Consider the following 72,089-nt stretch of genomic DNA (forward strand, 5'->3'; position numbering starts at 1 on the left):
CCTAAGCCTCCCCCAAGCTTGAGCGATGCTTTCTCCTTCGCGAGGCCAAAAATTATATATGTAATTACGATCACGATGAACAAGATGCATAGGATAGAACTTCTCGTGAAATTCCAACTTCAATCGCTTATAATTCCAAGATCTCGTATCATCACATAGCCTATACCATGTCAATGCATCTCCCTTAAAAGATAAAGGGAAGACCTTCCTTTTGACAACATCATTGGGAATACCTGCAAGCTTAAATAATCCACAAACTTCATCCACAAAGATAAGATGTAAATCAGGATGCAATGTTCCATCTCCTGCAAAAGGATTAGCTAGCAATTTCTCTATCATACCCGAAGGAATCTCAAAATAAATATTTTCATAAAGTTCAGTAGGTTGAGGAGCAACTCTTTGCTCTTCTGGTCGGGGTGAAGATACCCCGAACAAACCCTTCAAAGGATTAGTTTCCATAGTGACAAGTAACAGAAAGTTTCAGCACACTATATAAATGTTTCCTTACCAAGTTCCACTCACAAAAAGCGCTACACTCCCCGGCAACGGCGCCGGAAAAGAGTTTTGATGACCCACAAGTGTAGGGGATCTATCGTAGTCATTTCGGTAAGTAAGAGTGTCGAACCCAACCTAACCACAACATTAAACATATGGATCCAAATCAGCCCCTAATGAAGCAACACATAAACTAGGGTTTTAGCTTCTGTCACTCTAGCAACCCATCATCTACTTATTACTTCCCTATGCCTTCCTCTAGGCCCAAATAATGGTGAAGTGTCATGTAGTCGACGTTCACATAACACCACTAGAGGAAAAGACAACATACATTTCATCAAAATATCGAACGAATACCAAATTCACATGACTACTAATAGCAAGACTTCACCCATGTCCTCAGGAACAAACGTAACTACTCACAAAGCATATTCATGTTCATAATCAGAGGGGTAATAATATGCATAAAGGATCTGAACATATGATCTTCCACCAAGTAAACCAATTAGCATCAACTACAAGGAGTAATCAACACTACTAGCAACCCACAGGTACCAATTTGTGGTTTTGATACAAGATTGGATACAAGAGATGAACTAGGGTTTTGAGAGGAGATGGTGCTGGTGAAGATGATGATGGAGATTGACCCCCTCTCGACGAGAGGGTCGTTGGTGATGATTTCCCCCTCCCGGAGGGAAGTGTCCCCGGCAGAACAGCTCCGCCAGAGCCCTAGATTGGTTCCGCCAAGGTTCCGCCTCGTGGCGGCGGAGTTTCGTCCCGTAAGCTTGCCCATGATGTTTTTCAAGGTGAAAGCTCTCATATAGCAGAAGATTGACACCGGAGGCCCACCAGGGGGCCCAGGAGACAGGGGGCGCGCCCAGTAGGGGGGGGGGCTCCCCCCACCCTCCTGGACAGGGTGTGGGCCCCCTGGTGTATTTCTTTCACCCAATAATTCTTATAAATTCCAAAAACATGTTTCGTGGAGTTTCAGGATTTTTGGAGCAGTGCAGAATAGGTTTCCAATGTTTGCTCCTTTTCTAGCCAGAATTCCAGCTGCCGGCATTCGCCCTCTTCATGGTAAACCTTGTAAAATAAGAGAGAATAGCCATAAGTATTGAGATATAATGTGTAATAACAGCCCATAATGCAATAAATATTGATATAAAATAATGATGCAAAATGGATGTATCAGCAAGAAATATCAATCTAGTAGGCCAAACTAAAGCGATAATTCGAAGAGACTTGCAAAGATATAAAATCATGCATATAAGAATTCAGAGAAGAACCAAATAATATTCATAGATAATCTTGATCATAAATCCACAATTCATTGGATCTCGGCAAACACACCGCAAAAGAGTACTACATCAAATAGATCTCCAAGAACATCGAGGAGAACTTTGTATTGAGAATCAAAGAGAGAGAAGAAGCCATCTAGCTAATAACTATGGACCCGAAGGTCTGTGGTAAACTACTCACGCTTCATCGGAAAGGTAATGGTGTTGATGTAGAAGCCCTCCATGATCGAATCCCCCTCCGGCAGATCGTGGGATAAGCCCCCAAGATGGGATCTCACGGGTACAGAAGGTTGCGGTGGTGGAAAAGTGGTTTCGTGGCTCTCGTGATGTTTCAGGGTATAAGAGTATATATAGGCGAAAGAACTAGGTCGGTGGAGCTACGAGGGACCCACAAGGGTGGGGGCATGCCTAACCCCCTGGGCGCGCCCTCCTGCCTCGTCGCCTCCTCATTACGTCTCTGACTTCATCTCCAAGTCTTCTGGTTTGCTTTCGGTCCAAGAAAGATCATCACGAAGGTTTCATTCCGTTTGGACTCCGTTTGGTATTCCTTTTCTGCAAAACTGTAGAATAGGCAAAAAAACATAAACTGGCACTAGGCCTCCGGTTAATAGGTTAGCCCCGAAAATCATATAAAAGAGTATATTAAAGCCCATTAAACATCCAAAACAGATAATATAATAGCATGGAACAATAAAAAATTATAGATACGTTGGAGACGTATCATGCCACTCGTACATGTTGTATCAAAAAGCAGTAGCTCTCTTCAGTGTCATTCGGTAATTAGATCCAGATCGTTCAGTAGATGCAATGTAATTTTCACACCCATGAATAATCAAGTTTTGGGCTTAATTTTTTAAAGAAAAAAAATCATATTCTTAATTATTTAATGCACTAATCTGGTCCAATAATATCAGCTCATATCCAGCAAAGATAAAGAAGAAGAGAATAGGTTCTTAATTGGGTAATGTGTTTCCAGATGAAACAAAACTAAATTACATCTTCGTACATAATTCACATATGCACTCAATGAAATAAAATCATGTTCCATCCATGAAACATTATTGTTTAGTTCGATGAAGTGGCACATTATCTCCTACGCTTGTATGATTGATCAGCGGTTTGGAAGTAGCCCTCGCTAATAGTTCTTAGTTAACCCACACAAGTTAAACAAATTCGTTTGAAAAACAGGACACCCTGGTTTACACATGTTAGATACAACTTCCCACAAAAGATCCGGGTGAATATGATGGAGGGTCTCAAGATTCGGATGCATAGGAGGAGTGCGAGCTCCCTAGAGTGCTTGTACGAATAAAATGTTAAAACATTACATACTAACAATAAAGGGAAATCATTAAAATCACCAAATGCAACCTTGAACATACCTAAACCCAGAGAAAAATGTAAGGCTCAAATGCCATCTTATCACTAAACAATGAGACATACATAATATTTCTACTAAAGGAAGAGGAAAGGTAAGGATTGTTTCCTTCTTAAATCCTTGGGAATATGCATTCTGCGAGCCTGCAAGAATATATTTGTTTGATGTACATGTGTTGTATGAAATCTTTTCAGCACCAGAGATATACCTTGCATTCTTGCACCAACATTTGTGATCTACCCATGTACTTCCTGCACGCCATGATGTTATCAACTTATTGGACCTAGAAATTCAATTATAACCTCTTTTGTGCACAAATATACATTGTAAATGTTGCTTTTCTCATGTGAACTACCAACAAAGGGGACATAAGATTTATAACAAAGGACATTAAATACCTTTGTGCATTCATCAAACTGAAAGTTGGAAAAAATTAACATATTAAGAAATTGGAAGGGTTTCAAATAAGGATATTAAATATCAGGAAGGTGCACCATTCATTTCAAGTAGTGTCTCATTAAGCAAAGAATGTGTAGCTCCATAACCAACAAGATAAATAGCAATACCGAGCCATTTAAAAAACATTGTTTTGAACCAAATTGAATAACTGTGTGCATTCATTGAACTGGAAGTTAAAAACTATACGCATTAAGAAATTGAAAGAGTTTCAAATAAGAATACTAATTATCAGAAAGTTACACCATTCATTTCTAGTAGTAGCTCATTTAGCAAAGAAATTTGTGGATCCATAAATACCAAGATGAATAGCAACACTGAGCCGTTTGAAAGATCATTCTAAATTCCATTCAAGGAACACACGGCCTTTCCAATCTTTTGATGTGCAAGACGTGGGTGGATAACCGCAAGTTACCTAACATTTCTTTGTCCAGCTATCTAGTTTATCCAAGAGTGAACATTTCATGGCAGAATAGTATATGGTTGCTAAGCCTATACTAGACTAAATAGTTATGTATTGTGAACCCACAAAGAATTGTTCCATAAACTGTAAGCCATGTAAACTGGATTCATGTATATGTTTACTATAATGTTTCCCCTTCACGGTGTCAGCTAATCATATACTTCCTCCGTCTCGAATTACTTGTCACGGAAATGGATGTATTTAGATGTATTTTAGTTTTAGATACGTCCATTTTAGCGACAAGTAATTCCGGACGGAGGGAGTACATGCAAGAGAACAAATACATTGTAGCTAATAATATATTGAAATAAAAATTTCGTTCAGCATGTACAGTTAAGGAATTCAGAAAAATAATAGAATGAAAACTAATAGTTCTTACACTAATCGCTCTATCATAGGTGTACCAACTCTAGCCTCTTCTTGGCTGCATCCCTCATCGTCGCAATCTCCACCATCATCTCCGTACAACAGTATAGTTTCTGCAAACATGTTAGGTACTCTGAGTACTGTGAAGTTCACTTCAATTTCAGAAAAGGTCGGGTGCGATGGGGCCATAGAGAATTGATCTTTGATCAGAGGAACAAGTGTTTTCATGTGAATGAGAGAATCGTCAGAGGTGTTACAAATACAAAATAGTAAATTCATGCTATTTGCGCCAAGAACATTTATACTGCAATGTCGGTGTCAAAACCGGCGGATCTCGGGTAGGGGGTCCCGAACTGTGCGTCTAGGCGGATGGTAACAGGAGACAAGGGACACGATGTTTTTACCCAGGTTCGGGCCCTCTCGATGGAGGTAAAACCCTACTTCTGCTTGATTGATATTGATGATATGGGTAATACAAGAGTGGATCTACCACGAGATCAAGGAGGCTAAACCCTAGAAGCTAGCCTATGGTATGATTGTTGTAATGGTTGTTCGTCCTATGGACTAAAACCCTCCGGTTTATATAGACACCGGAGAGGGCTAGGGTTACACAGAGTCAGTTACAATGGTAGGAGATCTACATATCCGTATCGCCAAGCTTGCCTTCCACGCCAAGGAAAGTCCCATCCGGACACGGGACGAAGTCTTCAATCTTGTATCTTCATAGTCTTGGAGTCCGGCCGATGATGATAGTCCGGCTATCCGGACACCCCCTAGTCCAGGACTCCCTCAGTAGCCCCTAAACCAGGCTTCAATGACGATGAGTCCGGCGCGCATATAGTTCAGCATTGCAAGGCGGGTTCCTCCTCCGAATAATTCATAGAAGATTGTGTACACCAGGATAGTGTCCGGCTCTGCAAAATAAATTCCACATACCACCGTAGGGAGAATAATATGTACACAAGTTCAATCTGCTGACGTATTTCGTGGCATGACATCACGCCACTACCAAGCCTTTACTTGAATCATTTTTATTATGCCACCTCAGCGCGTTTAGCGAAGCGGTTTCCTTGGCACGTCTTGTCAAAGCAGAGATCGTGTTCCCCTTATTCCGGGATTCCCATCAATACGGACATGGGTAACCCAACCGCGCCATTGATTGTGGCGCTTGGGAGATAAGCGAGTTTTACCAGGCCAGTGGGGATGCATAGTCTTCATCCGCCCATATATAGGGGATAAGGATCCACCTTTTTTACCTACGCCTTCTTCCTCCTTTGCTTATCCACCTCCGCGCACTCGAGCTCCAGCGCCCAAGTCCGCACATCTCGTCTCAACCTTCTCCAGCCATGTCCGAAGCGGGAGGCAAGTGGATGGCCTCCTCCGTTACGGAGGGGCACATCGAGAAGCTGCGCGGCGCCGGATACCTATCCAGCGACATCGTGCACCAGCTGCCCGACGAGGGGCAGCTCATCCCCACCCCCAGGCCTCATGAGAGGGTCGTATACTTTCCCCACTTCCTCCGCGGACTGGGCTTCCCACTTCATCCCTTCGTCCGGGGGCTCATGTACTACTACTGCCTGGAGTTCCACGATCTAGCGCCAAACTTCATCCTCAACATCTCGGCGTTTATCGTCATGTGCGAGGCCTTCCTCTGCATCCAGCCCCACTTCGGCTTGTGGCTAAAAACCTTCAATGTCAAGCCGAAGGTGGTGAAGGGCGTCCAAGCGGAGTGCGGAGGCGCCATGGTGGGAAAAATGCCCAACGTCATCTGGCTCGAGGGTGCCTTCGTGGAGTCCATCAAAGGGTGGCAATCGGGGTGGTTCTACATCACCGAGCCGCGTGACCCTAAATGGGCAGCGACCCCCGAGTTCAGATCTGGTATCCCCATGCATCTCATCTCCTGGAAAGAGAAGGGCTTGCTGTGGGGTAGTTCGGAGGAGCTGACAGGACTCCGGTCCTGTCTCCAGACCCTGGTGAACAAGAAGCTTAAGCTTGTCAACGTGATCCAGGTCATGCTCGTCCGCCAGATTCTCCCCTGCCAGCAACGGGCCTTCAATTTGTGGGAGTTTGATCCGGCACAGCACCGGACCCTGAGCGGGCTCTTCGACATGACGTACAAAGCTGCCTGGAGGGTGTTGTTCAAGGGCGGAGAAGCCCCCGCATCCGCAACTGAAGATCGCGGATTCAGCACGAAGCGCCCGACCGGCGAGGTAAGCTTTGCTATCCTTTATGGGACACTTATTTCTTTCATAGTTTGACTCTATGTGGGATCTAAAACTCCCAATGCCTTTAACAGGACTGGCAGAAGACGTCCCGACAGGTTAACTGTCCGGCTTCCCTTCCCGAAGACCCAGTGGACACCCGTTTGACGGGGCTGCTGGTTCCGGCCCTTTACGTGGTGCCGGAGAAGAAGGCCAAGAAGAAGGCCACGAGAACCCGAAGGAGTTCCCGGCGCCAGGTGGTATCGGACTCATCGTCCGATGGCTCCAAGGCGGACTCCTCCCCCGAAGACGAGGAGGAGAAAGAGGACTCTCCCCAGGAGGGGGGAGAGAGGAAGAGGAAGGCTTCCCCAACGAGGGAGGCCGAAGGGTCCAAGAGGGGAAGGACCCTTCCTCCGGACTGCTCCGCCAACGCCGACGACGGCGACGAGGGGTGGCCCTCAAGGGCCAAGCCTCCGGCAAGATCGTAAGTATTCGGATTCCTGAATGATTTATAATTTCTCTTTTTTGGCCACATGGTGTCCTTCTAATGCCGCATACAACCTGCAGTCCGGCCGAGGACGATCTTCCCGCTTCTTCGAGCGGGTCCTTGGCTCTGTCGGATGTGGATTCCATTCCGACCGCCTCCATCCCTCGTGACGCTGAGGACGCCGAGGTGGGATCCCGGGAGGGGACCCGCCAGGAGGGTGAGGCTCCGGAGGTGCCACAGGGCAACCTCCCGGACTTCGCACCGGACTCCGCCCCGGAACCCGCAGTGGTTCCGGAGTCCGGCAGGCGGCCCCTTCGTAAGAAGGGCAAGACCGTGACACCGGCGGCCTCCGTCCAACCGAAGGCGCCGAACAACTTGTTGGAGGCGCTCAACAGCGCTTCCATCGAGGAAGAACACCACACTGTCATGAGTGTGGTGATTCAGAAGGTTCAGCTCGCCCAGAGTGGGCTGACCGAAGCCTGTAACAGCCTTCTAACAGGCTTTGAGGTAAGAAATTTTAAAATATGTAATGTAATACCGCATAGACAGTAGCCCCTGATGCTCGGTTCGGTGTTCGGAAAGAAAAGCCGGACTGAGGATCTAAAAAGATATACGCAGGAGTTCTAAAAATTATGTCAATATGGGATTGCAGGCTGCGTTGCTGACCTCTGCCGCACTGACTGCGGAGGTCGATGCTTTGAAGCAAAACCTCGAGCGGTCCAAGAACAAGCTCGGCCTTGCCAAGAAGCAGCTCGAGGACAAAGAAGGTGAGTAACACCGTATTAGATTTGTACCTTACAGAAAAGGATTTTGGTTGCGAGAGAAATAACAAGGATAACATGGGCACTGCAGGGGCCACGAACGAGGTGGCGACCCTGAAGGAGGCCGTGTCCGTGGCCGAGCGTAATGCGGCCGCAGAACAAGCTGAGTGAGAGAAGCAGGAGGCGCGGGTGGTGGAGGTGCAGCAAGAGCTCCAGGCTCTCGTGGAAAAGCATGAGAGTTTGGAGCGCGACTCGAAGACTCGAGAGTCCGAGCTTGCCTCGGCTCTTGAGAGTGCCAAAGCCGCTAAGGCCGAGGCCCATAAGGCCCTCCAGGAGATTGAGGCGGTGAAGAAAATAGCGGCGGGTAAGGCATTTTTCATGCAAAGCAAGCATGTGAATGTGAATTACCTGTTACTTACCCGAATTCGGATCTCTCCAGGAGCGTTTGCAGATCTGCCTTGCAGCGTGTCCGATGCTGCCGCATTCTACCGGGCCGAGGAGGGGAGCTCGACGGAGGAGGTCTTCTGGTCTTAGTACGCTGAGGCCGGACATCCGGTGCCCCTTAGCGACCAACTAAAGCAGCTGGTCGAGCTCCACAAGGTAGCCGAGCAGGCCATGAAGGGCCTCATAGTTCGGCTGTGGCCCGAAGAGGCCATGCCTGGGAGCTACTTCGGCATGGTGCGGAGGCTGGTGGATGCGTGTCCCTGGGTGGAGGTCATCAAGCGCTCCGCCTGCATTGAAGGTGCCCGTCGGGCCCTTGCCCGTGCAAAAGTGCACTGGGGCAGGCTGGATGCTGAGAAGCTTCTGACGGACGCGCCGCCGGCGGGCAAGGAGTATCGCACGCCCGAAATGTATTATAAGAGTGTCCTGAAGGGTGCCCGCAAGATTGCGGATGAGTGCTCCAAAGATGTAATATTTGAGTAGACTCGCAATGTGTTATCCTGTGCGCTGAAAACTTTGTTCATATGCGCTAAGCAACGCTTATTAATTCAAAATATTACCTTCTGTGCGGCCATTTATCAAATCTGAGAGATGGCAAGTCATCGGCTTCAGCCCCCATGCCACGAGTGCTGGGGTGTTCGGGATAAACTTGAACGCTCTTGTTCCCATTTTTGGGTCCATCTAGGGAGGCGCTCAACACGACGAACAAGGCAACCGGACTTATAATGCTTGAACACTCTCACTTAGCCATAGAATTCTATAATTTTAAATTTCAGCGAAGCCCCTAGTGTTCGGAAGACCGAGTTCGGGGCGCTATCCACGCCTGGGCCGGACGTAGCCTGTTCCTCGCTCTAAGCGGCATAAGTCTTTAGGGACTCGAAAAGACCTCTCGAACAGCGACCAGCTCTCGCCTTATCATGACGGTCAGTTTTAGCTTTCTCCACTGAGGCGCTCGCCCAGCTCAACCGGGGCACAATCGCAGTTGTTCTCCCAGTGCTACCTTAGCCGATAGAACGGAACGTAAGGTACCAAAACATGGGAGCCGGGCAAACCCAACTATTGACCCAAGACATGATCCGGAGCCGATGCATATAGTGCTATAAGTTCGGGGTGCCGCACTTGTGAAAGTGTTCGGACTTATCACACCATAATGCGGGGAAGATAAGCCCCTGGTGTATTCGGCCGTACCAAAGTGTACGGATGCAAACATAAATGAACATATATGTAAGAAAGGAATGCAATTATAAGCGAAAGGTGATGCATTGTTTATTCAAGGAATTCTGCAATGAGTGCAGAACGATACAAATAGTGCGGTAAGCAAGGGATTGGACTATTAGACATGTCTCCCTCCAAGGGTAGGCTGCGGAATGGTGTGTTAAACAGATTTAATGCTCATAATGGAGACCACCTGAGTATTCATCGTAGCCTTCGTCCTTCCCTGGCTGTTGCATCCTGAGTTCGGCAGATCCACTGCCGGACAGGGCCTCTGGTGAACGGAGTCCTGTGAATAAAAAAATAAAAAAAATAAAAAGAATGACACACTTGGGAGCCCCTGGTGTGGTTGAGCCGCACTCTGGGCCTGTCGTGGTCGTGCCCCTCCCCCTATGCCCATGGTATCTCCAGAGCGTAATGATGTACGCGAAGGGCTAGTCTTGCAATCAGGCAAGGGCTGGGGTTGGGGCCGCATTGCTACGCGTGCTCGGAACGTGCCAGGTGGTCTTGATGTATGTTACTCTGGGCGTGTTTGGCTATGTCCGGTCGTTTAACGGCCGGGCTCGAAAATTGCCTTAAGAGGCTGCTCTGTACTTCTGCCGCAAGAGCCGCTGTGTGTTCCTCCGTTCGGAGGGAGCGTTCAGTGTTTCCATTGACCGTGATGACTCCACGAGGGCCTGGCATCTTGAGCTTGAGGTATGCATAATGCGGCACCGCGTTGAACTTTGCAAACGCGGTTCGTCCGAGCAGAGCGTGATAGCCACTGCGGAATGGGACTATGTCGAAGATTAACTCCTCGCTTCGGAAGTTATCTAGGGATCCGAAGACCACTTCCAGTGTGACTGAGCCTGTACAATTGGCCTCTACTCCTGGTATGATGCCTTTGAAGGTTGTCTTTGTAGGTTTAATCCTTGAGGGGTCTATGCCCATCTTGCGCACTGTATCCTGATAAAGCAGGTTCAGGCTACTGCCGCCGTCCATCAGGACTCTAGTGAGGTGAAATCCATCGATGATTGGGTCCAAAACCAATGCGGCGAACCCGCCATGGCGGATACTGGTGGGGTGGTCCCTTCGATCGAAAGTGATCGGGCAAGAGGACCGTGGATTGAACTTCGGGGCGACTGGCTCCATCGCATATACGTCCCTAAGTGCACGCTTCCGCTCCCTCTTGGGTATGTGGGTTGCGTATATCATGTTTACCGTCCGCACTTGTGGGGGGAAACCCTTCTGTCCTCTGCTGTTCGGCGGCCGGGTCTCATCCTCGTCATCGCTATGCAACCCCTTGTCATTGTTTTCAGCAATTAACTTGCCTGCCTGCTTGAATACCCAACAATCCCTGTTGGTGTGATTAGCTGGTTTTTCGGGGGTGCCATGTATCTGGCAAGAGCGGTCGAGTATTCGGTCCAAATTGGATGGACCCGGAGTAGTTCTTTTAAATGGCTTTTTCCGCTGACCGGGTTTAGAGCCTCTGAATCTGGCGTTGACTGCCGTATCCTCGGTGTTATCGCCGTTAACGCGGCGTTTGTTTTTGTTACGACGCGACCTACCATTGCGGTCCTTGTTGTCCGGACTGCCAGAATTTTTGCTGAGGTTGTTACTGCGGGCTAGCCAGCTGTCCTCCCCCGCACAGAAGCGGGTCATGAGTGATGTGAGGGCTGCCATGGATTTCGGCTTTTCCTATCCTAGGTGCCGGGCCAGCCATTCGTCGCGGATGTTATGTTTGAAGGCTGCGAGGGCCTCTGCATCCCGACAGTCGATGATTAGATTTTTCTTTGTTAAGAACCGTGCCCAGAACTGTCTGGCCGATTCGTCTGGTTGCTGAATTATGTGGCTTAGGTCATCGGTGTCTGGTGGTCGCACATATGTTACCTGGAAGTTGTTGAGAAATGCGGCTTCCAGGTCCTCCCAACACCCAATTGACTCTGCTGGCAAGCTATTAAGCCAATGCCGAGCTGGTCCTTTAAGCTTGAGTGGGAGATACTTGATGGCGTGGAGATCGTCACCGCGGTCCATATGGATATGAAGGAGATAATCTTCGATAGAAACCGCGGGGTCCGTTGTACCATCATAGGATTCAATGTTCACGGGTTTAAACCCTTCAGGGATTTGATGATCCATTACTTCATCTGTGAAGCATAGTGGGTGTGCGGCGCCTCTATTCTGGGCAATATCACGACGTAGCTCAAGAGAGCTTTGTCTGCTGTGTTCGGCCCGGCCGGAGTTGCTGTATCCAGCGCGACGGTAGTCGTCGTGGATCGTGGGGTGCCCACATGATCCGTAGATAGATCTTGATTGTTTTGCCTTGTCCTCCAATATGTCTCGCAAGTCCGGCGCATTCCCCCGTGGCTTCGCGCTTTTCGAGCAGTGCCGGGGTACGGTTCTGGTGGAGGGCCTAGATGCCTCTCTGTCGCGGCCACGAGGTGGTCGGTCTGCCGTATTGTGCGCTGGTGATGAAGGTTTGTATGCCTCCTCCTCTAATCGGGGGAGCAACTTGCATTTTGGGTAGCTTTTGGAGGGGCGTTTGAGTTCATGCTCTTCGGTCGCGAGGACCTCGGTCCATCTGTCGGCCAGCAGGTCTTGATCAACTCGAAGCTGTTGCTGCTTTTTCTTTAGGCTGTTCGCCGTGGCCATTAGCCTGCGTTTAAAACGCTCTTGTTCGACGGGATCCTCGGGCACGACGAATTCGTCGTCGTTGAGGCTTGCCTCATCTCCGGAGGGAGGCATGTAATTATCGTCCTCTATCTCCTCGTCTGTCGCTCTCTCTTGAGGGCTGGCTTCTCCGTCCTCCTGTGCTGAATCTTGCTGGAGGGGGTTGTCTTCGACACTCTCTGGGGTGTTATTATCTCTGGTGCCGGAATCTCCATTCTTGCTGTGGCGGGATTTAGAGCGGTGCCGCTTGGGCTGTTTCTTAGAGGAATCTGCTCCGCTGCTTCTTCGCCGTTCCCATCCTTTGGGATGTCCACCATGTATATGTTGTATGACGAGGTGGTCTTCCAGTGCCCCGTAGGCGCTGGTTCTTGGTCGTCTCCGGCATCGTCGTCCATACCGTCGATGTCTTCGGAGTCGTAGTCTAGCATGTCGGTTAGATCGTCGATAGTGGCTACAAAGTGGGTGGTGGGTGGGCTTTGAATTTCTTCGTCGTCCGCATCCCAACCATCCTGACCGCAGTCCGGCCAGGGCTCTCCTGATAACGAGAGATACTTTAGCGAATTCAGGATGTCGCCAAAGGGTGAGTGCTGAAAGATGTCCGCAGCGGTGAACTCCATGATCGGCGCCCAATCGGATTCGATTGGCAGGGGCGCAGGAGGTTCAGAGTCCGGTGAGGAGTCTGGCACCTCGGAGTCACGAGCTTTGCAAAGGACAAGGTCAGTATTCGGCTCCATCGCCGTAGAAGTTGCAGCCCCCGAGGCGGTGTCCAGCCACCTGTCCTCGATCTGCGCGGTCGGCTCCGAACTACAGGTCATTGCGGACTCATGTGCGGCCTCCAGGGTACTGTCCGGTGGCAGAGCTAAATCATGCCCATCGTGACAGTGCGGCGCGCTCGGCTGTGGCTCGAATCCATCGAAGATCAAGTCTCCGCGGATGTCAGCCGTGAAGTTTAGGCTTCCAAACCTGACCTGATGGCCAGGGGCGTAGCTTTCGATCTGCTCCAGATGGCCAAGCGAATTGGCCCGCAGTGCGAAGCCACCGAACACGAAGATCTGTCCGGGGAGAAAAGTCTCACCCTGGACTGCGTTGTTGTTGATTGAAGAAGCCATCGAGCCTATCAGTGATGACATAGAGGAACTCTCAATGAAAGCACCAATGTCGGTGTCAAAACCGGCGGATCTCGGGTAGGGGGTCCCGAACTGTGCGTCTAGGCGGATGGTAACAGGAGACAAGGGACACGATGTTTTTACCCAGGTTTGGGCCCTATCAATGGAGGTAAAACCCTACTCCTGCTTGATTGATATTGATGATATGGGTAATACAAGAGTGGATCTACCACGATATCAAGGAGGCTAAACCCTAGAAGCTAGCCTATGGTATGATTGTTGTAATGGTTGTTCGTCCTACGGACTAAAACCCTCCGGTTTATATAGACACCGGAGAGGGCTAGGGTTACACAGAGTCGGTTACAATGGTAGGAGATCTACATATCCGTATCGCCAAGCTTGCCTTCCACGCCAAGGAAAGTCCCATCCGGACACGGGACGAAGTCTTCAATCTTGTATCTTCATAGTCTTGGAGTCCGGCCGATGATGATAGTCCGGCTATCCGGACACCCCCTAGTCCAGGACTCCCTCAATGCGGCCATAGAGAATTGATCTTTGATCAGAGGAACAAGTGTTTTCATGTGAATGAGAGAATCGTCAGAGGTGTTACAAATACAAAATAGTAAATTCATGCTATTTGCGCCAAGAACATTTATACTGCAATTTAATCTAAGATGGTGAGGCACAATAAGCCATCACACTCAAAATTAGAATCTAAGAAGTAATGACCTCAAAGCCAGGTTACGTGTTCTTCCGAAAACGTGGAAATGCTGGAAAAAAATTCACCAAAACAACAAGATCATCGCACGAGCATGAGGTCAATCATCACAAACCTTGCAAGTGCATCTAGTGCCCCTTAGTGATTTTGGTGTATTGAAGACTTATAGGTTAAGGGACTGATGCGTTTGTGAGTGTACACAGGTCTATAAGTCTATGAGGAGTTTGATATTTACAGAGAAAGTTGACCCCTAAAAATGAAGTTCTTCAACTGAAGACTTTGGACTTCTGAAGACTTTCTGAAGACTTTGAAAGTGAAGAAATTGGTGTAACCTTGAAGACTTGGCAATCATTCGAGTAACATGAAGCGTGAAGACTTTTTTTTATAGTTTCATTTTCTCTTTCTTGAGTCATAGGAAACACCATACTGTTAAAGGGGGTCGAGGAAATACTAAGGAAAAATTTCCATGTGATGCTCAACTCAAAATCCTACACCTACCAATCCCTTCGAGTGAAGCCATTGGAAATCTCATACAGTTCAGTCATATTCTTCAGTGACAGAGACGAAGTTCTTCTGGTCTCTGAGGAATTTGTTCTGACTGAGGAGTTAGGAATTCACCAGTGCGGATTGCCTACACAGTGATTAGCATGATAGCCCCGAGGAATTTGAGAGTCAAAATTCCGACCGTTGTTGTGCTATGCTCCAGCTGTCCCAAAATATCTACCCACCTAACGGTCATATCAGACAAGGGCATTTATGTCTTATCATGTCGGGCTGCTCCCTAGGCTATAAATAGCCGCCCCCTACAACCACTAGCTGGTTGGCTGCTCTGAGAGAAACTGACACTTGTCATTTGAGAGCATCCCATCCTCCGAGGACTTTGAGTGAAAATCATCAAGTGAGGAAAACCCATACCAAAGTGATTGAGCATCACTGAAGAGATTGATCCTGCGTGGATCTGATGCTTGTTACCTTTGAAGACTGTGCTTCTTCCAGATGGTTAGGCGTCAAGGTCTAGAGCATCCAAGAGGAATTGTGGATCGCCGAGTGACCTAGTTTGTGAAGGTTTGGAAGTCACATGAAGACTTACCACGAGTGATTGGGCGAGGTCTGTGTGACCTTAGCTCAAGGAGAATACGGCGAGGACTGTGTGTCCGGGACTGGGTGTCCTCGAGTTTAAATACTCAGCCGCTCCAACCAGATGTACAACTGAGACAACAGTTGGAACTGGTCTACCAAATCATTGTATTCACCAAGCTTACTGGTTCTATTTCCTCAACTCTTTCATTTCCTCATCTCTGTTGTTGTGTGCTTGTTCATATCTGTTTGAAGACTTTGACTGAAGACTTTCTCAATTTCCTTAGTTAAATTTCTTCAGTCTGTCCATCTTCTTTCTGTTTATCATGTGCTTACGCTTTCTGTACTCTGTGCTTGTCTTCATTTCATCATGATGACCATCCTCGTGTTCTATTATATTTACTTTTGAGTACTTATTCCGCTGCAAGTAGTTCTTCATTTAGGAATTTCCTCACCAGCAAATTCCTTAGTGAAGAATTCATAAAAATCGCCTATTCACCCCCCCTCTAGTCGATATAACGCACTTTCAATTGGTATCAGAGCAAGGTACTCCCTTGTTCTATGTGATTTTGGTTTAATCACCTAGAGTTTAGTTATGTCGACCGCAGGTATGATCAAGGTCTCGGCTGGGTGTCCTACCTTCGATGGAACGGACTACCCCTACTGGAAGAATAAGATGCGAATGCATCTTGAGGCAATTGATAACAATCTCTTGTATGTTGTGGAAAATGGTGTTCCCTCTGTTACACCTTCTCTGAGCGCTACTGATGTGAAGAGATTCAAGCAACTCGATTCTCAAGCGAAGAATATCATATGTGGCCACCTGAGCAAAGGACAGTATGGAAGAGTGAGTGCTTTGGAAACTGCTAAGCTTATCTGGGATAGGCTGTCCAAAGTGAATGAATGAGTCTCAACTCAACGCGACTCTCGTGTTGACGTTCTTCGCAATCTCTTCAACCGCTTCAAAAGACTCGATAATGAAAATGTCCAGCAAACCTTCGATCACCTCACTGACATCTCAAATGAGCTTCAAGCGCTTGGTGCCACTGACATCACCGACCATGAGGTGGTGAAGAAATTGTTGAGATCGCTCAATTCTTCATTTGATACTCTGGCACTGATGATTCAAGAACGTGCTGATTACAAGTCACTTGATCCCGCTGATATCCTCGAGAGGCTAAACACTCATGAGTTCCAGCTTGCTGAGAAGAGAGATCTCTATGATTCGAGCTATGGCAGATCACGTGCTCTGAAGGCCAAGGCAGTCTCTGAGTCTGAAGATGAGGACTCTGCTAGCAGCCTTGGTGACCCTGAAGAACTGAGCCAGGAACTAGCAATGCTCGTGAAGAAATTTCAGAAGTTCTCAAGACGTGGTCGCTTTGGAAAATCCTCAAGGAGCAATGATTCCTCATCCAGTGACTACAAGAAGAGGCTATGCCACAAATGCAAGAAACCTGGTCACTACATCCAAGATTGTCCTTAGTGGGATAAGGAATCAAAGAAGAAGAAATACACGATTACAGTTCTGATGACGCAAAGAAGAAGAAGAAGAAATCTTCAAAGTCTTCATCATCAAAATCCTCGAAGTCTTCATCTCACAAGAAGAGCAGCTCCAAGAAGGCTCGGGCATTCATTGGCAAGGAAATGGACTCTGAGGCTGAATCTGAGGAACATGAGGACGAGGAGGCATGTGAGGAATCCGAGTCTTGTGTGGTGAGCCTAGCTCTCGCTGCTGCATTCGTCAGCAAGTCTATCTTCAACTCTGAAGAAAATGGCTTCACCAACAAGGCTGATGAAGGCAATGCTGACTACGCTCCCACCTATTGCTTCATGGCAAAGGGTGCCAAGGTAACTAAATACGCCTCCTCTGAATCTAGTGAGGATGAATCTGATGAAAACCTCAAACCCAGCTACTCTAAACTTGCTAAGATTGCTGTGAAACAACAAAAGGCTTTTGAAAAAGTTCAAAACATGCTAGATAAATGTGATGATATGTTGGGTGAAGATAGGGATCGCACTAAAACCTTGCCTAAAAATCTTCAGAGACTTCAGAAACTCAAGGTCATCATAACACTCTCTTATTTGATCACGAGAAGCTTTCTTATGAATTTCTTCAAAGAAAGCAAGATCTTGAAAAGCTAAGAGTGGATTATGAAGATCTTCAGAAGGAGCGCGATTCATTGCTTGCTCAACAAATCAGCGCTACCAAGGAAGAATTTGTCCCTCCATGTCTGAAGTGCATTGAACGTGAAACTGCTAATTCTTCACCCGAATGTTCAAATGCTTCTAATGATACAAATTCTTCATCTATCTCTGCTATCACTAATTCCTCATCCGAGGACATTGCTAGTATCACTGATGATGCAGGGCTGAAGGAATTGTACATGACAGGCATGTACAAAAGCTTCAAAGGGCATCAGACTCTTTGTGATGTGCTTAAAAAGCAGATCCTCAACAGAAACCCTAGGAAAGAGGGTATTGCCTTTGAGAGGAAACTCAATGCTGATGGAACATATTGGAAGCCTAAGCAGTACCCCAAAACCTCATGGGTTGCTGCAAAGGGACCTCCAGTTGATCCATCCAACTTATCTGGCTTTACATGTGAATCTCCTCATTCTTCTGATGAGTCATTTGACTCCAACTATAAATTGTTCAAAAATCAGAATGGTGAAGTATTTGCTAGATATGTTGGCACTAACTGCAGAAACGGTTCCCCTATGAAGAAAATCTGGGTTCCCAAAATTTGCCTTGAAAGTCTTCAGGTGAATCTCCTCATGACACCACCTGTGAAGAATAGGAACTCCAGATCAAATTCTTCATATGAACCAAATTCTTCATATGGATCCAAGTCCTCATACGGACCAAATTCCTCACGTGGATCAAATTCCTCAAAAGGATCAAAGTCCTCATATGATCATCATTGTGCTAAACCTTCTATTTCGCAGGGTAGAGCTAAGGGCTATGAATATGAGCATTATTCTTCAAGTCATTATGTTCATAAGTCCTCGAAGAATTTCTCTACTTATTCATATGCTTACCCTAACCCCTCTTATGTGAAACGAAGCAGACTAGCGTCTATGCCACCTTTCTTATGGTGCTCATAGAGTAATGAAATCTTTGCCACCCCTTCAAATGTGGGTGGTGAAGAAAAAGAACTAATCTCTTATGTAGGGTCAGGTCTCCAGACGTGCTCAAAACATCTAAAGAATTTGCTGGAGACCTGAACAGTGCCTGATAGGACGCAGGCTAATCATGATGAAATGAACTTTCATTTCACACGTCCTCATACCATTTATCTGTTCTATTGCTTGATAAAATTGATTTGATGATATTGATGTCATATTCTTCACTTATGAAGTATATGAGTTCATAAGTTGCACTAATTCATCTGCAGGATGAACAACCCAAAGCCAAAGAGTGGGTCCTCGATAGTGGATGTAAAAATCACATGCGGGGCCTGTGAAGCTGGAAAGGTGACCAAGGCCAAGCATCCAGCGAAGACTATCATGACTACCACTCGACCGTTTGAATTGCTTCACATGGATCTCTTTGGTCCTAATCATTATTCTGCTATTACAAATGATGCATCTCTATATGGCTTTGTTATTGTTGATGATTATTCTCGTTACACATGGGTACACATTGTCACTTACAAACATGAGGTGCAGTAAGTCTTCAAAGGATTTTCCTCGAGGGCTTCAACCAACTTTGGTGTGAAGATCAAGCACATCAGAAGTGACAATGGGACTGAGTTCAAGAATTCCGGTCTTGATGACTATCTTGATGAACTTGGTATTACTGATGAGTTATTCGCTCCTTATACTCCTCAGCAGAATGGCGTCGTGGAACGCAAGAATAGAACTCTGTTGAGATGGCTTGCACTATACTTGATGAATACAAGACGCCTCGTTGTTTCTGGATTGAGGCAATTGATACTGCATGCCACATCATCAACAGAGTATATCTTCACAAATTCTTCAAGAAAACCGCCTATGAACTCCTCACTGAAAAGAAACCCAATGTGAGTTACTTCAAAGTCTTTGGTTCTAAATGTTGGATTAGAGATCCTCATCACAATTCTAAATTTGCACCGAAAGCACATGAGGGTTTTATGCTTGGTTACGGGAAGGACTCGCACACCTACAAAGTCTTCAACAACGTTCTTCACAAGGTTGTTAAAACTGTAGATGTGCGGTTTGATGAAACTAATGGCTCGCAAAGAGAGCACCTACCTTCTGTGATAGATGAACCAGCACCTGAGGATTCTATCAAGTTCAAAGCCACTGAGGATGTCTTTCCCACGGAAGAATCTGCTGAAGAATTCATTCCAAAACGTGATGAACGTCGAGCTGGTGCACCTGAAGAAAATGGTGCTGAGGAAAATGCTCCTGAAGAGAATGCAGATCAAATTCCTCGAAGACAACCCACTCATCCTCGTATTGCAAACGAAGTGCAAATTGAGAAGATCATCGATGACATTGAAGCACCAGTTCCTCTCACACGCTCAAAATCTTCACATTTGTCTAACTTTTGTGGGCACTTTACTTTTGTCTCTATCACAGAGCCCACTAAGGTAGATGAAGCATTTCTGGAGCCTGAGTGGATTCAAGCTATGCAAGAAGAACTACATCAGTTCGAGCTCAACAATGTCTGGGAACTGGTCAAAGGTCCAGATCCTCGCAAGCATAACATTATTGGCACAAAGTGGATCTACCGCAACAAGCAAGATGAATATGGCCTTGTGGTGAGGAATAAGGCACGACTTGTAGCTCAAGGCTACACACAGGTTGAAGGAATTGATTTCGATGAAACTTTTGCACATGTTGCTAGACTTGAGGCTATTCACATATTACTTGCTTATGCTAACCATCATGATATTATCTTACAACAAATGGATGTGAAAAGTGCATTCCTCAATGGTAAGCTTGAGGAAGAAGTATATGTTGCTCAATCCCCAGGTTTTCAAGATCCAAAGAATCCTGACAAAGTCTTTAGACTCAACAAGGCCCTGTATGGCCTCAAGCAAGCCCCTCGGGCGTGGTATGATACTTTGAAGGAATTCCTCATGAAGAAAGGCTTCAAACCCGGTTCACTCGACCCAACACTTTTCACTAAGTCTTATGATGATGAATTGTTTGTGTGCCAAATATAAGTTGATGATATCATTTTTGGCTGTACTGACCAATGATACAGTGATGAATTTGCCTATATGATGAGTGAAGAATATCAAATGTCTATGATGGGAGAATTGAAATTCTTTTTAGGTCTTCAAATTTGTCAATAGCGGAATGGCATATTCATATCTCAGGAGAAATACCTCAAGGACGTATTGAGGAAATTCGGCATGCAAGATTGCAAAGGGGTCAAAATTAGAATGCCCACAAATGGCCATCTATGCACTGACGAAAATGGTAAAGACTTTGATCAAAAGGTATACCGCTCCATGATTGGCTCTTTATTGTACCTATGTGCATCTAGGCCGGATATTATGCTTAGTGTTTGCATGTGTGCCCGATTTCAAGCTACACCGAAGGAATCACACCATAAGGCTGTGAAGCATATTCTTCGATATCTAGCTCACACACCAACGCTTGGATTATGGTATCCCAAGGGCTCTTCGTTTGATCTCATTGGATATTTAGAATCTGACTATGCTGGTGATCGTGTGGACCGCAAGACAACATCAGGCACATGTCATTTCCTCGGACGATCTTTGGTCTATTGGTCCTCGAAGAAACAGAACTTCGTATCACTCTCCACTGCAGAAGCTGAGTACATTGCTGCTGGATCATGCTGTGCTCAACTACTATGGATGAAGCAAACACTCAAGAACTATGGCATCAACGTGAAGAATGTGCCTCTCTACTGCGACAATGAGAGTGCTATCAAGACTGCTAATAACCCAGTTCGGCACTCGAAGACCAAGCACATCCAGATTCGTCATCATTTTCTTCGTGATCATGTGTTGAAGAGCGACATCTCCATCGACCACGTTAGCACTGAAGATCAGCTGGCCGATATCTTCACTAAGCCCTTGGATGAGAAGAGATTTAGCAAGTTGCAGTGTGAGCTAAATATCCTACAATCTTCGAATGTTCTCTGAAATGGACACACACCCTAACACTTATGCTGACTTGATGACATAGATGCGCAGCACACGAAGTAACATTTTTCTTCAATCAATGAAGACTAACCCTCTAAGTGTGAAGAAATTAATGAAGAAATTGATTCTCAGAGCCCTACGACAATTGTACGCGGTGTCTGAAATCAGCTTTCTTATACGGTGGGTTACGCCACCACCCAAAGTTGGAAATATTCAATTTGAGTTTTTCTTCGTTTTTGAAATTCCTCTGTTTTTTTCTTCAACTTTGCATTGTCTTCACTCCTTCCGGTGTTGTTCTTCATTTGAATATATATATATATATATGAGTTTTATGTCCTCTACAGCATTCACTTATTGCTAATTCTTCAAGTTGATTTCTCCTGCTAAGTGAATGTGATCGGACCCTTCCCCCTCTATGCTGAACTGACCCCCAGTCTATTCACAAATTCTTCATGTGCGTTCTAATTGAAACTCATTCAAAATCTTCACTGTGTCCTTGACAGCTGAAGAAATTGCGAACGGAAATTTTAATCTATCTGATCTGAATTTTCGGCTTTGCCGCTCAAACCGTTCCGCATCCCACAACAATACTTATCTATTCACCCATGATCCTACATGATCGCCACCTCTCAGTACGTGGCTGACATATGTCAAGCGAATGAGAAGGGCCAGGGGCACGTTCGTTCGATTTCCTCGGGCGTATAGTTTTTCACTCCCACTATAAATACCCCTGCCTCTTCCTCACTTCACTTTCACTCCGCTCGCTCTCACTCCCACTCGAGCTTCCCAAACCCTAGCGCCGCCGCTACTTCATCGTCGCCGGTGAGGAAGATCTTCACTGCCTCTACCTCGTCGCCGTCGTACTCACGCCCGTTGCGGATTTCTTCACTCTGCCGCCGTCGTAGCCGTCTTCCTCTGCTGAGTTAGAGCGTGGAAGATCTGAACTGACGAACTTCACATCTACACTTCCCAGTTCATCGTGTTCTTCAACTCGGGTAATTAAAAGTTACTTTTACTACCCTCTTTGATTCTTATGTTTTCTTGAAAATCTTCAAAGGTGTTTATTCTTCAAACCTTCACACACATGAACTCCTCACATGTCATCTGCTCTTGATTCGTTTCTCTAAGCAATGATTTTCTTCAAGATTCCTCAATTATGTGGATTTTCAATCTATACAACTCTAGAACTTAAGACAAAGAACGCTTAGTGAAATTCCTCAAGACTCATCTGGTAAAATTCCTCAAACCTATTCATTTTTGAAAAACCTTCTAAGAACGCATATGACCTCTCCAAATTCCTCGCAACTATACTCTGTTCCCAGGTACAAATGTCCGTTGTTGAATCACTAGGTTCTCATCAACTTAACTCATTTGCAGCGTTCCTCGAAGAAAAGTTGCACACCTGTTCAGAAACTTCAGTTGTTCATATTCCTTAGCTGAAGAAAATGACTGAAGGTAAGAAGCCACAGAAGGGTGGAAAGAGACCTGAGGTCAATACTGCTTTCAAAATCCCTGAGGACATTTATGTTGGGTACTGCACACCCCCTGAGGAGGATAGAAATCAGCGCAAGGTGCACATTCAAAAGATAGAGAGGAGATGGGCACGGGAATGGAGGGAGTATAGGTATGTTACTCCCAAGTATATGAAGAAATTCACGCTCAACCCTCCGTGCTCAAGACCTCCATTGGCACCAGGCCAAGTGGCAGATCCCACCAGCCTCAAGCGCGGTGAGGACTATGCTGATGAATGGGCAAAGCGTCAGGCCAAACTGGCCAAGCAAGCAAAGGAAGCAGTGAAAAAATTCAATGCAGACTCTGCTCCTGCTGCTACCGTTGCTGAGGCCTCTGCTAGTCAGCCGAAGAAGGCGATGCCTAAGAAGCCTGCGCATAAGTCAAGCGCTTCTCGCTCAATGCCCTCACGGCCAAGATCCTCAGCAATGCCCTCAAGGCCAGATTCTTCAAGGCCCTCACGACCAATTCCTCAGACTGCTCCTCCTCCTTCAAAGTCCTCAACTCCTCCGACAAAGTCATCAGTTGCTCCGACCAAGTCCTCTGCACCTATGCATCTCTCCACGTGCCAAAGGACAATTGGCATCTCAATTGACTCAGGAGCATCTGCAAGTTCCTCAGCTGCACCAAATTCCTCAGTTGGCCCCTCTCTACTGAAGAAAAAGGCCATTGCTGGACGAGGCCTTCGACCAAGTCCTCACAAGAAGCAGGTCGCCTTCCAAGTTCCCTCTGATGACGATGAGGCTGACGATGAAGAACTTGCCAAAATCATCAGAGACAGGCATGCCAGAGCCGCTAGAGCCAAAGGCAACAATGTGCCACTGCTGTTGGATCCAAAGTTGATCCTCGACTTCATTGACCTATGGCACAAGGAACCTAACACGCCTATGCCGGAGATGAACCTTACTCCTGGTCAAAGTCATGTTCTGACTGCCTTCATTGAGGAAGAAAAGTGGAAATTTGAAGAAGGCAGAAGGCTGAAGAAAGTGCAGTACAAGAAACAGCGCTACCTCAAGGACAATGTCCTCACTCTCACTCCTGATCAACTCATTGACTTGCAAGCTGAAATCAAGCAACTGAGTGATGAATTCAATCGGTACTATGCTGATTGGAAGGGCGCCAAGGTTCGGTTCGTCAATCTGACGAAGAAATTCACTTCAAGTGCTGCTGTTCCTATGCACGTTGAAGTTACACTGGCTGAAACATCTGCTCAGCCTACTAAAGAACATGCCAGCACCGCTGATGACAATCAGGCTGCTGAAGAAATGAGAGTACCAGGGCTGATGATTCCATTCCAGCCGCTGAAGATATTGCCAGGGCATCCACTAGTGGTGCACCTGAAGAAAGTGAATAAGTTAGGGCAACTGCATCAGTTGCACCTAAAGAAAATGATCCAAAGTCCTCTGCACCTCCTGCGCCTACACCAACTCCGATCCTTCCATCTGCATCAGATGCTAAGAAGACCAAGGCTGTAGAGCGTGCAGCTATGAAGAAAAGGAAGGCATCAACTTCATCAAATTCTTCAGCTCCGAAGAAGATCAAGCCTCTGACTAGTTCAATTGACAACCCAATTGATGCCGTTCCATTCTCTTTCATGCCATCAAAGGACCTTGTTCCTTTTGGTGAAGATTATGTGATTCCTAGCGAATCCGATGAAGACAATCCTTCTGCTGCTTCGTCGGAGCAGTTGGACAAAGAAATTGAAGTGGATGCAATCCCTTCAACCCCATTCATCTCCTCGCCTATGCCTCAGTTCACTGCTGAAGAGGCTGACGTTGAAGAAATGGAAGATGAGGATGTGGACATTGGCTGTACCACACCTGTGTTAAATGATGACTTTTGGGAAAGTCAGCACCCCAACTCTCAAATTTTCACTCCACTCCAAGCAATTCCTCAGTCCCCTGCTGCCACCGAAGTACTAATGGGATCTGAAGAACCTCATGCAACCCCGTCTGTCCATGAAGAAATTCCAGCCTCTAGTGCTGAAGAAATTGTAAATGAAGAATTGAAGACCCAGGCTGCAGTTGAAGAACCTGAAATTCCTCAGTCTGTGGATCCTGAGATTGTGATTCCTGAGGTGGTGATGCAATTGACTGACACTCCTCAGCCCAAGCCAAAGGATCCTTTCTCAAAGAAGCAAAAATTCAAGGCTGATGATTTCTTCGGCGAGCATGTGTTCTTCACTGAATTCAACCCATATGACAATGCTCGTCTTAGAAGGAAGCGTTTTTGGACTGCCAGCCATGCTAACTTCTATTCTTCACTGCTTTTCAACAAGGACAAATTCTTCGACCACGAGCATATTCCTCACATGGACGTGGAATCAATGCCTTGCTTCTCTCAAGTCCTCAGTATGCTTCATGATGCAGGATTGCTCAACTTTTGCTCTGACATAGTTGATTGGAATGAAGAGCTTATTCTTCAGTTCTACGCAACACTGCATATCATAGGTGATGCCGCTGACATCAACTCTTGGGTGTTGGACTGGATGACTGAAAACACTCACTACAAGGCACCAGCCTCTGAATTGCTTCGTGCCCTGCCAATCAGTCCTCCACCTGAAGGTGCTCATTGTCTGTATGATGAGCCTGAACTCACTGCTCACTATATGCAAGTGCTCATGAAGCCTCTGAAGCCTGGTCAAGCCCCAAGGACCAAATTCCTCGTGATGGAATTTCTCTATGTGCCAAGAACCATCTATCGCATTCTGACGAAGACCATGAGTCCTATCAAAGGCCATGACTCATCCGATGAGGACATTATTAGGATGATGAAGAATATGCTATTCAACATAATGCATGGCATCCCCATAAACTATCATGATTTCTTCATGAGGACTCTGGTGAATGTTGCACTTTCACCATTTGAGCCGAAGCCTTACGCACCGTGGATCATGAGATTCCTCAGAACAAGGTCTTCACTCAACTACAAGGCTGACTTTCAGAATCATCTCAGCTACTTGCCCCCTATTGAAGTCCTCAAGCGGACATATTCCTCAGCTGATGAGAAGGGCAAGTCACCAGCCGTTATCGATGAAGGCATTCGTCCATTGGATGGTCAGTTCCGCAAAGTTGCATCTTATTCCACCAATGATGACTCTGCCACTCATGATTCTGTTGCCAATGCTTGCAAGTCAAGTCCTCAAGCTACTGCTCCTCGTGTGATGACTGACCGTGAGTTGCTTCTAAGTCTTCACCAGAAGGTGGATCGAAGCCACAAATGGGTTAAGCGTCAGTTTTTGATCGCACCTGGGCTATTCTGTCACATCTATATGGTGAAGAAGATCTGAAGCAAATGGGCTTCAAGGAAGACTTTGACTGGTCTGCTCCTCCACCGAAGAAATTCAAGAAGGTCAAGGTTCCTTCTGGTGGCCAGTTCATATTCTTCGTCGCGCGACACGGACGAGTATGAAGACTTGGACGACACTGCAGCAGGCCCTACAATGACTCAAGACCCTGACAACGCTGGCGCAACCTCATCTTCATGATATTCTTCAGGGGCGTTAGTCCTCATTTTCAACCCTTTTGGTCATTTGATGACGAAGGGGGAGAAATTTGAGTTAGTCTTCAAGCGGGTCTATCTTATATGGGCATTTTTTTCTCCAAGTTACAACTCTCGTTCTTTTGATGACTTTGCTGGATCGAGTTGTAATCTTAAACTCTATGGCGGCCTGATACTTTTGCTGTGTTCTTCTGCATGCTTATTCCTCATTAATGTCAATGCACACATGCTGAATTACATCAGTCACCATATTTCATCATGCATTTCAAATTCTTCATATTATATGTCAAATGCGTGTATGAATTACAAGATATAGGGGGAGATCTCCATGACTATACTCTTCAAGTGTGCATTGCTTCAAAAGCAAATTCCTCACTATGCACATCTTCAGGGGGAGTTCCTCTATATCTTGCAATCATATTCCTCAACATCAATACTTACACTTCATATATTTATCCCCATTGAAAACTTAACCTATATTGTCATCAATCACCAAAAGGGGGAGATTGTAAGTGCATCTAGTGCCCCTTAGTGATTTTGGTGTATTGAAGACTTATAGGTTAAGGGACTGATGCGTTTGTGAGTGTACACAGGTCTATAAGTCTATGAGGAGTTTGATATTTACAGAGAAAGTCGACCCCTAAAAATGAAGTTCTTCAACTGAAGACTTTGGACTTCTGAAGAGTTTGAAAGTGAAGAAATTGGTGTAACCTTGAAGACTTGGCAATCATTCGAGGAACATGAAGCGTGAAGACTTTTGTTTTTATAGTTTCATTTTCTCTTTCTTGAGTCATAGGAAACACCGTACTGTTAAAGGGGGTCGAGGAAATACTAAGGAAAAATTTCCATGTGATGCTCAACTCAAAATCCTACACCTACCAATCCCTTCGAGTGAAGCCATTGGAAATCTCATATAGTTCAGTCATATTCTTCAGTGACAGAGATGAAGTTCTTCTAGTCTTTGAGGAATTTGTTCTGACTGAGGAGTTAGGAATTTGCCAGTGCAGATTGCCTACACAATGAGGAACATGATAGCCCTGAGGAATTTGAGAGTCAAAATTCCGACCGTTGTTGTGCTATGCGCCAGCTGTCCCAAAATATCTACCCAGCTAATGGTCATATCAGACAAGGGCATTTATGTCTTATCATGTTGGGCTGCTCCCTAGGCTATAAATAGCCGCCCTCTACAACCACTAGCTGGTTGGCTGCTCTGAGAGAAACTGACACTTGTCATTTGAGAGCATCCCATCCTCCGAGGACTTTGAGCGAAAATCATCAAGTGAGGAAAACCCAAACCCAACACCTACAAACCCAAAGTGATTGAGCATCATTGAAGAGATTGATCCTGCGTGGATCCAATGCTTGTTACCTTTCAAGACTGTGCGTCTTCCAGACGGTTAGGCGTCAATGTCTAGAGCATCCAAGAGGAATTGTGGATCACCGAGTGACCTAGTTTGTGAAGGTTTGGAAGTCACATGAAGACTTACTGCGAGTGATTGGGCGAGGTCTGTGTGACCTTAGCTCAAGGAGAATACGGTGAGGACTGTGTGTCCGGGACTGGGTGTCCTAGAGCTTAAATACTTAGCCGTTCCAACCAGATGTACAACTGAGACAGCAGTTGGAACTGGTCTACCAAATCATTGTCTTCACCAAGCTTACTGGTTCTATTTCCTCAACTCTCTCATTTCCTCATCTTTGTTGTTGTGTGCTTGTTCATATCTGTTTGAAGACTTTGACTAAAGACTTTCTCAATTTCCTTAGTTAAATTTCTTCAGTCTGTCCGTCTTCTTTCTGTTTATCTTGTGCTTACGCTTTCTGTACTCTATGCTTGTCTTCATTTCATCATGATGACCATGCTCGTGTTTTGTTATATTTACTTTTGAGTACTTATTCCGCTGCAAGTAGTTCTTCATTTAGGAATTTCCTCACCAGCAAATTCCTCAGTGAAGAATTCATAAAAATCGCCTATTCACCCCCCCTCTAGTCGATATAACACACTTTCAAACCTAAATGGAAAGAATCATACTTTTGAAAAGCAGGGTTGTGTCTTTTCGCATAAGACAAGTATTAGATCTAGCAAGAATTGTGCAATCCTACAACAAAATGGGAAAATCGAATTTGAAGACACATCAATACATCCTCCTACATGTATCTGAACTCCCTAAGATTCAGTAATCAGACCTCCAAATCGTAAACACATCTGGTAGGCAAATAATTTTCATATCACGATGTTTCACTTTCTTCAACTATGAAGTGAGTGTCCAGCGGAGATATTGGAAGCATAAAGAGAAGAGAGGGATGGATCAGGAAGTAAGACAAGAAATCAACATCAAATCGGATCTAGCATGCTGGACGCCGTGGAGTTAGGTCGGAGGAACCCCGACGCTGTGGCATGGTAGGGCCTGAGGAGTCAGGCGGAGGAGCACATGGAATACCTCGGCGGCGGACTGAGATGAAGCCGGTGCAGGAGAAGGTAGACCTCGATGGTGGGGGACTGAGACGACTCCTCTGGGGGGGAGGGAAACCTTGGTGATGGTGGACCTCGGCCCGATCTGCTCTGTCTGGTCCTCAACGAACTTCGGCATCGCATGATGTCTGCTAGAACTATGTCAGTATTTCCCCAAAGAGGAAGGGATGATGCAGTATAGCGCCAGTAGGTATTTCCCTCAGTGATGAGACCAAGGTTATCGAACCAGTAGGAGAACCTCCTCACACCACATAAACAGCACTTGCACACAAATAACAAATACTCACAACCCGACATGTTAAAGGGGTTGTCAATCCCTTCCGGGTACGGCGCCTCAAGATAGGCAAAAAACGTGAGGTAAAGTGGTAGATAGGATAAATAGATCGCTGAACAAATAAATTGTAGCAAGGTATTTTTGTATTTTTGGTTTAGTAGATCTGAAAATAAATGCAAGAGAAAATAGATCGCAAAGGCAAATATGATGAAAAGAGACCCGGGGGCCGTAGGTTTCACTAGTGGCTTCTCTCGAGAAAAATAGGAAACGGTGGGAAAACGATTACTGTTGGGCAATTGATAGAACTTCAAATAATCATGATGATATCCAGGCAATGATCATTATATAGGCATCACGTCCAAGATTAGTAGACCGACCCCTGCCTGCATCTACTACTATTAGTCCACACATCGACCGCTATCCAACATGAATCTAGTGTATTAAGTTCATGAGAAAATGGAGTAATGCAATAAGAATGATGACATGATGTATACGAGATCCGTTTATCTATTGCAGAGATATAGATCTCATCTTGTTATCCTTAGTAGCAACGATACATACGTGTCGGTTCCCCTTCTGTCACTGGGATCAAGCACCGTAAGATCGAACCCACTACAAAGCACCTCTTCCCATTGCAAGATAAATAGATCAAGTTGGCCAAACAAAACCCAAATATTAGAGAAGAAATACGAGGCTATAAGCAATCATGCATATAAGAGATCAAAGATGACTCAAATAACTTTCATGGATAAAAACATAGATCTGATCATAAACTCAAAGTTCATCGGATCCCAACAAACACACCGCCAAAAGACTTACATCATATGGATCTCCAAGAGACCATTGTATTGATAAACAAGAGAGAGAGAGAGGAAGCCATCTAGCTACTAACTACAGACCCGTAGGTCTACAAAGAACTACTCACGCATCATAGGAGAGGCGCCAATGGAAGTGGTGAACCCCTCCATGACGGTGTCTAGATTGGATCTGGTGGTTCTGGACTCTGTGGCGGCCGAAATTGATTTTTGTCGACTCCCCTAGGGTTTCTGGAATATTTGGGTATTTATAGAGCAAAGAGGTGGTTCAAGGGCACCCGAGGTGGGCACAACCCACCAGGGCTCGCCTGGGCCTCCTGGCGCGCCCTGGTGGGTGTTGCTCCCCTCGAGCAGCCCCCAGGTGCTTCCTTGGCCCATTGGCTTTCTTCTGGCCAAAAAATTCTCCAGGAGTTTCATTGCATTTGGACTCCGTTTGATATTGATTTCCTGCGATGTGAAAAACATGCAGAAAACAGCAACTGGCACTGGGCACTATGTCAATAGGTTAGTACCAAAGAATGATATAACATGACTATAAAATGATTGTAAAACATCCAAGAATAATAATATAAAGAACATGGAACAATAAAAAATTATAGATACGTTGGAGATGTATCAGCATCCCCAAGCTTAATTCTTGCTCGTCCTCGAGTAGGTAAATGATAAAAACAGATTTTTTGATGTGGAATGCTGCCTAATGTGTTCATCTCATTTCTTTTCTTTATAGCATGTACATATGGACTTTTATATGATTCAAAGCAATAGTCTAGTTTTGACATGAAGACTTTAATACTCAAGCATACCAACAAGCAACCATGTCTTTCAAAATATCAACACTAAAGCAAGTTATCCCTAGCCCATCATGCTCAAGCATTGATCCACTCATGAAACACACTAGAATATTAGCTACACCCAATGCTCAAATACAATCATAGTGCCCCTTAGTTGGTGCTTTATAAGAGAAGATGGAGACTCAAATTCAAAATAAAAATTGCATAAGTAAAAGAAAGGCCCTTTGCGGAGGGAAGTAGGGATTTGTAGAGGTGCCAGAGCTCAAAGCTTAAATTCAGAGATAAAAATTATTTTTGAGAAGCATACTTTTCCTACCAATGAAAACGACTTGGAGCATCCCAACACTTTCCATGCTAGATACATCATAGGCGGTTCCCAAACAGAAAATAAAGGTTTTTCCTTTTTCCACCATAACTTTCACTTTCCATGGCTAACCGTATCCACGGGTGCCCTCCATACCAACAGTTTCGAAGGAATTTATTATTCGACAACATAAAGTAAAATCATTATTCATTTCGGGACTGGGCATCCCTAGTACCTTTGTCGTACTCTCGTGCAATGACAAGTTAATAAACACTCATCATGAGAATAACACATCTAGCATGGAAAATATTGGCTACCCTTTATCGCTTCGCGAGTAGTAGAGCACACAGAAGAGAAATTTATTTTGAACATTAGAGATGGCACATGCAAATTTTCTTAGAACGACATGGAAATACCGCATATAGGTAGGTATAGTGGACTCATATGGCAAAACTGGTTTAAAGGGTTTTGAATGCACAAGTAGTGATCATACTTAGTGCAGAATTAAGGCTAGCAAAAAGATTGAAAAACGACCAACCAAAAAGCGAAAAATCTCGTACCCAAGCATTAAGCATAAGTAACACCGAATAATGCACCATAAGTAGGATATAAATTTCATTGCATAACTATTGACTTTTGTGCTTGCATAGGGAATCACAAACCTTAACATGATGAATATTCTTACTAAAGCACAAATACTCATCAACATGACTCACATATCATATCGTCATATCTCAAAACCATTACTAAGAATCAAGTTTATTTTGTCCAACGATCTTCATGAAAGTTTTTATCCTCCTTGGATATCTATCACTTTGGGACTATTTTCATATGTTGCTTTTGATAAGCTCAAACAGATATAAGTGAAGATCATGAGCATAATTTTTTCTTTCTCTCAAAATAATCTAAGTGAAGCAAGAGATAATTTCTTAAAAATTTACTAACTCCCAAATAAATCTAAGTGAAGCATGAGAGCATTTCTTCAAAACTAACAAAGCACACCGTGCTCAAAAAGATATAAGTGAAGTACTAGAGCAAATCCATGGCTCTAAAAATTTAGGTGAAGCATAGGAGCAAGCATAGCCTAATTTTTGGCTCTCTCAAAAGGGTGTGTCCAGCAAGGATTCAACACTTAAAACACAAAGCAAAACAAGCAAAGACTCACGTCATACAAAATGCTCCAAGCAAAACTCATATCATGTGACGGATAAAAATATAGTTTCAAGTAAAATACCGATGGTTGCTAGAAGAAAGCGGGGATGCCACTCGGGGGCATCCCCAAGCTTAGTTGCTTGCTACTTCTTTGAATATTATCTTGGGGTGCCTCGGGCATCCGCAAGCTTAGCCTTTTGCTTATCTTTATTCCTGGTTGATGTTGAAGATCCTCCCCGGCAACGGCGCCAGAAATTCTTTTTGATGTCTGCTAGAACTACGTCGGTATTTCCCCAAAGAGGAAGGGATGATGCACTATAGCGACGGTAGGTATTTACTTCAGTTATGAGATCAAGGTTATCGAACCAGTAGGAGAACCTCCTCACACCACGTAAACAACACCTGCACATAAATAACAAATACTCACAACCCGACGTGCTAAAGGGGTTGTGAATCCTTTCGGGTACGGCGCCTCAAGATAGGCAAAAACGTGAGGTAAAAGCGGTAAACAGGATAAATAGATCGCGGAACAAATAAATTGCAACAAGGTATTTTTGTATTTTTGGTTTAGTAGATCTGAAAATAAATGCAAGAGAAAATAGATCGCAAAGGCAAATATGATGAAAAGAGACCCGGGGGCCGTAGGTTTCACTAGTGGCTTCTCTCGAGAAAAATAGCAAACGGTGGGAAAACAATTACTGTTGGGCAATTGATAGAACTTCAAATAATCATGATGATATCCAGGCAATGATCATTATATAGGCATCACGGCCAAAATTAGTAGACCGGCTCCTGCCTGCATTTACTACTATTACTCCACACATCGACCGCTATCCAGCATGCATCTAGCGTATTAAGTTCATGAGAAAATGGAGTAATGCAATGAGAACAATGACATGATGTAGACGAGATCCGTTTATCTATTGCGGAGATATAGATCTCATCTTGTTATCCTTAGTAGCAACGATACATATGTGTCGGTTCCCCTTCTGTCACTGGGATCAAGCACCGTAAGATCGAACCCACTACAAAGCACCTCTTCCCATTGCAAGATAAATAGATCAAGTTGGCCAAACAAAACCCAAATATTAGAGAAGAAATACGAGGCTATAAGCAATCATGCATATAAGAGATCAAAGATGACTCAAATAACTTTCATGGATAAAAACATAGATCTGATCATAAACTCAAAGTTCATCGGATCCCTACAAACACACCGCCAAAATACTTACATCATATGGATCTCCAAGAGACCATTGTATTGATAAACAAGAGAGAGAGAGAGAGGAAGCCATCTAGCTACTAACTACAGACCCGTAGGTCTACAAAGAACTACTCACGCATCATAGGAGAGGCACCAATGCAAGCGGTGAACCCCTCCATGACGGTGTCTAGATTGGATCTGGTGGTTCTGGACTCTGTGGCGGCCGGAATTGATTTTCGTCGACTCCCCTAGGGTTTCTGGAATATTTGGGTATTTATAGAGCAAAGAGGTGGTTCAAGGGCACCCGAGGTGGGCACAACCCACCAGGGCTCGCCTGGGCCTCCTGGCGCGCCCTGGTGGGTGTTGCTCCCCTCGAGCAGCCCCCAGGTGCTTCCTTGGCCCATTGGCTTTCTTATGGCCAAAAAATTCTCCAGGAGTTTCGTTGCATTTGGACTCCGTTTGATATTGATTTCCTGCGATGTGAAAAACATGCAGAAAACAGCAACTGGCACTGGGCACTATGTCAATAGGTTAGTACCAAAGAATGATATAACATGACTATAAAATGATTGTAAAACATCCAAGAATAATAATATAAAGAACATGGAACAATAAAAAATTATAGATACGTTGGAGATGTATCAGCATCCCCAAGCTTAATTCTTGCTCGTCCTCGAGTAGGTAAATGATAAAAACAGATTTTTTGATGTGGAATGCTGCCTAATGTGTTCATCTCATTTCTTTTCTTTATAGCATGTACATATGGACTTTTATATGATTCAAAGCAATAGTCTAGTTTTGACATGAAGACTTTAATACTCAAGCATACCAACAAGCAACCATGTCTTTCAAAATATCAACACTAAAGCAAGTTATCCCTAGCCCATCATGCTCAAGCATTGATCCACTCATGAAATACACTAGAATATTAGCTACACCCAATGCTCAAATACAATCATAGTGCCCCTTAGTTGGTGCTTTATAAGAGAAGATGGAGACTCAAATTCAAAATAAAAATTGCATAAGTAAAAGAAAGGCCCTTTGCGGAGGGAAGTAGGGATTTGTAGAGGTGCCAGAGCTCAAAGCTTAAATTCAGAGATAAAAATTATTTTTGAGAGGCATACTTTTCCTACCAATGAAAACGACTTGGAGCATCCCAACGCTTTCCATGCTAGATACATCATAGGCGGTTCCCAAACAGAAAATAAAGGTTTTTCCTTTTTCCACCATAACTTTCACTTTCCATGGCTAACCGTATCCACGGGTGCCCTCCATACCAACAGTTTCGATGGAATTTATTATTCGACAACATAAAGTAAATTCATTATTCATTTCGGGACTGGGCATCCCTAGTACCTTTGTCGTACTCTCGTGCAATGACAAGTTAATAAACACTCATCATGAGAATAACACATCTAGCATGGAAAATATTGGCTACCCTTTACCGCTTCGCGAGTAGTAGAGCACACAAAAGAGAAATTTATTTTGAACATTAGAGATGGCACATGCAAATTTGCTTAGAACGACATGGAAATACCGCATATAGGTAGGTATAGTGGACTCATATAGCAAAACTGGTTTAAAGGGTTTTGAATGCACAAGTAGTGATCATACTTAGTGCAGAATTAAGGCTAGCAAAAAGATTGAGAAGCGACCAACCAAAAAGCGAAAAGTCTCATACCCAAGCATTAAGCATAAGTAACACCGAATAATGCACCATAAGTAGGATATAAATTTCATTGCATAACTATTGACTTTTGTGCTTGCATAGGGAATCACAAACCTTAACATGATGAATATTCTTACTAAAGCACAAATACTCATCAACATGACTCACATATCATATCGTCATATCTCAAAACCATTACTAAGAATCAAGTTTATTTTGTCCAATGATCTTCATGAAAGTTTTTATCCTCCTTGGATATCTATCACTTTGGGACTATTTTCATATGTTGCTTTTGATAAGCTCAAACAAATATAAGTGAAGATCATGAGCACAATTTTTTCTTTCTCTCAAAATAATCTAAGTGAAGCAAGAGATAATTTCTTAAAAATTTACTAACTCCCAAATAAATCTAAGTGAAGCATGAGAGCATTTCTTCAAAACTAACAAAGCACACCGTGCTCAAAAAGATATAAGTGAAGTACTAGAGCATAGGAGCAAGCATAGCCTAATTTTTGGCTCTCTCAAAAGGGTGTGTCCAGCAAGGATTCAACACTTAAAACACAAAGCAAAACAAGCAAAGACTCACGTCATACAAAATGCTCCAAGCAAAACTCATATCATGTGACGGATAAAAATATAGTTTCAAGTAAAATACCGATGGTTGCTAGAAGAAAGCGGGGATGCCACTCGGGGGCATCCCCAAGCTTAGTTGCTTGCTACTTCTTTGAATATTATCTTGGGGTGCCTCGGGCATCCCCAAGCTTAGCCTTTTGCTTATCTTTATTCCTGGTTGATGTTGAAGATCCTCCCCGGCAACGGCGCCAGAAATTCCTTTTGATGTCTGCTAGAACTACGTCGGTATTTCCCCAAAGAGGAAGGGATGATGCAGTATAGCGACGGTAGGTATTTACTTCAGTTATGAGATCAAGGTTATCGAACCAGTAGGAGAACCTCCTCACACCACGTAAACAACACCTGTACATAAATAACAAATACTCACAACCCAACGTGCTAAAGGGGTTGTCAATCCTTTCGGGTACGGCGCCTCAAGATAGGCAAAAAACGTGAGGTAAAAGTGGTAGATAGGATAAATAGATCGCGGAACAAATAAATTGCAACAAGGTATTTTTGTATTTTTGGTTTAGTAGATCTGAAAATAAATGCAAGAGAAAATAGATCGCAAAGGAAAATATGATGAAAAGAGACCCTGGGCCGTAGGTTTCACTAGTGGCTTCTCTCGAGAAAAATAGCAAACGGTGGGAAAACAATTACTGTTGGGCAATTGATAGAACTTCAAATAATCATGATGATATCCAGGCAATGATCATTATATAGGCATCACGTCCAAAATTAGTAGACCGGCTCCTGCCTGCATTTACTACTATTAATCCACACATCGACCGCTATCCAGCATGCATCTAGCGTATTAAGTTCATGAGAAAATGGAGTAATGCAATGAGAACAATGACATGATGTAGACGAGATCCGTTTATCTATTGCGGAGATATAGATCTCATCTTGTTGTCCTTAGTAGCAACGATACATATGTGTCGGTTCCCCTGCTGTCACTGGGATCAAGCACCGTAAGATCGAACCCACTACAAAGCACCTCTTCCCATTGCAAGATAAATAGATCAAGTTGGCCATACAAAACTCAAATATCGGATAAGAAATATGAGGTTATAAGCAATCATGCATATACGAGATCAAAGAAGACTCAAATAACTTTCATGGATAAATACGTAGATCTAATCAATAAACTCAAAGTTCATCAGATCCCAACAAACACATCGCCAAAAGACTTACATCATATGGATCTCCAAGAGACCATTGTATTGATAAACAAGAGAGAGAGAGAGAGAGAGTAAGCTGCTACGTCTTGAGCTTAAGTTGGTTTTCCTCGAAGAGGAGAGGGTGATGCAGCAAAGTCTAGGGTAAGTATTTGTCACGCCCAATATGCGACCCTATCCAAAAGGAACTCGAAGGTCCCACCAAGGATAGATCCCGCATATTGAAACGCTTTTGCAAGGTGGATATCATTACATCAACATTACATAATAGATGGGGATACATACATAAGGCATACAATGCCACATGAATACAACATCACAATACATCAGAGCATCATCCGACTACGGATGAAACACAAACAGAAACTCAAACGACATCCACCCTGCTAGCCCAGGCTGCCGACCTGGAACCTATCCCCTGATCGAAGAAGCAGAAGAAGAACTCAACGCAAGCAGGCATCGCTTTCGCGTCATGATCATCACATAACCTGTACCTGCAACTGTTGTTGTAGTAATCTGTGAGCCACGAGGACTCAGCAATCCCATTACCATGGGTATCAAGAGTAGCAAAGCTTAAAGGGAAAGGAAGAGGTAAAGTGGTGAGGCTGCAGCAGCGACTAAGCAAGTATGGTGGCTAACATACGCAAATAAGAGCGAGAAGAGAACAAGCAGAACGGTCGTCAACTAGTAATGATCAAGAAGTGATCCTGAACTCCTACTTACGTCAAACATAACCAAGAAACCGTGTTCACTTCCCGGACTCCGCCGAGAAGAGACCATCACGGCTACACACGCGGTTGATGCGTTTTAATTCGGATCAGGTATCAAGTTGTCTACAACCGGACATTAACAAATTCCCATCTGCCTATAACCGCAGGCACGGCTTTCGAAAGATTATACCCTGCAGGGGTGTCCCAACTTAGCCCATGACAAGCTCTCGCGATCAACGAAGGAATAGACCTTCTCCCAGGAAGACCCGATCAGACTCGGAATCCCGGTTTACAAGACATTTCGACAATGGTAAAACAAGACCAGCAAAGTGTCAGGACCCCGAATCAATGCCACATCGATCTAGCATGTAACACCTCATATCACTTTGCGGCCTCACGCACGGTATTCCCACGGGTGTCGCCTTACCTTTGCCCGGGACCGTTTGCGCCTTTTGGCACACATATATGATAGTGTCGCTAGCATCCATATGATAAGGAGCCCGGGCTGACATGGCTAGTTGTAAACCCAAAGTGGCACAAACTTACAGGGACAGGCATCCATGACCCAACATCGAACGTGTCGGTCATCAGCGAGTGAATCCAGGCTGTAGCACTGGGCTAGCAGGACTCCGGTGAACCGGGCTGTAGCGGGCTAACAGGACTCCGGTATTCATCGCGTGACATTTCCCCGAAGGGACACACACAGGAACAAAGAAGGACACATGCCGGCCAGCCTAAGTGTTCCGGAGCAGTAGCAAGCTACCGTGGCTCGGTGGAAACACTAGGAGACATTTCCCCGTAAGAGTGGCTACTAAAGATAAACAACTAGATGGTCAGATCCCACACATACCAAGCATTTCAATAACATACACACAATATGCTCGATATGTGCAAATACAACATGGCATCACAACATCACTCTACGACTCAAGTAATTTATTCAATAGGCTCCGAGGAGCGAGATATTACAAACATGGGTCTCATGACCCAACAATCAGAGCATACAAATCAAAGCACAAGCGGAAGCTATCATGTCTGAGTACAGACATCTATAACTGGAAAAGGCTGAGAAGCCTGACTATCTACTAGCTCCTGCCGGGGCACAAGATCGTAGCTGAGGTAACAAGCTAAACGTCGAACTCCACGCGAAACTACTAGTGAGACCGAAGTCTCTCTGCAAAAACATAAAATAGGCAAACGTGAGTACAAATGTACCCAGCAAGACTTACATCAGAACTAACTACATATGCATCATTATCAACAAAGGGGATGGTGGGGTTTAACTGCAGCAAGCCAGCTTTGACTCGGTGGCTATCCTGAACTACGACTGCAATGTAACTCTTTTGAGGTGGCACACACGAGTCCACATATTCACCATATCAATACACCACTATGGATCCGCTCCCGTCTCCCTACGAGAACGCCATCCATAGCACTCACGCTTATCTTGCGTATTTTAGGGTATCCACTTTCACTTGTCTATGAACTGATATAAGCAACCCAGAAGTCCTTTTCCGCGGACACGGCTATTCGAATAGATGATGTTAACCCTGCAGGGGTGTACTTCTTCATACATGTTTCCACCACTTAGCGTCTGCACACGACATGTGCTCGGCAGACTTCAAGCGAAAGCCGACGTGGGTGTAGACCACGACCTACCTAAACACTCAAGTCTCTAGTCCAGGTTTATCGCCTATTCGAGTTCCATCCATGAGGAGATCCGGCCGGAGTTTCGCTCACAGCCCCAAACGATGTGAACAGGGTTCCCGAGATACCAAACGGGCATCCGGTACACCGTGCCACGTACCTACCGCATCACAGCCCACCCCTACGGTCAGCGCTGTCCACGACCTCCAGTAAGCTACAAACACCAGAAACTACTTGCAACTCCTGGACAGAGGACTAGGGTGAATAAGAAGTCGAGCGGGGTCATATTTCAGGGCCCAATGTATGGTAGTAGCTGAATCATGGATCACAAACAGGGAGCTCAGTTCCTGAGGACGGCTGCAATGAGACAACCCACCATGTACTCCTACATGGCCTCTCACCGCTACCTTTACCAAATCGTGTTCACACACTTAGCTCACACACAGTAGGACATGTTCACACACCTCTGATTCATCCCGGATGAATCAGACCTGACACAACTCTAAGCAGTAGCAGGCATGACAAACAAGCATGAATGAGTAGGCTCAACAGGGCTCAAACAACTCCTACTCATGCTAGTGGGTTTCATCTATTTACTGTGGCAATGACAGGTCATGCAAAGGATAAAGGGGTTCAGCTACCGCAGCAAGTAACAGATGAATCGATGTTGTCCTAATGCAGTAAAAGAGAGCAGGAGCGAGAGAGTAGGATTGTATCGGAATGAACAAGGGGGTTTTGCTTGCCTGGCACTTCTGAAGATAACATTGAGTCTTCATCAGTGTCAATGATCACAACGTCGGAACATCGTCTACCGGGAGGGAACAGATACCGGCAACAAAGAAGAAATACAATCAGTGCAATGCACAATATGATGCATGCTCATGACATGGCAATATGAATGTGTTTTGAGCTAATGCAACTAGCAACAGATTAAATGAAGTTGGTTTGAATACAAGATTCAAATTTAAACTCCATATGTGATTATTCAAATGCCATTTAATTGATTTGTGCTAAACAGCAGCTATAAGTTGTTCTAACATGCATGAAAATGGTACAGATGGATTCCTTGAATTTTTCTGATAATTTTTCATATATAAATTATTTAATTTGGAGTTACGGTTGAATTTCTATGATTTATTGAAGTTTAGGGCATTTTCTGAAATTTCCCGAATATCAATAATTCCAGTAATTCATTAATGCGTCAGCCTAACGTCAGTGTGATGTTAGCAGGTCAACAGGGGCTGGTCCGGGTCAAACCTGACGTTCGGGACCCACATGTCAGCTGCACAGTGATTTAACAGAGTTTAATTAACTTAACTAAATTGTTAGCCGGGTTAATTAAACGGTAGGGCCCACCGGTCAGTGGCCCTAGGCCTGGGTTAGCGGGGGTGATTAGGCCCTAATGACCGGCCACGTCGGATTCACCGGCGGTTGGACGACGGCGACGACCCAGAGCGGCGGTGGCTCACCGGAGTTGCGCCAGAGACGACGGATCGACGCGCCAAGGGCACCAGGAGGTAGTCCGTGCCCGTGCGCATCTAGGGGGACCAACGGGAGGTGCGGGGGTGGCCGGGGTTCGCCGGAGTGGAGCCCGAGGCGGCGGCCGGAGCTCGGGGGTTCGCGGGACCGGCGCTGTGATGCACGGGAGGACGAGTGGTTAGGTGCTTTGGGTTCCTAAGGTTGCGGTGAGCACGCTGGTGGGCTCGGGAGCAAGCTGCGCTGGCTGTAGCCACGGCCACGCCATGGCCGGCGGCGAGGAGCAATCGGCTCCGGTGAAAAGGGCGGCTAAAGTACGGGGACGAGCGCGAGGAGGAGGGGGAATGGAAGAGTAGCTCACAGCGGATCTGGTGGAGGCAACGGCGAGGCCGGGGAGGGGCTGGAGCTCGCGAATCCTCGAAAGTTCGCCGGCGGCCGAAGGTTGGGGGCGAGCTTGAGGGCGACGCTGCAGGGCTTCCGGAGGGCCGTGGATCGGTGGGGAGGAAGAGGGGGTCGGGGCGGAGCTTCCTGGGGCGTCGGTGAGGCGTGGGATGGCCGGTGGCCACGGTGGTTCTCGTCGGCGGCGGCGGGCGCGTTCGGTGAGGAGAACAGAGGAGGGGGAGAGTGTTTCGGGGAGAGAGAGGAGAGGGGCACGGGGAGAGTAGGAGAGGGTCGAGGGGGCCGCGTGGCGTCACCGGGGCGTCGAGGAGGAGCCAAGCAGGCTGGGAGGGAGGAGGTGGCTGGGGCGCGTGGCCGCGCGCGCCGGGCGCGTGCCCGTCCTCCTGGCAGGGAGGAAGACGACAGGGGAGGGGTGGAGATGGGCTGGGCCGGAAGTGTTGGGCCGTCCAGGTGGGCTTCGGTGAGCGCCAGGTAAGTCCAGGTAAGTTTATGTTCTTTTATTGTTTTTTTCTGTTTCTGTTTTATACTTTGCCACTGTTTTTTTCAAAATAAAACAAATCCAAAACAGTGCCAGATATCCTCTGAATAATTTATGTTGCTAGATGGACTTTTCCAATAGCACATAAAGCATTTCAGAGTTATTTGAAAATATATCCCATATATTATGAATATAATTCCAAATTCAAATACAATAATGATTTAAATTCAGTGCTCAAAATATTCCTCAAAATGTTCATTATTTTTGGTTTGGTGCAAAACCCTTGCCAAAATATAACCAACATTATTTAAGGCCATTTTGGAAACATTGAATGCATTTTCCAGGGTTCTTTGCCCCTCTTTTATTTAAGTTTTTGAGGCTTCCAAAATTCCTCAGTTCAAGTTTCAAAAATTTAAACGTGATGCACACATGGAAGCAAACATAGGTCAGGCCAGGACTAGGGATGTGACAACTCACCCCCACTAAACAAAAATCTCGTCCTGAGATTTAAGCGTAGGGTAAGGTGAAGGGGGAACGCAACTAGCACAATCTTCACGATCCAGGTTGCACTTCAAATGAACGTTGATTCAAACACCATCTTTGTCTCGAAGTCTTCCTCTGAGAACTCCAACTATCATGTCAGCGAGAGGAAAGGGAAGACCCTAAAAGAATTGTTCTTCCCGAAGGTCGAACAACTCAGGATTAATCCACGGAATGAGACATAGCAACATCTCTCGAGCTGAGAGACGAAGCACACATCCATAGGAATGGAGTGAAGTAGATGACAAAGGTTCACTAGGTAGACAACAATTCCAGACTTTAAGAATGTGGTGATCGGTTGTCAACGTAGCGAGGAGTTGAATTGCCATGATACCATAACGATGCACCTTAGGGAAGGTGACTCGTAGAAATATCCCCTTAAGTGGCAAAAGAATTACCTTTGATTCAAAGATCATTGAAACTCTTTATACCAGCTTAAGGCAATTCTCGAGCGATCGTTTGGAGGGGGTCGGTAGAATGGCATACTCGGACTTGGATGATGTGGATTACCTTGTTGAAGACAACGTAATGGATGAATTTGCTTACCACCGGAAATGGAAGAGACCCATGGTAGAATGGCACATTGGCGGTGCAAGCTGGGAACAAAATGCAAATGATGGGAATGATTCTGGTAACTAGGGAAGAACCCAACAATAGAGAGTGAATTCACTGTTTGAAAGGTCATAGCATTGCCGAGGAAACTGAGAGGAATCCCAGTTAGAGCCGATGATAACACGTAGCGCTTGTGCGTGCTCTCAAGAACTTGAGCATTTCCACAATCATCAAGGTTTAACCGACATCCGTGTCAAGGATCCTGGCAACACAACATACTACCATGATGGCTAATGATGGACGATGTCAACGCAAAGGAAGATAACACCTTCTCAGATTTCACCTTAGCGAGGCCAAGGAAGCAAAATCTGGATGATTGACCGAGAGACATTTAGCACTCCGCTCCTAATGTTCTCCTTGATGTGCTAGCGTAATCCACCCATAGATATGGTTTGATATCTAGAACATCAAGTAAAAGGTCGGGCTTCGGAATCTCAAAATCCATAGGGGCAACTAGGGAGTAAATCCTACGAAATCCCTACGGGGAGGTGGCCAACTTCCTCAATCAAGATACTACAATAATAGTTTTTCCGGCTGGGTGTGTTGGCCACGACATCCACTTCAACGGTTATGGAGAGACCAATATTATAGTTCTTGGGAGATGTTCCAACCATCATATCTGCCTGAGATTCAGATCTGGTTGGTGTTAGGATATTCCAGACTCATCGAGTCTAGGAAGAAAAATGAAAGTTTGCAACACAAATCGACGAGATGACGTTGCGAGATTCTCGGGGAATGAACTACGATAGTAAGCTCCAAAACATGAGCTGGTTCTGCTACAACATGTGAACACGGTGTCCTAGACAAGCCTGACCGCGTGGTAGTCTTACAATAAAACACTACCGAGTTCTGGTTGGGAACCATCACCGTGGATAACGAAGTCCTTGCATAAGTCATATGATTAGCTCTTATGAAGGAACTTCTGCTCCTTGAACAAATCAATCAGTGGCTTGGTGTGCTCAGGACACATATGGAATGAAGGTTGCAAGTCTTCAAACCACAGAATTCTTCGCACATGTGCATGACTGATTTGGGATGATTCCAAAGGAAACAACATTAACTTTCTCAAATTCACGGCGGCAACTTTCACCAAATGCACGTGTATAAGAGGAAGTCACTCCTTTCATCAAACACATACCCCATGAGCTAGCATGAGGAAAATGCTTTCAAAAGTTTTCCAACACTAGCTTAATGTTCAGCAAAATTATGGAGAAGACAAGGATGTTGTCAATGGGATCAACAACAATTCATTCGGGTTTCCTTTTAAAAGGAATTCCATAGCTAAGTGGACACGGTGATAGCATTGGTCAGACCAAAGAATATAATGGTGTATGCTCGAGGAAAAACCCACGAATAAGACAACATTGCGAACATCGTTGGTTCTGACTTGATTTGAGGATAGCCCACACCCAAATCAAAGGATTGATAAGACAATAGGTCCAATAACTGATCACAGGGACCAATCGATGAAGATATCATCTTTCTTCAACACACACTACACAAGAATATCCCTTTGGAACGAACTAAGTCAGGAAAGCTTTTATCTTCCAACTCTCCAAGTTGTTGTCTAGCTTAACCAACTAGCTCAGGGATATCTAACACCGATTCTTGGAGAGAAAGTGGTTCACAAGAAACCAACTTGACCACGAGCTCAACCTAACAGTCAGGTGACAACCTGGTGATACTTTCGAGAAGATATTCGGAAAATCACGAACCACCGGTATGTTACTAAGCTCGAGGACAATCTTGCTTTTCAGGGCAAGACGATATGATCAATAGAGCAAGGATTTGAAATAATCCTAACTCATCGATCGAGGAGTGAACCAGGAGAATGGACTAGGTAGCACGATCAATCTTAGAATGATGATTCAATAACCAACATGCTAAGAATGAGATTATTGTCCTTTAACTACCAAGCAACGGAGTTGCTAGGAGTATTGATTTTGCACATCACGATACACTTGTCGGCATTCCGGTTACAATAACACAGAAACAGAGGAATGAACAATGATGGCAAGAAGTATTACTGCGTCAAGAATTCATAAGACGTGGTGCAATTCTCATGACAATCCTGACATAAAGAGGGTAACACTTCAAGGTAGAACAGAACAAAAGCTGGATTGGCATTTTGATCTGCGGAATACAACTACTTTGACCCAATCCTGGAAATGGACAAGGCACTAGAGGTTGTTTCTCCTAGTCATTCCGGAATAGAATGGCTTGACAGACCACAAGAGTAATAGGCATCGATGAACGAATGCACCCATAATCTTGACTATCAATTGATAGACGAGGGTCAGAGGACAACTAAAGAGGGACAACTCAAAGGAACATACGATTTTCTGAGTTGTGGATGCATGGATTAGCATGTCGAACCAAGTTCAACATAATTCTTCCGGATAACCCAGGCAGAAAGGTTGAGCTGGCAGAGTCACAATATAGCATGGAGAACTCATCGGGAGCACTCTTGTAGTCATCTTTTGATCCAATAATATCTGCCATAAAGGGGTTCATAGTATTTGGAAGAAGGAAATACCACGAACTTCGAGGACTATCGCAAAGTTACTAATATCCTAAAGGAACGAGCAAAACTATCAACATGAAGCAAGTAGGGTGAATCTCGGGTTCAAAACCTAGGAATAGAATACCTACTACTAAGTAGCATCACGGGATGCTTCCGAGAATAAAGGCCAGAATCATCACACTGGGACACAAATCAGGGCTAGATTACTAGATGATCCCCTAAGACACCTAGGGTCATAATAATATCTCCAACATATATGTCAAGGCAACAGAGTACCTCAACTCACCGATTAGTGTGGTTAATCTGGCCCAAAGGAACATCGAAACGGGAGGAAGGAATTTGCAAATGCATCAGACTGTTTAGAAACCTGGGATGACTCGGACAGCATAACGGCTGTAAATGCTCAGAAAAGATTTAAGACATGCTACAGAAATGGTGGCACAGTCACTCCGAAGCACAATATCAAGGTTTCGAGATCAACAATTAACATACGGAAGTAGTAGGAACTGAACTGAGACTTAAATCCAACAATCTTATAAGTCTACTGATTAGTAACACGTGATCCTGATAGAAAGAAGAGAAAGCCTAGTTCCTTAACCCCGTAGAAAAGATAAGATGACTGAGATCAGAAGGGCATGAGGTATAAGGAGTAAAAAGAGCCTTACATTCCATCCCACAATCAATTCCCTTATATAACTAAAGAATTTCTAGACTCAACTTCGACCAGTTTGGCTTGGTAAACCTACAGGCAGTCAAGCTCTGATACCAACGCTGTCAGGACCCCGACTCAATGCCACATCGATCTAGCATGTAACAACTCATATCACTTTGCGGCCTCACGCACGGTATTCCCACGGGTGTCGCCTTACCTTTGCCCGGGACCGTTTGCGCCTTTTGGCACACGTATATGATAGTGTCGCTAGCATCCATATGATAAGGAGCCCAAGCTGACATGGCTAGTCGTAAACCCAAAGTGGCACAAACTTACAGGGACAAGCATCCATGACCCAACATCGAACGTGTCGGTCATCAGTGAGTGAATCCAGGCTGTAGCACTGGGCTAGCAGGACTCCGGTGAACCGGGCTGTAGCGGGCTAACAGGACTCCGGTATTCATCGCGTGACATTTCCCCGAAGGGACAGACACAGGAACGAAGAAGGACACATGCCGGCCAGCCTAAGTGTTCCGGAGCAGTAGCAAGCTACCATGGCTCGGTGGAAACACTAGGAGACATTTCCCCGTAAGAGTGGCTACTAAAGATAAACAACTAGATGGTCAGATCCCACACATACCAAGCATTTCAATAACATACACACAATATGCTCGATATGTGCAAATACAACATGGCATCACAACATGACTCTACGACTCAAGTAATTTATTCAATAGGCTCCGAGGAGCGAGATATTACAAACATGGGTCTCATGACCCAACAATCAGAGCATACAAATCAAAGCACAAGCGGAAGCTATCATGTCTGAGTACAGACATCTATAACTGGAAAAGGCTGAGAAGCCTGACTATCTACCAGCTCCTGCCGGGGCACAAGATCGTAGCTGAGGTAACAAGCTAAACGTCGAAGTCCACGCGAAACTACTAGTTAGACCGAAGTCTCTCTGCAAAAACATAAAATAGGCAAACGTGAGTACAAATGTACCCAGCAAGACTTACATCAGAACTAACTACATATGCATCATTATCAACAAAGGGGATGGTGGGGTTTAACTGCAGCAAGCCAGCTTTGACTCGGTGGCTATCCTGAACTATGACTGCAATGTAACTCTTTTGAGGTGGCACACACGAGTCCACATATTCACCATATCAATACACCACTATGGATCCGCTCCCGTCTCCCTACGAGAACGCCATCCATAGCACTCACGCTTATCTTGCGTATTTTAGGGTATCCACTTTCACTTGTCTATGAACTGATATAAGCAACCCAGAAGTCCTTTTCCGCGGACACGGCTATTTGAATAGATGATGTTAACCCTGCAGGGGTTTAATTCTTCATACATGTTTCCACCACTTAGCGTCTGCACACGACATGTGCTCGGTAGACTTCAAGCGAAAGCCGACGTGGGTGTAGACCACGACCTACCTAAACACTCAAGTCTCTAGTCCAGGTTTATCGCCTATTCGGGTTCCATCCATGAGGGGATCCGGCCGGAGTTTCGCTCACAGCCCCAAACGATGTGAACAGGGTTCCCGAGATACCAAACGGGCATCCGGTACACCGTGCCACGTACCTACCGCATCACAGCTCACCCCTACGGTCAGCGCTGTCCACGGCCTCCAGTAAGCTACAAACACCAGAAACTACTTGCAACTCCTGGACAGAGGACTAGGGTGAATAAGAAGTCGAGCGGGGTCATATTTCAGGGCCCAATGTATGGTAGTAGCTGAATCATGGATCACAAACACAGAGCTCAGTTCCTGAGGACGGCTGCAATGAGACAACCCACCATGTACTCCTACATGGCCTCTCACCGCTACCTTTACCAAATCGTGTTCACACACTTAGCTCACACACAGTAGGACATGTTCACACACCTCTGATTCATCCCGGATGAATCAGACCTGACACAACTCTAAGCAGTAGCAGGCATGACAAACAAGCATGAATGAGTAGGCACAACAGGGCTCAAACAACTCCTACTCATGCTAGTGGGTTTCATCTATTTACTGTGGCAATGACAGGTCATGCAAAGGATAAAGGGGTTCAGCTACCGCAGCAAGTAACAGATGAATCGATGTTGTCCTAATGCAGTAAAAGAGAGCAGGAGCGAGAGAGTAGGATTGTATCAGAATGAACAAGGGGGTTTTGCTTGCCTGGCACTTCTGAAGATAACATTGAGTCTTCATCAGTGTCAATGATCACAATGATGGAACATCGTCTACCGGGAGGGAACAGATACCGGCAACAAAGAAGAAATACAATCAATGCAATGCACAATATGATGCATGCTCATGACATGGCAATATGAATGTGTTTTGAGCTAATGCAACTAGCAACAGATTAAATGAAGTTGGTTTGAATACAAGATTCAAATTTAAACTCCATATGTGATTATTCAAATGCCATTTAATTGATTTGTGCTAAACAGCAGCTATAAGTTGTTCTAACATGCATGAAAATGGTACAGATGGATTCCTTGAATTTTTCTGATAATTTTTCATATATAAATTATTTAATTTGGAGTTACGGTTGAATTTCTATGATTTATTGAAGTTTAGGGCATTTTCTGAAATTTCCTGAATATTAATAATTCCAGTAATTCATTAATGCGTCAGCCTGACGTCAGTGTGACGTCAGCAGGTCAACAGGGGCTGGTCCGGGTCAAACCTGACGTTCGGGACCCACATGTCAGCTGCACAGTGATTTAACAGAGTTTAATTAACTTAACTAAATTGTTAGCCGGGTTAATTAAACGGTAGGGCCCACCGGTCAGTGGCCCTAGGCCTGGGTTAGCGGGGGTGGTTAGGCCCTAATGACCGGCCACGTCGGATTCGCCGGCGGTTGGACGACGGCGACGACCCAGAGCGGCGGTGGCTCGCCGGAGTTGCGCCAGAGATGACGGATCGACGCGCCAAGGGCACCAGGAGGTAGCCCGTGCCCGTGCGCATCTAGGGGGACCAACGGGAGGTGCGGGGGTGGCCGGGGTTCGCCGGAGTGGAGCCCGAGGCAGCGGCCGGAGCTCGGGGGTTCGCGGGACCAGCGCTGCGGTGCACGGGAGGACGAGTGGTTAGGTGCTTTGGGTTCCTAAGGTTGCGGTGAGCACGCTGGTGGGCTCGGGAGCAAGCTGCGGTGGCTATGGCACGGCCACGCCATGGCCGGCGGCGAGGAGCAATCGGCTCCGGTGAAAAGGGCGGCTAGAGTACGGGGACGAGCGCGAGGAGGAGGGGGAATGGAAGAGTAGCTCACAGCGGATCTGGTGGAGGCAACGGCGAGGCCGGGGAGGGGCTGGAGCTCGCGAATCCTCGAAAGTTCGCCGGCGGCCGAAGGTTGGGGGCGAGCTTGAGGGCGACGCTGCAGGGCTTCCGGAGGGCCGTGGATCGGTGGGGAGGAAGAGGGGGTCGGGGCGGAGCTTCCTGGGGCGTCGGTGAGGCGTGGGGTGGCCGGTGGCCACGGTGGTTCTCGTCGGCGGCGGCGGGCGCGTTCGGTGAGGAGAACAGAGGAGGGGGAGAGTGTTCCGGGGAGAGAGAGGAGAGGGGCACGGGGAGAGTAGGAGAGGGTCGAGGGGGCCGCGTGGCGTCACCGGGGCGTCGAGGAGGAGCCAAGCAGGCTGGGAGGGAGGAGGTGGCCGGGGCGCGTGGCCGCGCGCGCCGGGCGCGTGCCCGTCCTCCTGGCAGGGAGGAAGACGACAGGGGAGGGGTGGAGATGGGCTGGGCCGGAAGTGTTGGGCCGTCCAGGTGGGCTTCGGTGAGCGCCAGGTAAGTCCAGGTAAGTTTCTGTTCTTTTATTGTTTTTTTCTGTTTCTGTTTTATACTTTGCCACTGTTTTTTTCAAAATAAAACAAATCCAAAACAGTGCCCGATATCCTCTGAATAATTTATGTTGCTAGATGGACTTTTCCAACAGAACATAAAGCATTTCAGAGTTATTTGAAAATATATCCCATATATTATGAATATAATTCCAAATTCAAATACAATAATGATTTAAATTCAGTGCTCAAAATATTCCTCAAAATGTTCATTATTTTTGGTTTGGTGCAAAACCCTTGCCAAAATATAACCAACATTATTTAAGGCCATTTTGGAAACATTGAATGCATTTTCCAGGGTTCTTTGCCCCTCTTTTATTTAAGTTTTTGAGGCTTCCAAAATTCCTCAGTTCAAGTTTCAAAAATTTAAACATGATGCACACATGGAAGCAAACATAGGTCAGGCCAGGACTAGGGATGTGACACAAAGCCGCTCGATGCGCCGACAATCCCGATAGAAGCTGCACATATCTCATTCTCAGAGCAACACCGGATGAGACATCCTACGAGTAAAACCAGCCCTCGTGTTGCCCCGAGGTGGCCCCGCAGTCTACTCGGTTCGGACCAACACTTAGGCAAGCACTGGCCAGGGGGGGCTAAAATAAAGATGACCCTCAGGTTGGCCGACCCAAGGGAAAGGGTAGGTGGTGGTGAGGCAAATGGTAAAACCAAGGTTGGGCCTTGCTGGAGGAGTTTTATTCAAAGCGAACTGTCAAGGGGGTCCCATAAATCACCCGACCGCATAAGGAACGCAAAATCCGGGAACATAACACCGGTATGACGGAAACTAGGGCGGGAAGAGTGGAACAAAACACTAGGCAAAAGGCCGAGTCTTCCACCCTTTACCAAGTATATAGATGCATTAATAATATAAGAGATATTGTGATATCCCAACCAAAATCCTGTCCACCGTGGAGAAATCTTCAACTTCACCTGCAACTAGCAACGCTATAAGAGGGGCTGAGCAAAAGCGGTAACATAGCCAAGCAATGGTTTGCATAGGAAAGGTGTCAAAGGTTAGAGGTTCATGGCAATTTGGGATGGCTCGATAAACAGATGATAGGTAGCGCAGCAAAGCGATAGAACAAAGCAACTAGCATAGCAATGATAGTAGTGAGATCCAGGGTAGCGGTCATCTTGCCTGAAATCCCGCTAGGAAGAAGAACGAGTCCATGAAGAAGACACACGGACGTAGTCGAACGAATCCTCACAATCGCAACATTACCGGAACTAAGAAGCAACACCGGAAAGAAACAAACAACGTGGTAAACCAACAAGCGTAAGTATGGCATGATGCACAATCAAGTATGATGCATGACCGGTTTAATGAGCATGGCATGGCAAAGTGCAACAATCAATACTACAAGTTAAGTGGAGCTCAATATGCAACGAGTTGCATATTGACGAAACACCACATGCAATTATTTAGTTCTCTCTCGGTTTTGTACCCAACAATATTAAATGTTATTAAACATGGCAAGAGGTGAAACATATGAAAACTACCTATCTAGGCAAGTTTAAATGAGGCCGGAAACAACAAACAACAAGTCCGGAAAATCCCCATATGCAAATTATGGATTCGGTACTGTTCTGCCCTAAACACAATTTTAATGTTGTTAAACAGCAAAATAAAGTGCACCATGTTAAACTAGGCATTTTTCCACCCCATTTACATATAAATTTTATTTAAAACGGAGCTACGGTTATTTAGTTATGAAATAAATCATTTTAACATGGCATATTAGCAAAATAAACCCAAACAGCATGTTAAACATTTTAAACATGGATGAAAGTGGCATTTTATTAATCTACACAAAATTCTAAGCATTTTACATATATAAATTACTTTAATTCGATGCACGGTTTGTGAGATATTAAATGCATGAATATGAGGGACTTTTCTGCAAATCTGGTAATCACTGGAAAAATTGCTAAAATCGTCCAGAAGGAAAAAACATGTCACGGGCCAAAACCTCTAGAGCAGGCCCAGCAGAAGGGAAAAAAACGGAGGCGCTGGGGCCTGGGGGCCTCACCCATGGGCTGAGGCCCGGTTCAGTGAAGGAGGCTGGAGGCAGGCCGGAAGGGCGCTCGGCCAGAGCTGGCCTTGGAGCTGGGCTGGACGCGGGGACGGGCCGCGAGGCCCACGTGGAGGGGAGGCCGGTCGTCGTCGTCTCTCCCAGGCGAGGACGAGGCCGACGACGCTGCTGGGTCGACGGTGACGGTGGCGGGCGCTCCGGTGGCGGGGATGACCGGCGGAGGACGGGGACGGGCGGATCCGGTCGGAGCGGCACGAATCCGGCCGGAGCGGGACGCAGCAGGGGAGGATGGGGCCGGCGGTGAGCTCCAAAGGCGGCGGCTGGGCAGGGGCGGCCATAGCGAGGCCTTGCTGGAGGCGGCGCCGATCTGCAGAGAGAGAGCGGGGTCAGGTAGGGACCGGAGAGGAACAGGGGCGACGGGCGGGCGCGACCTGGCGGCGGAGGAGGCAGGGTCCGGCGGGGCTCCGGCGACGGGCGGTCGGCGGCGGGGAGGCGATGGAGCTCCTGGGGGCGGAGCACGGGAGCGAGGGCGCGGGCTGACGGCGGCTCGCGCGGGCTTGTCCCGGCCCAGATCTGGCCCGGGGCGGGCCTGCGATGGGCTCCGGCGGGCCCTGCGGGAGGAGAAGGGAGGCAGGGGCGACGTGGCCAGCTCCGGTTGGAGGGGAGCGGCGCTGGGTGGCGGTTGGCCAACCGGGACGCGCCAAGTGGGAGCCGGCGGCTGGGGAGGCGCGGAAATGGAGGTGGGCGGCGGCGCTGATGATTGGGGGCGCGATTTTCGAGAAGGGGGCGGAGGCTGCGAGGTGGGAGAAGGCTAGGGGTAGGTGGAGGCTAGGAAATGCCCAAAATGGACTAGGGGTTGATTATATAGGGTAGGTGGCTAGGGTTTGGTGGGTTTGAGGCCGTTTCGGAGCCCTCCGATCTCGATCGGGCGGTTCCGGATGCGAGGGGGGGTTAGACAGGCCTAGGTGGGCTGTGAAGAGAGGCCTCGAGCTGAGAGGAGAGGAGAGAAGAGAGGCCCGGCAACAGTTTCCGAAAACCGAAAACGTCTGACGCTAGACCGACTATATCGCGGTTATAAATATAACGGTTGGACAGTCAAACGGACTCCGAATGCGACGAAACTTGACAGGCGGCCTGTCTACACTATAATAAGATCGCACGACAAGTTGCATCCCATTCCAAGAACATTTTTATGCCACTTATAAAATAATATTTCGGAGGTGCCGCGGGCGCGTGTGAGTGTGGTCGGGCTCAGAACGGACAACGGAGAGAAACGGCGGAACCCGAACGAATGCAAGTTTAATGAAAACGATGCCGATGCAATGCACATGATGCCATGAGATGAGATGCATAACAAGAACAAAATGCAAAACAACAGACAAAAACCCAACCGCGGAGGAAATATCATATCGCATCTCCGGAAAAGGCAAGAGTCGGAGTTACGAATATGGAAAGTTGTATCCGGGGCGTTACAACACTCCACCACTACGAGAGGATCTCGTCCCGAGATCTAGGATGGCACTGGAGGGAAAAGGAAGAGGAAGATAAGCGGTAAAACTAAGTTGCTTCTTTGACAAACGAGTGAAACCAAGAACCTTGAGAGGTTGAACAAATTGAAAGAAACAAAACAACGGAGATGACCAAGATTGCAAACAGTCTGTTAGAAAATAGGAACAAGGAACATTACGAGAACTTGAAGGTTGCAAAGACATGAATGACGAGCACAAAGGACAAGAAGGAATTGAAACCACTCTGGTTGAAACAAGATAAGAATGAATAAGAATGATGTAATTTTGACAGCACTCCGACTGTAAATGGAAGAAATTGAACATGAACTTGACAAGATGAGAGGATACTTGATGAAAAAAACAACACACTGCCTCCGGAACTATTGAAAGAATGGCATAATGGGTGAGAAGGATTTCAGCCAGCACTCCGATTGAAACGATAGGCAAAACTTGATAAGATGAAAGAACTTGAATGAGAACACAACACTCTGGTTAAATGGATAAGCACGAAAAGAACATGATCTTGCCAAAACAAGATGATGAGTGAAAAGAGCAACATCACAATGCCTCCGGAAGGAAAGAATAGAGGATAGATCATTGAAATAGAAGAATGGAGAAGAAATTGCCAACTTCTGCCACAAATGAGCTTGGAAAGCATCCTTGCAAAGAAGAATTGAACGGAGTTGTTGGAAATTCAACAACGAAAAGCACAAGCTTGTTGTGGGCTTATGGCAAACATCTCAAAACTTGAGGTGAAATTCTGCCACTAACGGAAACAATTGCTTGTTTGAGATCAAAGAAGAGATGAAAACTTCTTTCACCGAGAAGGATATGGAGAAAGCTTGGATCAATGATAAGCACCACATATAGCAACATTCCCAATGGAAGGCTTTAGGTGAAATATAACCCAAGATAACTCCAATGAAGAAGTTGATTGGTCGAAAAGATCTCTTGAACGAATAGAAAATGCTGGATTTAAAATACCTCATTCTTGACAACATATGAATCATGAAACATGAAGGAAATTGTCAAGAGTGACATAACACCACCACAAAAGATTTTGTAGAAAGAATTGCACTTTGGAATGCAAGATGAAGAATACTTGAGCTCCTCAAAACAAAACATGTGTTGAACACCATGTTTATTTTTGAGTATAGCTTGGCGGATCTTAGCTTCAAGAGAAATCTTCAAGTACAATTAGAGAATGAAAAGAATCCTTGACGAACCACCATGTAGAGCCTCCATGAAGAACTCCGGTAATAAAAAGATGATAGAAATAAAGAGAGGTTGAAAACACAAGGTGAAGCCTTGCGATGATTTAGATGGAGCTTTGCGACGATATAACCGAGAAAACTTGGAACTCCGGAAAGAAAAGATGAATATTAGAACCGAGAATTACTTCATCATGAACAATCTCCGGAAGAAGGAATTAATCACTTGGATGAAACAAGAATAAGAATTACGGTATACGTATCCTTCATCAAATTCAATTGATGACAAGCAATGGATTTGGCACACTACTTATTCTCGTAGAAAGGATGGATTAAGAGAGATATAGCGCAAACTTGAGAAGGTATTCAACGAACCACCGGTGGGATTGAAAAGAACGAATGAATGAATGAATTGATACGATGACGAAGGAAGAGAAATCTTGAATGAACCACCGTACGAATTGAAAATGAACGAAGTAAAGGGGTGAATCACCGGTAAGAATTAGAGAACGAATGAAGATGCTTGAGGGAATTTAGATACATGAGAACGAAGAGGCCATGAACTGATTAGAGGATATTTGAATGATGCACCGGTATGATTTGGAGAACGAGAGCTGAAAGCTTGAATGAATAATTCTGAGATGATGGGCTATGGAGAATCAGTCTGAAAAGGTTCTTGAATTGCTCCGGATGGGTGAAGAGAATTTAAGAGAGCCATGAATCTTCGAGAGAAGGGACAAGATTTAGAGGAAACACTTCTTCGGTCTACAAATGTTGAGAATGATGATGAGAACCACCATGAATTGTTGAGATACTCCGAAATGAAGAATAGAAAGGTTGAATCAACGATGAAAAGAATTTGAAAGCGATCTTGGAAAAAGACATATGACTGATGATAATTCATTCTTACGTCAAACTTCGAAAGACTTTGGGAATGGCTCCGGGAAAATTAGAAGAGTCAGGTAAGAACCTGGGAAAAGACCTGTGGGTTATGGGCCCACTCAAAAGAAACACCATTGAAAGATTTTTAATAGAGGTTGCACCGGTTGAATTAAATAGCTTGAATGAGATAATGATCTCCAAATATATTCAATGGATTAAGAATGGAAACACAAATCTTCTGAGATATCTTCAACACACCGGAACAAATGGAAAGCGAGAGATGAGTGATTGAGAGGTGCACTGGCATGAGAAAGCATTTGACACAAGGAAAGGAATATGATCAGCACTGAAAGCTTGAATTGGATCCACCGGAGAAGAATATGAGAATGAAGAATGATGAACTTGAAGCTCGTGAGCATCTTCATGAGGGAAATCGCCGGATAAGAATACTGAAAGAAAAGAATGAAGAGACTTCCCACATGAATAAATGGATACATGATTAAGAAATCTGGGTCCTTTAAGAGAAAAGGGTGGGAGGGCGGGAAAAAACAAAGACAACTTGGGATGAACGAAACAAACACCGGTGAGAAAACTTAGAGTTGATCTTGCGGATGTTGAAAATGATCAGGTCCACTTGAAGAGAAGCACTCCGGTTGGAAAAGAATTAACATGACAATCTCGATGATCAAAAAGGATTAGCACTCCCATAAAAATATGAGAACACCGCTTGGAAGGTATGGAATCAACACTTGACTTTGAAGCAACTCGAATACCAAAATAAAACAAAACAAAGGATTTGGCTTGCAGAATAAGCCAGAGACAAACATATGATAGATCCCATATCGTATCATGTGTCTGTTGGAAAGATAAAACTAGAGCTACTTGAATTCCCACCTATAAAACTCCCGAAACTTTCTGGTTATGCAATCTGGTGTTGGGGATACAGGGGAAGCAATATATCTCACCCAAACTAACAATACCTACATCCAAGCTGTATCCATCTGTCAACACATAACCAAGAAACCTTCGGAAATCGTGTACCTCAACCTTTGAAAAGCATCTGTTATACGAGCTATGGCAATACTCCCGAGCTCGCCCCAGTACTAGGTTATCGGGGTTATCTCACCAACAACTGTACAAAAGAGATTTTCGATGTCGGCAAAGCTCAGGTATTCCAGAACTGCAACGATAAAATTGTAATGACAACACCTCAGAGCTCGACTCCCCGGGTCAAAGCCACATAAATAGACAGGAGGCACCAACTACAATGTTCTCGTCACAAAACCATCGGAATGATTCCAAGATACCCGCGTGATCCTAAAATTTTTTTTTAGTGAAATTTGAGGAGAGGAAAGACAAAACATCTACGTCAGGAGACCTCACCAGAGCGACGAAGGGGGCTAAGGAGTAAAAAGAATCCTACTCTCCGATATATATAATCCTAAGACTCAAAATAGTTTTCTCCTAGACTCAACAACGGCCAACAATCAAGGGGGCTCCTAGGGTCGGTCGTGGCTCTGATACCAACTTGTCACGCCCAATATGCGACCCTATCCAAAAGAACCTCGAAGGTCCCACCAAGGATAGACCCGCATATTGAAACGCTTTTGCAAGGTGGATATCATTACATCAACATTACATAATAGATGGGGATACATACATAAGGCATACAATGCCACATGAATACAACATCACAATACATCCTAGCATCATCCGACTACGGATGAAACACAAACAGAAACTCAAATGACATCCACCCTGCTAGCCCAGGCTGCCGACCTGGAACCTATCCCCTGATCGAAGAAGCAGAAGAAGAACTCAACGCAAGCAAGCATCGCTCTCGTGTCATGATCATCGCATAACCTATACCTGCAACTGTTGTTGTAGTAATCTGTGAGCCACGAGGACTCAGCAATCCCATTACCATGGGTATCAAGACTAGCAAAGCTTAAAGGGAAAGGAAGAGGTAAAGTGGTGAGGCTGCAGCAGCGACTAAGCAAGTATGGTGGCTAACATACGCAAATAAGAGCGAGAAGAGAACAAGCAGAACGGTCGTCAACTAGTAATGATCAAGAAGTGATCCTGAACTCCTACTTACGTCAAACATAACCCAGAAACCGTGTTCACTTCCCGGACTCCACCGAGAAGAGACCATCACGGCTACACACGCGGTTGATGCGTTTTAATTCGGATCAGGTGTCAAGTTGTCTACAACCGGACATTAACAAATTCCCATCTGCCTATAACCGCAGGCACGGCTTTCGAAAGATTATACCCTGCAGGGGTGTCCCAACTTAGCCCATGACAAGCTCTCGCGATCAACGAAGGAATATACCTTCTCCCAGGAAGACCCGATCAGACTCGGAATCCCGGTTTACAAGACATTTCGACAATGGTAAAACAAGACCAGCAAAGTGTCAGGACCCCGACTCAATGCCACATCGATCTAGCATGTAACACCTCATATCACTTTGCGGCCTCACGCACGGTATTCCCACGGGTGTCGCCTTACCTTTGCCCGGGACCGTTTGCGCCTTTTGGCACACGTATATGATAGTGTCGCTAGCATCCATATGATAAGGAGCCCGGGCTGACATGGCTAGTTGTAAACCCAAAGTGGCACAAACTTACAGGGACAGGCATCCATGACCCAACATCGAACGTGTCGGTCATCAGCGAGTGAATCCAGGCTGTAGCACTGGGCTAGCAGGACTCCGGTGAACCGGGCTGTAGCGGGCTAACAGGACTCCGGTATTCATCGCGTGACATTTCCCCGAAGGGACAGACACATGAACAAAGAAGGACACATGCCGGCCAGCCTAAGTGTTCCGGAGCAGTAGCAAGCTACCGTGGCTCGGTGGAAACACTAGGAGACATTTCCCCGTAAGAGAGGCTACTAAAGATAAACAACTACTAAACCGTGTTCACTTCCCGGACTCCGTCGAGAAGAGACCATCACGGCTACACACGCGGTTGATGCGTTTTAATTCGGATCAGGTGTCAAGTTGTCTACAACCGGACATTAACAAATTCCCATCTGCCTATAACCGCAGGCACGGCTTTCGAAAGATTATACCCTGCAGGGGTGTCCCAACTTAGCCCACGACAAGCTCTCGCGATCAACGAAGGAATAGACCTTCTCCCAGGAAGACCCGATCAGACTCGGAATCCCGGTTTACAAGACATTTCGACAATGGTAAAACAAGACCAGCAAAGCCGCCCGATGCGCCGACAATCCCGATAGGAGCTGCACATATCTCATTCTCAGGGCAACACCAGATGAGACATCCTACGAGTAAAACCAGCCCTCGAGTTGCCCCGAGGTGGCCCCGCAGTCTACTCGGTTCGGACCAACACTTAGACAAGCACTGGCCCGGGGGGGCTAAAATAAAGATGACCCTCGGGTTGGCCGACCCAAGGAAAAGGGTAGGTGGTGGTGAGGCAAATGGTAAAACCAAGGTTGGGCCTTGTTAGAGGAGTTTTATTCAAAGCGAACTGTCAAGGGGGTCCCATAAATCACCCGACCGCGTAAGGAACGCAAAATTCGGGAACATAACACCGGTATGACGGAAACTAGGGCGGCAAGAGTGGAACAAAACACTAGGCAAAAGGCTGAGTCTTCCACCCTTTACCAAGTATATAGATGCATTAATAATATAAGAGATATTGTGATATCCCAACCAAAATCCTGTCCACCGTGGAGAAATCTTCAACTTCACCTGCAACTAGCAACGCTATAAGAGGGGCTGAGCAAAAGCGGTAACATAGCCAAGCAATGGTTTGCATAGGAAAGGTGTCAAAGGTTAGAGGTTCATGGCAATTTGGGATGCCTCGATAAACAGATGATAGGTAGCGCAGCAAAGCGATAGAACGAAGCAACTAGCATAGCAATGATAGTAGTGAGATCCAGGGTAGCGGTCATCTTGCCTGAAATCCCGCTAGGAAGAAGAACGAGTCCATGAAGAAGACACACAGACATAGTCGAACGAATCCTCACAATCGCAACATTACCGGAACTAAGAAGCAACACCGGAAAGAAACAAACAACATGGTAAACCAACAAGCATAAGTATGGCATGATGCACAATCAAGTATGATGCATGACCGGTTTAATGAGCATAGCATGGCAAAGTGCAACCATCAATACTATAAGTTAAGTGGAGCTCAATATGCAACGAGTTGCATATTGACGAAACACCACATGCAATTATTTAGTTCTCTCTCGGTTTTGTACCCAACAATATTAAATGTTATTAAACATGGCAAGAGGTGAAACATATGAAAACTACCTATCTAGGCAAGTTTAAATGAGGCCGGAAACAACAAACAACAAGTCCGGAAAATCCCCATATGCAAATTATGGATTCGGTACTGTTCTGCCCTAAACACAATTTTAATGTTGTTAAACAGCAAAATAAAGTGCACCATGTTAAACTAGGCATTTTTCCACCCCATTTACATATAAATTTTATTTAAAACGGAGCTACGGTTATTTATTTATGAAATAAATCATTTTAACATGGCATATTAGCAAAATAAACCCAAACAGCATGTTAAACATTTTAAACATGGATGAAAGTGGCATTTTATTAATCTACACAAAATTCTAAGCATTTTACATATATAAATTACTTTAATCCGATGCACGGTTTGTGAGATATTAAATGCATGAATATGAGGGACTTTTCTGCAAATCTGGTAATCACTGGAAAAAATGCTAAAATCGTCCAGAAGGAAAAAACATGTCACGGGCCGAAACCTCTAGAGCAGGCCCATCAGAAGGGAAAAAAAGGGAGGCGCTGGGGCCTGGGGGCCTCACCCATGGGCTGAGGCCCGGTTCGGTGAAGGAGGCTGGAGGCAGGCCGGAAGGGCGCTGGGCCAGAGCTGGCCTTGGAGCTGGGTTGGACGCGGGGACGGGCCGCGAGGCCCACGTGGAGGGGAGGCCGGTCGTCGTCGTCTCTCCCAGGCGAGGACGAGGCTGACAACGCTGCTGGGTCGACGGCGACGGTGGCGGGCGCTCCGGTGGCGGGGATGACCGGCGGAGGACGGGGACGGGCGGATCCGGTCGGAGCGGCACGAATCCGGCCGGAGCGGGACGCAGCAGGGGAGGATGGGGCCGGCGGTGAGCTCCAAAGGCGGCGGCTGGGCAGGGGCGTCCATGGTGAGGCCTTGCTGGAGGCGGCGCCGATCTGCAGAGAGAGAGCGGGGTCAGGGAGGGACCGGAGAGGAAGAGGGGCGACGGGCGGGCGCGACCTGGCGGCGGAGGAGGCAGGGCCGGCGGGGCTCCGGCGGCGGGGAGGCGATGGAGCTCCTGGGAGCGGAGCACGGGAGCGAGGGCGCGGGCTGACGGCGGCTCGCGCGGGCTTGTCCCGGCCCGGATCTGGCCCGGGGCGGGCCTGCGATGGGCTCCGGCGGGCCCTACAGGAAGAGGAGGGAGGCAGGGGCGACGTGGCCAGCTCCGGTTGGAGGGGAGCGGCGCTGGGTGGCGGTTGGCCAACCGGGATGCGCCAAGTGGCAGCCGGCGGCTGGGGAGGCGCGGAAATGGAGGTGGGCGGCGGCGCTGATGATTGGGGGCACGATTTTCGAGAAGGGGGCGGAGGCTGCGAGGTGGGAGAAGGCTAGGGGTAGGTGGAGGCTAGGAAATGCCCAAAATGGACTAGGGGTTGATTATATAGGGTAGGTGGCTAGGGTTTGGTGGGTTTGAGGCCGTTTCGGAGCCCTCCGATCTCGATCGGGCGGTTTCGGATGCGAGGGGGGGTTAGACAGGCCTAGGTGGGCTGTGAAGAGAGGCCTCGAGCTGAGAGGAGACGAGAGAAGAGAGGCCCGGCAACAGTTTCCGAAAACCAAAAACGTCTGACGCTAGACCGACTATATCGCGGTTATAAATATAACGGTTGGACAGTCAAACGGACTCCGAATGCGACGAAACTTGACAGGCGACCTATCTACACTATAATAAGACCGCACGACAAGTTGCATCCCATTCCGAGAACATTTTTATGCCACTTATAAAATAATATTTCGGAGGTGCCGCGGGCGTGTGTGAGTGTGGTTGGGCTCAGAACGGACAACGGAGAGAAACGGCGGAACCCGAACGAATGCAAGTTTTATGAAAACGATGCCGATGCAATGCACATGATGCCATGAGATGAGATGCATAGAAAGAACAAAATGCAAAACAACAGACAAAAACCCAACCGCGGAGGAAATATCATATCGCATCTCCGGAAAAGGCAAGAGTCGGAGTTACGAATATGGAAAGTTGTATCCGGGGCGTTATAGTATTTCCCTCAGTTTCGAGAACCAAGGTATCAATCCAGTAGGAGGCTCCTCAAAAGTCCCACGCACCTACACAAACAAACTGAGAACTCACAACCAACGCTATAAAGGGGTTGTCAATCCCTTCATGGCCACTTGCGAAAGTGAGATCTAATAAAGATAGTATGATAAGATAAATATATTTTTGGTATTTTATAATATAGATGAAAAAAGTAAAGATGCAAATAAAGGTAGATTGAAAGCAAATATGATAAGAGATAGACCCGGGGGCCATAGGTTTCACTAGAGGCTTCTCTCGAGAAAGCATAAGCATTACGGTGGGTGAACAAATTACTGTCGAGCAATTGATAGAAAAGCGCATAGTTATGAGATTATCTAGGCATGATCATGTATATAGGCATCACGTCCATAACAAGTAGACCGACTCCTGCCTGCATCTACTACTATTACTCCACACATCGACCGACTCCTGCCTACATCTAGAGTATTAAGTTCATAAGAACAGAGTAACGCATTAAGCAAGATGACATGATGTAGAGGGATAAACTCATGCAATATGATATAAACCCCATCTTGTTATCCTCGATGGCAACAATACAATACGTGCCTTTCAACCCTTTCTGTCACTCGGTAAGGACACCGCAAGATTGAACCCAAAGCTAAGCACTTCTCCCATGGCAAGAAAAACCAATCTAGTAGGCCAAACCAAACTGATAATTCGAAGAGACTTGCAAAGATAACTCAATCATACATAAAAGAATTCAGAGAAGATTCAAATATTATTCATAGATAAACTTGATCATAAACCCACAATTCATCGGATCTCGACAAACACACTGCAAAAAGAGTTTACATTGAATAGATCTCCACAAGAGAGGGGGAGAACATTGTATTGAGATCCAAAAAGAGAGAAGAAGCCATCTAGCTAATAACTATGGACCCGGAGGTCTGTGGTAAACTACTCACAACTCATCGGAGGGGCAAGGATGTTGATGTAGAAGCCCTCCTTGGTTGATTCCCCCTCCGGCAGAGTGCCGGCGAAGGCTCCAAGATGAGATCTCGCGGATACATAAGGTTACGGCGGTAGAAATTGTGTTTCGTGGTGCTCCTGGATGTTTTCGGGGTACGTAGGTATATATAGGAGGAAGAAGTACGTCGGTGGCCGCCCGAGGGGCCCACGAGACAGGGGCGCGCCCTACAGGGGGGCGCGGCCCCCTATCTTGTGGGGCCCTCGGGAGCTTCTTGACTTGCACTCCAAGCTCTCCGGATCACGTTCGTTCCAAAAATCACGCTCCCAAAGGTTTCATTCCGTTTGGACTCCGTTTGATATTCCTTTTCTTCAAAATACTGAAATAGGCGAAAAAACAGCAATATGGGCTGGGCCTCCGGTGAGTAGGTTAGTCCCAAAAATGCTATAAATGTGTAAAATAAAGCCCATAAACATCCAAAAGAGGTAATATGTTAGCATGGAACAATAAAAAATTATAGATACGTTGGAGATGTATCAAGCATCCCCAAGCTTAATTCTTGCTCGTCCTCGAGTAGGTAAATGATAAAAAGAGAATTTTTGATGTGGAATGCTACCTAGCATAATTCATAATGTAATTTTCTTTATTGTGGCATGAATGTTCAGATCCAAATGAATACAAAATAAAAGTTCATATTGATAAAAGAAATAGTAATACTTCAAGCATACTAATAAAAGTAATCATGTCTTCTCAAAATAGCATGGCAAAAGAAAGTTCATCCCTACAAAATCATGTAGTTAGGCTATGCTTCATTTTCGTCACACAAAGATGTTCCCAACTTCTATACCCCTGATGACAGGCCAAGAAATTGTTTCATACTTAAATAATCTCAAACTTTTTCAACCTTCACGCAATACACGAGCGTGAGCCATGGATATAGCACTATGGGTGGAATAGAATATGATGATGGGGATTGTGTGGAGAAGACAAAAAAGGAGAAAGTCTCACATTGACGAGGATAATCAACGGGCTATGGAGATGCCCATCAATTGGTGTCAACATGAGGAGTAGGGATTGCCATGCAACGGATGCACTAGAGCTATAAATGAATGTTCAACAAAAAGAAACTAGTGGGTGTGCATCCAACTTGCTTGCTCACGAAGACCTAGGGCATTTGAGGAAGCCCATCGTAGGAATATACAAGCCAAGTTCTATAATGAAAAATTCCCACTAGTATGAAAAAGACAACTTACGAGACTCACTATATGAAAAACATGGTGCTACTTTGAAGCACAATATATGAGACTCACTACATGGAGAACAAAGTGCTACTTTGAAGCACAAGTGTGGAAAAACAGATAGTAACATTTCCCTTTTTATTTATTTCTTTATTTCTTCTTTTCTCTTTTTTTTCTTTTTTTGCCTTTTTTTTTATTTTTGGCCTTTCTTCTTTTTTTCTTTCTTTCTTTTTTTTCTTTGGGCAATGTTCTAATAATGATGATCATCACACTTCTATTGATTACAATCATAAGAATTACAACTCAAAACTAGAACAAGATATGACTCTATATGAATGCCTCCGGCGGGGTACCGGGATGGTGCAATGAATCAAGAGTGACATGTATGAAAAATAATGTATGGTGGTTTTGCCACAAATACGATGTCAACTACATGATCATGCAATGGCAATATGACAAAAGTAAAGTATGTCATGATGATGATGATGAACGGAATGGTGGAAAGTTGCATGGCAATATATCTCGGAATGGCTATGGAAATGCCATAATAGGTAGGTATGGTGGCTGTTTTGAGGAAGATATAAGGAGGTTTATGTGTGATAGAGCGTATCATATCACGGGGTTTGGATGCACCGGCGAAGTTTGCACCAACTCTCAAGGTGAGAAAGGGCAATGCACGGTACCGAAGAGGCTAGCAAAGGTGGAAAGGTAAAAGTGCGTATAATCCATTGACTCAACATTAGTCAAAAGAACTCATATGCTTATTGCAAAAATTTGGAAGTCATCAAAAATCAAGTACTACGCGCATGCTCCTAGGGGGATAGATTGGTAGGAAAAGACCATCGCTCGTCCCCGACCGCCACTCATAAGGATGCACAAGCCAAGTACACTTCATGCTTCAAATTTGTTACACAACTTTAACCATACGTGCATGCTACGGGACTTGCTAACTTCAACACAAGCATTCTTTAAATTCATAATCACCCAACTAGCATGACTTTAATATCACTACCTCCATATCTCAAAACAATTATCAAGTATCAAATTGATCATAGCATCCAATTCACTTCCTATGATAGTGTTTATTATACCCAACTTGGATGCCTACCATTTTAGGACCAAATTTATGATAATATCAAATACCATGCTGTTCTAAAAGACTCTCAAAATAATATAAGTGAAGCATGAGAGACTAGCAATTTCTTCAAAATTAAGACACCACCGTGCTCTAAAAGATATAAGTGAAGCACTAGAGCAAAAACTATCAAGCTCAAAAGATATAAGTGAAGCACATAGAGTATTCTAGCAAATTCAATCAAATAGGATTCTCCCAAAAGGTGTGTACAGAAAGGATGATTGTGGTAAACTAAAAAGCAAAGACACGACGCTCCAAGCAAAACACATATCATGTAGCGAATAAAAATATAACTCCAAGTAAAGTTACCAATGAACGAAGACGAAAGAGGGGATGCCTTCCCGGGGCATCCCCAAGCTTAGGCTTTTGGCTATTATTGTATATCTTGGGGTGACATGGGCATCCCCAAGCTTAGGCTATTGCTACCCTTTATTCCATAGTCCATAAAAGCTTTACCCAAAACTTGAAAACTTCACAACACAAAACTCAACAGGAAATCTTATAAGCTCCCTTAGTGAAAGAAAACAAAACCACCACATAAGGTACTACAATGAACTCATTCTTTATTTAATTTGGTGTTAAACCTACTGTATTCCAACTTCTTTATGGTTCATAGACTGAATTACTAGCCATAGATGCGTTGAAATACGCAAACAACACAAGAAAAACAGAATCTGTCAAAAACAAAACAGTCTGTAGCAATCTGTAACTAACACAAACTTATGGAACTCGAACAATCCTACCAAAATAGGAAGTTTTGGAAATTTTGTTATTGAACAGAAGCAAAAAGAATCAACGCAAAAGCACGTTCCTGTGATTTAAAAAAATTATATTCGTGCGTGCAAAGTTTCTGTTTTTCACCAGAATCAAATCAACTATCATCGTAGGTTATCCTATAGGTTCTACTTGGCACAAACACTAATTAAAAGATAAAAACACATCTAACAAGAGGGTATATGCAAGATTTATTCAATAACAGCAAGGAAAAATATTGGGTTGTCTCCCAACAAACGCTTCTCTTTAAAGCCTCTTTAGCTAGGCATTGAGATTTCAATGATGCTCACATGAAAGACAAGAATCGAATCATAAAGGGAGCATCATAAAACATGTGATAAACACATCTAAGTCTAACATACTTCCTATGCATAGGCATTTTATAAGCAAACAAATTATCATAGCAAGCAAAATTTAGCATATGCAAGGAAGCGGAAAGAAACAATAGCAATCTCAACATAACGATAGGTAATTTTGTAACATGAAAATTTTTATAACCATATTTTCCTCTCTCATAATAATTACATGTAGGATCATAAGCAAATTCAACAAAATAACTATCACATAAAATATTTCCAACACGATCCACATGCATGCGAAGTTGACACTCTTCCAAAATAGTGGGATTAACATTGACTAAAGTCATGACCTCTCCAAACCCACTTTTGTCAAAAATACCATAAGATTGAACATTCTCCAAATATGTGGGATATAAAGTTGACACTCTTCCAAACCCACTTTCAATATTATTGCAAACACTATTATCAATCTCATATTCATCATGGGGCTTAAACAAAATTTCAAGATCATAAGAAGAATCACTCCAATCATGATCATTGCAACAAGTAGTAGACATAGCAAAACTAGAATCCCCAAGCTTAGGGTTTTGCATATTATTAGCACAATTGACATCAAGAGAATTTATAGTAAAATCATTGCAATCATGCATTTTATTCAAATATCTACCGTGAATCACTTCATAAAGTTCTTCATCACAATTTTCACATTCACGAATTTCAAGCAAAACTTCATAAAGATAATCTAGTGCACAAAACTCACTAGCAATTGGTTCAACATAATTGGATCTCTTAAAAAGATTAGCAAGCGGATGAGGATCCATAAATCTTAGGTTCTCTGTTTAGTAATAAATGAGCATCTAAACCAACCAAACGAGCAAACGAAAGGGAAAGCAAAAGAGAGGAGGAGATTGGAAAAGAGAGGGCGAATAAAACGGCAAGGGTGAAGTGGGGGAGAGGAAAACGAGAGGCAAATGGCAAATAATGTAAATGCGAGGGAGATGGGTTTGTGATGGGTACTTGGTATGTCTTGACTTGAGCGAAGACCTCCCCAGGAACGGTGCCAGAAATCCTTCTTGCTACGTCTTGAGCTTCCGTTGGTTTTCCTCGAAGAGGAGAGGGTGATGCAGGAAAGTGTAGCGTAAGTATTTCCCTCAGTTTTGAGAACCAAGGTATCAATCCAGTAGGAGGCTCCTCAAAAGTCCCACGCACCTACACAAACAAACTGAGAACTCGCAACAAACGCAATAAAGGGGTTGTCAATCCCTTCACGGCCACTTGCAAAAGTGAGATCTAATAAAGATAATATGATAGGATAAATATATTTTTGGTATTTTATAATATAGATGCAAAAAGTAAATATGCAAATAAGGTAGATTGAAAGCAAATATGATAAGAGATAGACCTGGGGACCATAGGTTTCACTAGAGGCTTCTCTCGAGAAAGCATAAGCATTACGGTGGGTGAACAAATTACTGTCGAACAATTGATAGAAAAGCGCATAGTTATGAGATTATCTAGGCATGATCATGTATATAGGCATCACGTCCATAACAAGTAGACCGACTCCTGCCTGCATCTACTACTATTACTCCACACATCGACCGACTCCTGCCTGCATCTAGAGTATTAAGTTCATAAGAACAGAGTAACGCATTAAGCAAGATGACATGATGTAGAGGGATAAACTCATGCAATATGATATAAACCCCATCTTGTTATCCTCGATGGCAACAATATAATATGTGCCTTGCAACCCTTTCTGTCACTGGGTAAGGACACCGCAAGATTGAACCCAAAGCTAAGCACTTCTCCCATGGCAAGAAAAACCAATCTAGTAGGCCAAACCAAACTGATAATTCGAAGAGACTTGCAAAGATAACTCAATCATACATAAAAGAATTCAGAGAAGATTCAAATACTATTCATAGATAAACTTGATCATAAACCCACAATTCATCGGATCTCGACAAACACACCGCAAAAAGAGTTTACATTGAATAGATCTCCACAAGAGAGGGGGAGAACATTGTATTGAGATCCAAAAAGAGAGAAGAAGCCATCTAGCTAATAACTATGGACCCGGAGGTCTGTGGTAAACTACTCACAACTCATCGGAGGGGCAAGGATGTTGATGTAGAAGCCCTCCATGGTTGATTCCCTCTCCGGCAGAGTGCCGGTGAAGGCTCCAAGATGAGATCTCGCGGATACATAAGGTTACGGCAGTGGAAATTGTGTTTCATGGCGCTCCTGGATGTTTTCGGGGTACGTAGGTATATATAGGAGGAAGAAGTACGTCGGTGGCCGCCCGAGGGGCCCACAAGATAGGGGTCGCACCCTACAGGGGCGGGCCTATCTCGTGGGGCCCTCGGGAGCTTCTTGACTTGCACTCCAAGCTCTCATGATCATGTTCGTTCCAAAAATCACGCTCCCGAAGGTTTCATTCCGTTTGGACTCCGTTTGATATTCCTTTTCTTCGAAATACTGAAATAGGCAAAAAATAGCAATATGGGCTGGGCCTCTGGTTAGTAGGTAGTCCCAAAAATGATATAAATGTGTAAAATAAAGCCCATAAACATCCAAAAGAGGTAATATAATAGCATGGAACAATAAAAAATTATAGATACATTGGAGACGTATCAGAAGTCATCTAGCTACTAACTATGGACCCGTAGGTCTACAAATAATTACTCATGCATCATAGGAGAGGCACCAATGGAAGTGGTGAATCCCTCCATGACAGTGTCTAGATTGGATCTGGTGGTTCTGGACTCTGCGGCAACTGGAATTGATTTCCGTCGACTCCCCTAGGGTTTCTGGAATATTTGGGTATTTATAGAGCAAAGAGGCGGTTTAGGGGGCACCCGAGGTGGGCACAACCCACCAGGGCGCGCCTGGACCTCTTGGCGCACCCTGGTGGGTGATGCTCCCCTCGAGCAGCCCCCAGGTGCTTCCTTGGCCCACTGGCTTTCCTATGGCCCAAAAAAATCCTCTAGGAGTTTCGTTGCATTTGGACTCCATTTGATATTGATTTCCCGTGATATAAAAAACATGCAGAAAATAGCAACTGGCACTGACACTATGTCGATAGGTTAGTACCAAAAAATGATATAAAATGATTGTAAAACATCCAAGGATGATAATATAACAGCATGGAACAATAAAAAATTATAGATACGTTTGTGACGTATCATTGCTTAGCGAGCTACCCATTGAAATGCAACCGCGATGAGCAGCCGGAGGAGAGCTCAGGGGACAGCAGGATCCGGGCATGGCAGGGGCGGGGGCGGCGGCATGTCCAGGTTCACCGATGGCGAGCGAAAGAACAAAAGATCTCTCTCTGGTAGTGATGGATCAATTGGTCTCTTTTTTGTGTGTGGGGAGGGAGAGGGGGGTCATACAGTAGGCCCAATTGAATCTCAGACGGCTAAAAAAACCACTAGAGCAGCGGCCCGAGGAGGCTAGCGTACCCTGACGCGCGATTTAGCCTATACGTGAGATTTAGGTGGGATTAAGAGCAAATCCGACGGCTAAGGAAGCCTAAAAATGACGATCCAACGAATAGAAATGCTAATGTCCTGAGAGGGCAGGAAAAGTGCTCAGTTATAATGTATCTAAATGCATCTATTACGTGTTATGATCCGCATACCCCAAGGTGACAATAATTGGGATTCTTTCCGGTGATTACCGTAATTTGAGGAGTTCATGTATTCACTATGTGTAAATGCTTTGTTCCGGTTCTCTATTAAAGGAGGCCTTCATATCCATTAGTTTCCTTATGGACCCCGCTGCCACAGGAGGGTAGGACAAAAGGTGCCATGCAACACTAGTGAAGGATGCTGCTAACGCGACACTATGATTAGAGACCCTTTGACGAAACCGTGTGCGATGTATTAATTGCAAAAGGTGGTGTAAAAACGGTCAAAAAGGTGGAAAACATTTGCGATGACGAATGCATCAAACACGATTCAGATTTTAGTTCCGTGTGTGATGCAGGGCATACGGTTCAGTGCAATTAACCGTTTGCGACGAGGAGCAACAAAAGAAACGGGCAGCCAGATGAAGGTGTGTACGATAAACAACATATAGTTCACTAGGATGAACTGTTTGTGATTAGGCAACACAAAAGAAACGGTCAGCCAGATCAAGGTGTGTGTGATATACAACATGTGGTTCATGCGGATGAACTATTTGTGTTGAGACTAGAGAACATAAACGGTTTAATATAACAAGATGTGTGTGATACGCGGCAAACAGGTCTGCAATCAGAAATGTGTGCAAAGACCGATAATAACACAGGCGATTGTTGCTAATAAGACGTGTGTGTTGTGCGATGGGATTGCATGCAGAAAAACAACACACACACACACACACACACACACACACACACACACACACACACACATATATATATATATATATATATATATATATATATATATAGACACACACACACACACACTTATAAGGACATGGTTGCATAACCAAATTAAACATCCACTTACATAGGTGGCTACTATAACCATGGCATTTGCACACACCAAACTAAACTATTACATGCATAATTACATAGGTGGCTACTACACACATGCCGTTTCCACACACCAAAGTAAACTATATATTACATGCATGATTAACTAGCATAAACGATCATCTGATCATCATCTACTGCTTGTGACGCTTGCTCTGCTTGTGGCTCGATCCGGGCTCGTCGATTTAGGTAATGAGGCACTTCCTCATGTCAACGATCCGCCTGTGCATCTCGTAGCATGTGTACATGCTCTTGGCCGCGAACATGAGGTGAGGTTCATTCAATTGCCTTATTCGTGCCAGGATACGGGAATTGTTCTCTGGGCATCGTGCTTCATCTTTTCGTAGTAGGGGTCGATGATGGACGGGGCGAGTTCAACCAGGGAGTCCTTCTTCGTGCTGCCCCAGACCCTATAGTGCTTAGGGATTTCGACAAGGTTCTTCCAGGCCAAGTCCGTAACCCTGAGCGCTTTTACATCGTCGGTGGTTTCCACTGTAGCGAACTTGTAGTCGGTGTTGTTGACAAACCTGGCAAAACGGACACAAGGCTCTATGGCCATGCAGTTGTGGTAGATGAGGATATGATGACGCATGCACAATTGGGTGACGACAACCTTCTGATCTTTGCCGGGAAGATAGGTGGTGTACTGGAGGTCGATGCCGACCACCTTGAACTTGTCTCCAGCAAGCAACTACTCAACGGTGTTGATATAGTCGTCCACCACGGTCGGGTTGATGGTGTACACCATAGAGAGATCCGTCTCCCTCTCATGGGTCTCCACTTTATGCTCGCCGAACTCCATTGGAGCACCGCTAGACATCCCCTCTCTATGTGTCGTCGTGGGTGTGCTTGTTGTGTTGTGGGGCGCGATCGAAAGGTTGAAGAGACTAGGGTTTTGATGGCCGCGGGAATTAAAGGGGAAGCTGGACAGCCTGGAATATCTATCGGCACGCCCTGATGGCAGTTCTAATTCGCAGGGCGTAACTTCATCGTGCCGCACGTAACTGCATCGCGTGGCAACAAGCGCGGCGCAACCGCATGCATATGGGGCCCCCGACGTGATCATGCGCAGGCCCAACCACTGGCAGAGCATGCGCGGAGGGACGCGAGCAGAGCGCTCCGCGGTCACCTCAATGGCGAGCAACCATATATATGTATATAGCAGTTGAACGCGCAAGGAAAAACTATCCACAACCTGAACGCACCGACGGATGCGAGCAGAGTGTGCCGCGGCGCCTAACGGCGAGCACAGTGCGTTGCGGCGCCTAACAACGAGCAGAGCTTGCTGAGGGACGCGAGCAGAGGCCGGCGTCGTGTGTGTTTTGGGCAAACGCTTGATGGTATATAACCTCAAATTTAACCAACAAAATGATAATGCATGTTACAAAAATTATAAACTAGAAACTATGTTCAAATCTAATCCGACGATATAATCTTTGGCGACATGCATTCGTATTTTATGAATTAAATCCTACTTATAAACCAGGACGAGCGTATACTAGTTAATTAAATAGCAAACATTTTTTATTAAACGTATGTGTACGTGTCCTTTCGTTCTTCTCTCGCATGTCTTGTCACCCCGCTGCCACAGACGGTTCGAGCGCAAGCTTGAGCAGGGCGCTGGGGCGTTCTTTTGGCCAAACGGTGTTGAGCCCGTTCCCGCGCAACCGC

This window comes from Triticum dicoccoides, chromosome 6B (assembly GCF_002162155.2).
Source record: "Triticum dicoccoides isolate Atlit2015 ecotype Zavitan chromosome 6B, WEW_v2.0, whole genome shotgun sequence".
NCBI classification, from domain to species: Eukaryota; Viridiplantae; Streptophyta; class Magnoliopsida; order Poales; family Poaceae; genus Triticum; species Triticum dicoccoides.